The 56,774-nt window shown below is 39.1% G+C and overlaps 1 long non-coding RNA gene and 1 pseudogene across 1 annotated transcript; both read right to left on the reverse strand.

Annotated features, from left to right (window-relative positions):
* Positions 1-7,011: 7,011 nt before the first annotated feature.
* Positions 7,012-11,695, reverse strand: LOC117203371 (origin recognition complex subunit 6-like; annotated as a pseudogene).
* Positions 11,696-19,136: 7,441 nt separating this feature from the next.
* On the reverse strand, positions 19,137-39,477 carry LOC117203370 (uncharacterized). The gene is made up of 4 exons (XR_004486101.2): positions 39,260-39,477; positions 35,681-35,818; positions 35,044-35,165; positions 19,137-21,072 (listed from the first exon to the last, which is right to left on the reverse strand). It is a non-coding gene; the product is annotated as an uncharacterized LOC117203370 (long non-coding RNA).
* Positions 39,478-56,774: the final 17,297 nt, after the last annotated feature.

Below are 56,774 nucleotides of genomic sequence, written 5' to 3' on the forward strand. Positions count from 1 at the left end.
GGTGCTAGCTAACTTTTACTGAGTATTCATCACAGATCAGGCGCTGTGTTAATTCTTTTACAAACATTTTCTCTAATTGTTACATCAACCCTTCAAGCGGTTGAGTACCAGATGGAAAAACTGAGTCTCGGGGGGGTTAAGAGACTTGCCCAAGATTACAGGGCTAGTAAACAAACCCACTCCCCTCAACCCGATTCCCCCACAGGGCCTAACCATAAGAGCACTAAAAGGGGGGATTTCAGCTCACTGAGCACAGCATGTCCCAGGGGCTCTCTTGAATCAATTTGCATACTGCACTCAGAAGAGCAGTTAGTTCCTGTTTCTTTAATCCCCAGGATCCCTCTCCCTTGGGCTGGTCGGACAGGACTGAGCCTGCTGGTTGCAGGTAAGGCTGGAGCAGAGAGGGACTTGGGTGATTCAAGTGCCACTAGGTTGGCAATACAGTTGCAGATACTGGCCTAGACAACACTATTCTCTTAAATCACATAAGAATTCAATCATAGGTCCACTAGACTCTGCCCATCACAGAAAAGTAAATAACCTCCCCGAGAATTAATTTTGGGGAATTAATCCAAAATGTTCAAGACACGTGGCCTCAGTAGTTATAATAAAAAAAAAAAAAAAAAAAGCCTAACAGCATAGGAATGAATAAGTAATTTTTGGCTCAAACTTACAAAAGCAGTCATTAAAACGTACATGACAAATTGTGCGTGACAACTTTGAAACAACACAAAATAGACTTTGACAAGCTAAAATTTAAAAAAGAGTCAAAATTATATCTACCATATGGACATAATTATGTTTTTGTTCAAAGCATAGAGAACAACAACAAGAATAATGCACCACAGTGTGAATGGGGGTTGACTCTAGTTGGTGGAAGCAGAATTTATACTGTTTATTTTTCTTCTTATTGACATTTTATGATATTTTTAATGAGCATAGGTTAATTTTCAATGCAAAAAAATAAATAAGCTTTGTTTTTTTAAAAATAAAAAGAACTAGCCTCCTGGAAAGTCCTAGTGCATTTTGGAATTGTTCCTGAGTCTGGCTCAGCCCACCTCCTATTTTCTTCATCGTGCAGCCATGATCCCATGACCCAACAGCCTGGTGGCCTGTGGTAATCAGAGCTGTTAAGTAACTTCCCTGAAATTTTGAGGGTTTTGCCATTTTCCCCACTACCTTATAAAGAGTCTTCAACAGGTTTTTGGCTTCATAAACTATCAGAAATCCATTCTTCCTCCCAGCAGTCCATTTTATTAGAATGATGTGGTGAAACACAGGACCACACAAGCAAGGGCTGGTTTTAATTGTTAACCATTCCCCATTGTGTTTGGTTTCTTTCTGCTCCCTGATGGGCTCCACTAGAACTCTTCTGTAAACTTCTGTTCCTTAAGGACTCCCAATCCAAATAGGGCCGCCTGCGCCCCTCCTCCACATTGTATCCTGAGCAGAGGTAGCCAGGTCACAAGCTTGCATCAACCGATGATGTTTCAGAATCCTTACCTAAAAAGGAAGTGGATGCTAGGTGATCATGGTGAACACAAAAATATCAAAGGATCCTTGTTACTGTCTTCCAGTGATGAGTACATTTTCAAGTTCTATTCCAAATACCTTGGCAGCCATTTTACTCCAGGGAGCCAGAGAGGGGAAAGTCTGTTCTTGCATCATTACCAACAGCTTGGGGAAAACCCAGTCCTTTCACATACAAACAGGGCTGACTGCATTTGATTGCACAGAGCCAGCCAAATTGGGACTTCTTAACAGCTCATGCCTCTGACAGTTACTCAGCACCACCTCTGAGATTTAGTAGAGAGCAAAAAACACTCCAACAGGCCCCTTTCACACATGGAAGTGTGAAGTACACGTGGTTTTCTGTACCTCCTATCAGCCTTGCTTTGGTGAAGAAGAAGATTCAGTCAAATTCATTTCCATAAAGCAATGCTGCTCTATATGACTCTACAGAAACCACATTAAAGGTATCGAGTGAGGGCTATCTGTATTACTAGAAAGACACTTTGACAAACAGTAGATTTTCAGAGTGTGATAAATGCAGTACAAGGCTAGATGAACCCAAGAAGATTAAGAAGAAAAAAAGCTGTAACAGTAGAGGAAGGAGAGGGGCATCTAAGGGAAAACTTAGATCTAGAGATGATAAAGAAAGGAGTGGGAAAAAAAAATATAGGGCAAATTTCCATTCTGAAGAAGAAAAAGCACCCACTTTTTACCTCACTTTGGGTCTGCATCTGAGAGTATAAACGGCATTGAGGAGCCCCGAATCTTCCAACAGGACTAAATTCAGTTTTCCACAAGTAGTTTCCTCACCCAGTGCAGGAACCTTCACACCTTCTTTCAGCCTTCCTCTCTTCCACCCACCGATGAAATTAAATGATCTCCAATATTTACATTTTGCATTTACTTCTTTTTAATTTTGACAAAATGAATTAGAACTGAGGAAATTAAAAATGAAATCTGATATAAGGTCAATTGAAGACGTATTTTGCAGAGATTGACAACCACGTTGGTGGTAGTTGCCCCTGCCTCCTCAGTAAGGTTTGCATGATTGTGGCCTTTTCCAGCTCTCACCAGGGAGCCAAACAAACTCAGTAAAAATCAGCACCATTTATTAACACTCTTATTTTACCAGACTATGAGGTAGCCCAAAAGAAGAGTATACATGGCTCCTTCCCTTAAAGAACTGAGAATCTCAAAACTCTGCATACATAAGCCCCAGCTAAGATTTTAAAGGATCTCAGAGCTGGTTTACAGTAAGAAAATGCATATTCATCTGATAATGAAGAAAATATGGAAGGAAGATTAGTTGTAAGAAAACCCTTCAGATACTCCAAGATTTTCTGGTACAAAATGTAATCTATGGGAGCTTGTTAGAAATGTAAAATCTTAGACCCTGCCCCAGATCTCCTGAATCAGAATTAGCATTTTAACAAGATCCCCAGTATAGATACGTGTTTGTTAAAGTCTGAGAGGCACTTCCCTAAGACTTCTCAAGCCCCTTTACACCCCCTGTTCAAATTGAACACAATATGGCTTAAAATGTTGGATAGGTAAGAAAACATAGAGGCAGGTGTAGAGGCAAGATCAACTGTTGGGTTTTTTGTTTTTGTTTTTTTTCAAAAAAAAAATGAGGTATTTCAGAAAGTGCAACAAAATTAATCAAACAAGTACAGGAAGAGGGCAAACAGGGGTTTCAGTTACTGATAAGCTTGATATGAGTCAATTGACTATGGCTACCAAAAAAGAAAAAAAAATTGAAAAGCAAGCAAATACAAAAGCTAAAGACTGCATTAATAGAAGCATGGTATCTGGATCAGGAAGATGACTGCCCTACTCTACCTTACACTGGTCAAGTCTTATCTTAAGTGCATTCAGTTCAAGATATTGCAATTAAGAAAAATAGAGACAAACAAGAACATGTTCACTTGAGAAAAACCATGATAGTGAAATTAAAACCCTGACCTGGGGGAAAAATTGTTGAAGGAATTGGAGTTGGTAAATTCATTTAAGAAAGGTTTTGATGAAAATAAAAAGCTTAAAAATATGGAGGAAAATCATGTGGGGAAAAAACACTTGGTCTGTGGACAAGCATTTGAGAACCATTGGTTAAGATACCTGAGGACAATTCAAACCCCGGAAATTTGTCATTTAGGACATTATTGGATCTCCAAAGCATCTAATGCAAAAACCAACAAGGCAGAGAAGCAGGTATCATTCTCCTCAAATTACAGGAGAGCATGATCAATGATGGAGCCTGGTCTAGAACAAGGGTTTCTGAGCCTTTGTCCAATGTGCTTTCATTACCCAGCCTGCTGTGAAATTCCTACCTTGGTAATCATTACAGAAGTAAAGGAAGTAAAAGTGACCCCAAAAATTTATTTTGATTTTTTCTTCTACCTTATGATCCAAATACAGTTGCCACTAGCCTCAAGTGCAATAGTGTACCGACACATGGCTAGTGGAACTGAGAAACTGAAATTTTATTTTTGTTTAACTTAAGTTAATTGAAAAAATAAGTATAATTATTTTATATTAAACTAATATTTAATTCAGTTATTGGAAAACTTTAAGCATGTTTGAGGCATTTTGGATATATAAATTTAGTTTTTCAATATTATGAAATCTAAATGTTATTTTCAAGGACAATTTAATATCCTAATTGACATGTTCTATATGTAGGTGGAAAATACGCCCCAGAGAGCAAATATGTACATGAAAGGAGATGCAAAACATTTCAGTATTTTACATATTTATTATATGTTAAAATGTTTTAGATATGTTGAGTTAAACAAAATATATTATTAAAATTAATTTCACCTCTTTCCTTTTACTTTTATAATGTCTTTATTAAAAACTTATAATGATCTGTGTGGCTCACGTTATATTTCTATTAGACATCCCTGTTCTATGTCATTCTGAAAAAGTTTGAAAAGGAACTCAAACCTCTTTCTCCAAGCTGAGGCTGCCAGTAGTTCACTTTTCTATCAAACATGCCTGACTTAAGAGGGAAAGATGCAAACTCTGCTGAGAAGAGCAAGATCTCCAGCATTGCTCCCTCATCACCCCTCCAAGTATTGCAGGGGTTTTAGTAGACCCCTTAGGAATGCATAGTTCCCCTGCTGTAAGACAGTCTCAGACAGCGAAATCTGACATTTCTGGAATGTATTAAATACAGGGAGAAATCCCTTCTCATTCCTGCAACTTTATTTCAGGTGAGTGGTGATCTCTTAGGTGGTTCACCTCTTTTGCTGTTGCCCTGTCTCCCATTGGGTGTGACCGATCATAGAGGAGACCATTACCCTGTTCCATCCTCTGCAGGGGAAGCAGTAAAAATCAAGCTACATACACTTGAATGCCAGGAATGAAGTTTCAGAGAGCCTGGTTCTTCCCATCTCCTCCAGACTAAGCCCAAAAGCTCACAATTGGGAATTGTGGTTTGAGAAATAAGCTTGGAATACATCATTCCTTTCCTCTTCTTCTCTACCTGGCTATCTCCTGTTCATCCCAGTAAATTCTTCTTCTTTCAGTAAACATTTCCAAATCCCAACTGCTAAATTTCAGTGTCCTTTCCTCTATTTCCATCATACCCTGTGACTCCTTCTTTCATATTTATCACCACTGTCCACGTCAAAGATCTCCTAGAATCTCCTGAGGTGTATTTCCTCATCATTGCCTGACATTCTTAAGGTAAAGGCCAAAATGCCAAGGACGTCCTGACTTTTGAGAGAATCTGACTAGTTTATGGGCCTAAGGGTAAGCAAGGTGATGGCCTAGAGTATTTAACAGTGCTTCCCAATCCTCACATGCCAATTTCCTGTTTTTTTTACCATACCTGAGTTCCTCCAGAATTCTTATTAATATATCTTTCAATAGCTCATATTTTTCATTTAAATGTGTTTAAAGAAGAAACTTTACATCACTGTCATAAATGGAAAACTCATATTTTTACATGCATTAAAAGAACAATCAGGGGCTTCCCTGGTGGCGCAGTGGTTAAGAATCCGCCTGCCAATGCAGGGGACACGGGTTCGACCCCTGGTCCACAAAGATCCCACATGCTGCGGAGCAACTAAGCCCATGTGCCACAACTACTGAGCTTGTGCTCTAGAGCCCACGAGCTACAAATATTGAGCCCGTGTGCCACAACTACTGAAGCCCGTGTGCCTAGAGCCCGTGCTCTGCAAGAAGAGAAGCTACTGCAGTGAGAAGCCCGTGCACTGCAACGAAGACCCAACACAGCCCAAAATAAATTAATTAATTAATTTTTTTTTTAAGTACAAGCAGTCAAAATAAACATTTGTCTACTACCACCTAAAATCCTCTCTTCTACCACCAGTGGTATACCCATTACATACAGGAATAATGGTCTAGAACATCATTGGCAGAACAGATGGAAATCTAAAGTGTGGACGTGAACTTCCGAAAATTTCATGGCAAACTAATTTGGCTTAGCAAACCAGGTTTTTCAGAATGAAGACTTTCTCTGAACCACGATCCACGATATGAAGATCCCCTCTCTGGACTCAGAGCCGAGCACAGGATGAGGAATAGGGAAGTACAGGAACCCAGTAAAGTCTAAGAGCATCTCAGTGAGCAGCATACTGAGAGTATTGGCATGGACAAAGATTTTAATGGGGAGGCAACAGGAAGCAAATAGCTGAAGTCTGAAGTTTACCTCGCATGTGCTATGTATCCCAAAGTGGCCGATGGGTCCCTCAAGTGCTATTCTACCTCCTCCGTCAAAGCCTTTATTTAGTGATAGTTTCATAATCCCCCTTAAAGCAGGTTCTGTGGATAAAATAAATTCAGCTTGACTTTTTCTTCTAATTCCTCTTTCTTATTTGGGAATTACTATTTTTAGCAGCACAATTTAGTTTCTCTTTATTCATGCATATGAAATGAAATAAAACTCATCCCTTTGGAAAATGATCTTAAAATTCTAGGACCTCAGATTTTATTAAAATCCCCCAGGTGCATATGACTTTAGATGTAGACTACACCATAGTCTTCTGTACATGATCTTATTTCAACCAACTCTCAAATAGGAAAAACAAAACAAAACACTGGTATTAAAAAAAAATTAAATTAAATAAACATGGATTTTGCATAATATATCCATAGGGATTTAGACAATTAGGATGGCAAAGAAAAAGAGTTTCTGGTAGCTAAATGGATAAGAAACAAGCAGTTTCCTTCACACCAAGTAAAACTAAGAGTGCTGCAAAGAGGTTATTTTGAAGGCAGATTTCCACGAATTGTCAATCACTCTCGGTTAACAGAAAATTACACCCATATATTCTTAGAAATCTCTCAGTTCCCTCCTTACTGTGTAGTGCTTTGGTGGTAATGTTCCTCTTTGAGGTGGTGTTTGTTAAATACATGTGGCTCGATGTGAAAATGCTAGGGGATTTTTGCATACTTTCCTAGCCTAGATGCACATATGCTCTTAGAAATATTTTGCAGAGATAAATAATGGTTTAACACATGTTCTACATAATCTTTTTTTGCATATAGAAATAATATTTATTAACTTAGGTTGTACTATATATTTAGTCAAACCAAGAGATTAACACAAAAACAAGTAAAATCTTTAGACTCCATTCAGCTTGAATTTCATATTCTGGATAGGACAGGAGACCGTCTTTTGCTTAAAACAAAACAAGAAAGCAAAATAGCTTCAATGACATTTTGTAGGAGAGAGCAGACCTGTGGGGAGCCAAGGCTGAGCCAACCAGGCACTGTGGCTAATCTAACAAATTTGCTGCCCATGTGAGAGCCACCCTGCTCAGCCCCAATGCTGGCTTCTTTGCTATTAAGGATAGGATCCTTGTTATAAAAGTTCAAACAAATTTCCAAAGCCCTCACATCTTCCTTGAGGTGGCAGGTGCACCGCTGGTTTGCAGTACAGGTGGTCCAGGAGCTGAAATCACTCTGTTGTAGCCTTTTGTGCTTTGACAGCATTTTCCAAAATTTTCCTTTTCCACTGTTCATAATCCTGTGTCAGATCTTCATCTTTCTGCGGTTTATGTGGGATCTCTACTACATTCTCTGTTTCCGTTGCTGAAGGTTCAACCACTGTCTTCTTTTTCTTCCATGGTGGAGTAGCTGAATCTCCAGGCTCTCTGTCGATCTGCTGCCCAATCTTCTCTAACTGTTTACAGAGTCGATCAAACATGGCTTTTTTTACACCGGATGTGGCTGCCATTTTATTTTTGTCCACCTTTAGCTTTAGAATCTTGCATGCTGAAAGTAGTGCAGCAGTGGTGAAAAGCGGCCTGGATAAGTCAAGATCCACGTGCTGTGTTTGTGGAAGACTGGACTCATAGCTTTGCAGTACCTTTGAAGCCATGTTCACTGCTTTTGTACAGCTAAACTATACAGCTAGGTCTCTTATTCCAATATTCGAGTTCAGGCCCAGTAAACACTCAAAAGATTTAAGACAACTCTGATACATCTTCTTGTTCAAACCAGAAAGTTTAATTAAATAAGCCCTGTCCAAGGGGCACTTCATGCAGGAAGCTCAGCACCTCCGGCTCGGCGATGCCCAGGCGCGGGGCTAAACGCCGGATCGGACCATGTTCCATGGCGCGGACAAAGACTACCTACATAATCTTTTTGAATAGTGGAAATATTGCTCTAAAAATTAATAGCTCTTTAGAGGGAAAGGATTATTTTCTTGGTAGAAGAAACTATATATTGACAATAGCTCTTTTCAACATGTATAACTATTCCCTTTTTACTATTTTGCCTGAAACATCTGACAAATATTGCTTTTCTAGGACCCTTTATAAAGTATGAAGGCAATATCAGTTAGCCTCCCAGAAATTAATAAGCAGAGAAAATAATATTTTAATTAACGGTAGGGCCAGTACAAAAATATAACAATTTTTACTATGCACAGAAAAGGAATGATCTATACTATTATTAACTTTTAATGTTAATTGTACTATATTAACATGAACTTTCACATTCTTGCTTTCTACCCTCAGAGACTTTCATATTCATTATCTCCTTTCAGTTTCTATGAAATAAGACAGCAATATTACCCTGAATTTAACTATGAATAAGTGGAAGTCTAGAGAAGTTAAATACTTTTCCCCAAGTTACAAAGCAAGGTAGTAGTTAACTAGGACAAATTCTACCATTTTATCTTATGGTCAAATGAAATTATCAAACTATGGTGCATCTTCATACTGTGTATCAACCTTACAAGTTAGAGTGTCTCCTGCTCCTGCCATTTTTCTTCTTTGGAACCTTATGTATCACTTGAACACAGTCCCAAGAAAACCTCACTAATACTATATTACCTAATAGCATTTATTCAAGCTATGCTGTAAATGATCACCGTGTTGGGCAGTATTTTGAGGGAGATATCATTATTCCCATTTGACTGATGACAAAGCTGAGGCTCAGAGAGCTTAAGTCACGTGTGCACGGTCAGACAGGCAAGAATGGTTAGAGAAGAAATGGAATCTGGCTCCAGCAAACTGCAGAGCCAGCATCTTTGTTCCTCTCCAAGACTCCTCAAGTGAGGTCATGGAACTCCAGAGTCATTCTCCAGCAAATGGAATTGTTCAAATGTAGACAGGCTAAGAAACTGACTGAAGCTGGTCTTTATACAAGCTAGAAAATTACTTCGGTGAGTCAAATGAATTGTTATATTACAAAAAGATTATCCAAAAGAATACATCAAGCATTAATTAATGTCTCATAATGTCTTATAAAGAAAAATGTTAGCAAGTTGTTATTAACCTCAGAGGTAATCTGAAAAGACCCAAAGTTATCCATAGTGATCACTGTGGTGCAGATCTCCGGAAGACTAACAATCCGAATCCAATTCTATTTGGGCAGGAATGTGCCTTTGTATACATATGTGGTTCCCAATCTGCTGTACTTCTCAGGACTCTGCTCTATTCCTCCCTCTGACTGTTGGACACTATGGCATCACCTCTCCAGCTGATGTACAGTGACAGATCATCTCTCTGTCTAATCCCACTGCTATTTGGAATCACACATTCCCTGGATTAGAAAGCATTGTTTAATACTTCGGAGCAGCAAACAATATCAAATTGCATCTGAGAATAAAAAAGTAAGTAAGCAATACTGATTAGAAATAATCATTCTCTTTTGCAACACCTAGCCCATAATTGGTGTTCAGTTAAGTATCTGTGAAGCTGAACCCAATAATATCAAAACAGTTCAAGAGGAAGCTTACCCCAGGGAAGAGAGCCATATGTAAGATCCACAATGGATCATTGAAAATTCGGTGTACTTATGCTTAGAACCATAGAAATGGAGGAAGATTGAGAGACAGTTATATCACGTGAACAACTAAGGCCCAAAGAGATAGACCCAAGGTCACAAAGGTAATTAGTGGCAAAAGTGGGCCATGAACCAACAAGTCTTGGTCACATGCTCTTTCTAAAAACATTGTCATGTAGAAATGTATTTTTAAAATAAACTCAATTGTACTCTCAAATATGTGGTTACTGCAAAGCAGATCTCTAAGTACATGTATGTTTATCACATGCAGATAATTTTTAAATGCTGGATATTCCTAAGCCTGACCTGAGTCAAGAGACCTGGGTTCAAGTCTCAATTTTTTTTTTTTTTTTTTTTTTTTCCGGTACGTGGGCCTCTCACTGTTGTGGCCTCTCCCGTTGCGGAGCACAGGCTCCGGATGCGCAGGCTCAGCGGCCATGGCTCACGGGCCCAGCCGCTCTGCGGCATGTGGGATCTTCCCGGACCGGGGCACGAACCCGCGTCACCTGCATCGGCAGGCGGACTCTCAACCACTGTGCCACCGGGGAAGACCAAGTCTCAATTTTTAACTAGCCCCTTGATAGCAAGTCACTTTGCCATGCTGGATATTGGTCTCCTGAACTGTAAAATGAAGATGCCAGATTAACTGTTAGGTTACAACTGACCAAAAAACTCAAACTGACTTAAGCAGAAAATTCAAACTGACTTATGTCCAGAAGTAGACATGTTTCAGATGGGTCTTAAACCAAGGATTGCATCATGTCACCAGGATCTAATCTTCTCCTATCTGCCTGCTATGTTCCTTTATATTGGCTGTGCTTTTAGGCTCCATGTGTCACAAGATGGCTGCCAGCTACTCTAGGCCTGTCTCCTCTACAAGTCCTCTGAGTTAGGTAAAATCAACAACTACACTGGACAAAATGCCTTTAAGATCACTAACATTTGCATTGATTTCTGGTTCTATGAGATCCTATTAATGTCTATCTTAGATTATAAGAATATAGGAACTGTTTGGAGGAATGTTAGTAGCTCTCTGTACCCCCAAAGGAAGAAATTTGTTACGTTTCCACTGCCATGGCCATGATGTAACACACACTTCATGGTGTGCCTCACACTTCCTAGTTGTAGTTTCCTCCATGTACTCTATTGTCAAATGTCATTTTGCCTTTGAATACACTCTTCCCTCTGTCTGGGATGCCCTTATTCTTCCTTGTCTGTCTGACAAAAGCTTACTCACTGAACAATACATCACTTTACCTGGGAAATCTTCCCTGATTACAACCCTCCACTCAAGTGAAATTGATCACTCAGTTGTACTTAGGCCTTCCTACCTACCTGGACTGGAATATATGTCATATTATATAGTATTCATTTATTTACATGTCTTCTCCAAGGAGTATTAACATTTGGAGGTGAGGAACCATGCCTTATTCATCTTTATGTCCCCAGTGCCAAATAACAGTGCCTGAAAGATAGCAATCATTCAATAAATTTTGATGAATCAATCAATGAATCAATAAAATCTAGTTCCTCTGAACTAGAACATTATGGACTCCCATTCTGTCACCTAAAACACAATTTAAAATAATGCATCTCCCTCCCACACCTCACTCCAACTCTCTGACAAGCAAATCATTTTACAGTCTTGTATATTCATAAAGCAGAGTTGATCCTGCTTTCTAACCATTTTTAGGACAAATGTTTATTTGGTTTTCACAAAATGAATGAGATTCCACCACCACTAAATCTGAGGCATCTGGGCATTAGAAAATATGCTCCCCAATACCCGTAAAATTATATAGGTATATCTCAGTATTGCATTCATTTTCCTAGGAGTTTTTTTTTTTTTTTTTTTTTTGGTATGCGGGCCTCTCACTGTTGTGGCCTCTCCCGTTGCGGAGCACAGGCTCCGGACGCGCAGGCCCAGCGGCCATGGCTCACAGGCCCAGCCACTCCGCGGCATGTGGGATCCTCCGAGACCGGGGCACGAACCCGTGTCCCCTGCATTGGCAGGCGGACTCTCAACCACTGTGCCACCAGGGAAGCCCTCCTAGGAGTTCTTTGATGAGAATACTGGAGAATACTTTTAATAGAGTTTGTTGAATGTACAATTTGTGTTACCTATCAATATTCCTCAGCGATGGTGGTTAATTTGAGAAAAAAATTCTGTGTGCTTTGGGAATCTGTTAACTAATAATATTCCCCCTCATCTTCCATAGCCAGAGGTTATTATGCCAGAGGACTCTAGGGTGCAAAACCTTGCATTAGGGAACCGCAGGACAGGAAGCTGCGTGTAGGGTTATCACTCTATGGGCCCCACCTATATTCTACCTCATTATTTTTATACAGGGAGAATTAAAGCTTACAAAAGGAAAAGAAAGGTAATGTTCAAAGAGGAAGGCAGGCCATTGCTCTTGTCTTGGTTATAGGAATGTGGAAATTAACTTCTGATGACATCTATAGCTACCAGCAAGCAAGACCAAAGCATGGGTCCCTGGAACAATTTCCATGATTCACTGTCGCCTAGGAAAAGCTCAGCTTAATGGGTTGCAGTACTGACTTGGGTGTGGCTATTACTTCTTAGACCTCAATTAATAGATTGACCACCAGTTTACTGCCTGCCTTGGAACTTAAGGAACCAAGGAATTTAGTGGGATATACTATCTAAGCTCAATGATGTTTCATTTGCTTGACTCACTGACCATGACCTGGGAAAGCCAACAAACAAACAAATTCCAAAATCATCTACATCTACCAAAAGAGCTCATTTGGCGTTGTAATACTGATATTATTGTGATTACAAATCCACTTAGAGACCACCCACTACACCACTGGAAAAGAGTCCAATAGAGGCCTCTTAAGAGTTCACCCTCACGCTCCTGCTCTAGAGGCTCCACCTTTCAGGTTCCTTGAACAAATCATGCTCTCTCTCAAATCCAGGTTTGGAGCATACTGTCCCATCTGCCTGGAACGCACTTCTCTCACTGCCTTTCTGATCGCTCCGTTTCACCTAGTCAAATCTTGTTTTCCTTCAGCTCACAGTTCTCCGGGAATACCTCCCACGATCTCCTGGACTCAATTATACCTCCTCGCATCTAGAACTTTGCCTTCCCTAACACTTGTCACACCTATAGTTATTTGTTCAGTGTTTGCCTTCCTGGATTGATTGTAAAGTCCATGAAGGCCAGGATCCTTTCTGTCTTGTTCACAGATGTGAACAAGAAAATGGGAGCATGGAGTAGTCTTATTAAATTTGGGGAGAATTAAGAGAAAGTTCTCTTACACAAATAGCAAAAAGGGGGAATATCTGGGAAAGGAAGAAAAAGTGAAACCAAAACTAACATTTCAATATATAGTAATTCCGTCTTATGTACCAGGCACCGGACTATGATATGCTTGGGGACTGCAAAGTCCAACAAGTCATGGTTCCTGCTCAATAAATTATGGTTGTCTTGTTCGAGTCAGAAAACAATAGGTTGATGAAACAAAAGGAAATTCGGATTCCTGAATTGGGGAGAAAAGACAGCCTTTGAATATTTTCAGATTTCATTGATTCATTTTACCTTCTTTACCTGCAACCCAAAATATACTCTGAATTCAAACTTGTGTTTTGTAGCTGAATATGGAAAGTAAAGGCCTGTTTCTTAAGATTTATAAAGACATTTGGGGGCTCTTTGCTTTGTACATTATAGTATTCTTTCAAAAAATAGGTCAATCAACAAACATTATGGAACCCCTGCTATGGGGCCAGCACCATGCTTACCGCTGCGGGCTGTAGAGTTTAAAAGAGATGCTTTATCCTGCCTTCATATCTCAGCTTTTCACATCCTTCCTAGATGCATAGCTGCTTGTGTTTGTGTATTTACCTTTTTATCTTCCCTTTAAATCAGCACTCTGTAATTGCAGTAACACATTTTGGTGCTGTGTTAGGTGAGGAAGCTGAGATAGTTGCTTACATGACTCAACAGAGCTCATGTTCTCCCCAGTTTCTTTTATTTAACATTCCATCCTCATTCTGACCACATTGCCTTGGCAGCACCACTAAGTACCAAAGATGACAATGATTAAGTCCTGTCTCCTGAATAGAAGATACATTACAGATCTGTTTTCTTACAGTAAGAAAAATAATGCTAGTCGCCATCTGAGTATTAGAGACTGTACAATTCTACCAAAAAAACACTCCTGTATTAAATTTCCACTGGCCTACCAAAAAAAAAAAAAAGAAAGAAAGATCAAAAAATGTGTTTATCTTAGTAATTGGAGTTTTTCTTCCAGAAGCTGGCTCTGCAGAGGGGGACTGTAAAAAAACAAACAAACAAACAAAAAACCTCTCCTCCCTATGCTTTGATGGGGACACCCCATGGAGCTCAAAGTGACATGACAAAAGATAAGCGTAGGTTTTTGGAAATTCTCAAGAAGCCAGGAAAGTAGAAGTACCAAAGCAGAAAATGTAAGTTGAACAAGAATTTAAACAAATTAATGTTTACTTGGTAGATGTCAACCCTTCATCCCCCAGATGGTACAAATTCTAGAGACGTAAAAGAACTTGGGGTTGGGCTTCCCTGGTGGCGCAGTGGTTGAGAGTCCGCCTGCCGATGCAGGTGACGCGGGTTCGTGCCCCGGTCCGGGAAGATCCCACATGCTGCGCAGTGGCTGGGCCCGTGAGCCATGGCCGCTGGGCCTGCGTGTCCGGAGCCTGTGCTCCACAACGGGAGAGGCCACAACAGTGAGAGTCCCGCGTACCACAAAAAAAAAAAAAAAAAGAACTTGCGGTTGATTCAAATGGATAAAATCAGAAAGCTGGAGAGAATTCAATATGAGCTATCAAAGAAAGAAGGCACTGGGGTAATTAGCCTTCCAGGAAAGCCTAAAAAGCCTTAAAAAAATCAGTGATAGTTCAGAGATTTCTGTGTCCAGAGTGTGCTCCTAAGGCAGTTCCTACATGAAGTCTATAAAATGGCCCTTTTGCCCAGTATGAAGAGATGGGGTACGAACAGATACTGAATAGAAGAATACCTTCTCCTTCTAGTCAGTTCTCTGGAGTGTTGTCAACTAAGTGAGTAAAGGAAACGTATAGCTTAGTTTTTTCTCCCAAGACTGACTCACATTTTACTAAAAGTAATTTGTGCCCCTCTTAATAGTTGACCAAGTGTGTTATACTGCGCCGAACAATTAAGGTAGGTGCAGCTCATTAGCCCATCTGCAGAGCAGTCTCTGTATCCCAAGTAATGAAAAAGAAAAAAATAACTCAGTAGAAAAGTGATGATAGAATGAAGCAAACAAATTACTTGGGAATTAACACCCCCCGACACACAAAAAAATAAAGTCTATTCCATCACAGGAGCTTCTTTCTGCTTCCAAGAAAATCTGACGTCTAAAAAGTCAAGTACAGTCTTGGTTAAATTTCAAAGGGAGTCAGGGTATTAATCAAGGAATGCCTTTTTCTTGGTTAGGATCATATCTGCCTCTCTCCAAGAAAGTCTAGAAGACTTTGGACATTGTAAATCTGTAGTTCTCAGAGTCTAGTACCCCTTTCCATTGGATGCCTTTCTATCAAATCATCAAGAAGTATCTGGAAAACTAGACTAGATTGGCATCCCTGCTTAGGGTGTGTCAGTCAATTCTGTTCTGCAAATGAGCCAGGATCTGGAGGCATCCTTCAGACTGGAGTGAGGAACTTGGTGGGTGGCCTACGAGTCTGGGCTTTGTAATAGAAGGACACAGATAGAACTTCTAGCCATGAGAAGCTGCAGAGGAAGATACTCAGAGTCCAGGGAAAGATGCCAGTCCACATCCAGACTACATAAACACTAAAGAGAATCAGCCCAGTGCCAACCTAACACTATAAATAAAGAATCTTGGCTTTGTCAGAGGGAAGCCCTTATTATCTTAGGGAATATGTCACAGATACATGGAAAAGCACAGAGAGAAATACATCAAAGGTGTGGGTAACAATAAAACTCAGCATACACATAGTGATTACAGTTGTTAAAGTGCTTTCCCACAAATGATTGCATTGAATCTTCACAACTCCAGGGATAGAAGAAAGGCAAATATTTTATTATCATTATTTTATTATCATTATTGCTGTGCCCACCTTCCAGGTTTATCGTGAGGCTAGAAATCAGATGTTAAATGACACCTATCCTGCATGTGGCCACTCAACACATCTTGAGACCACCCCATGGAAAAGAGGTCTGATCCTCCATCCTGCATAGAGGAGAGGGCCCATGTTCAGACCCTTTATGGTCCCAGTTCCCACACAGTGAGCTCACCCACACATGACTGGGCCAGATCCTGCCTCAGACACTCAGACATCTTTGTTATGACTAATCCCACCTTTGGAATGTCTGTGGTCAATTAATTCCAATTAAGTCTTCCATTCTTATAATCCTCATAAGCCAAAAGAAAGTCAGTTTACCTCCCCTGTTCTTAACCCCTTAATGCTCTGTACTTCTTCTCTTTGGCTTCTCTCCTCAAACCACTAGAACCTCTGCAATCTTCTTCCTTTATGTAAAAGAGAAAGAACCAATAAACACAGCATCTCCCCACATTATGCTCTATATTTCACCTACCATAGAACTAAGGAGAGGGGTGAAAATTTATTACTCCTTAATGCCACTTTAGAACCACCACAGTTCCATCCTGGTACCTTTGACATCTGACAATACCACTTTGTACACTTCTATATTTCTATCATCTACTGACCTCCTGGTCACATTCTTTAAGACATAACACTCCTCTTCTCCCCTCAAACTCAACTTCTGCCATTATATTCCAGAAAACTTCAGTGTCTTTGGGAGCAATCCACCCAATACCTTCAATCTACTGTTCCTTGACCTCAAATACACAATAATTATTCTCACCTTCACTCCACTTAGACTTCCCCACACTGCCAGGGTACATCCTGAAACTTGTCATCACCCAGAATGGTTCCACACCAAAAATTTTAACTACAAACACTGCATTCTCTGACCCAGCTGTCTTTCCTCCGGTGCTCTCAGGACGCTCGCTTGAACACACCTGCTCTTCAAATTCATTTAGTCCTCCAGCTCCTGGGTCTTCATTTCCTCAGAGTCCATCCACCTTCCCCCAAGCAGACTACAAGTAGTTGGCTATCTGACCTACTCACCACCAGCACCCTCAAATCCAAATATGTCTCTTCCTGTATTGCCCTCACCTAGAAAACTCCCAACACAGGATCAATGCCATCTTGGTACCTAAAAGGCTGAGCATTCCTCAGCAAAATGTTAAACCATTCAGATTTATGTCCCAACAAACATAGGTCTCCAATCTTAAGACTTCAGTATATCTCAGTGTTTTCACTTAATCAACATTCCTTCCTACTCTCCTCAGTAATTATTTTAAACCTATACATCTCTGTTGAGGCCCCCTCACTCTAAGTAGGCAACATAATCTTTTTCTTCACTGAAAAAAAAAATTGATGTCCAGAGAGGTAAGAGGAAAAGGAGGGAGTGTGGTGTCATAAAAGCTAATTTTTGGGAAGAATCCTCTACTCTCTCTAGAGACCATTAAATAGAGAAGTTCTCAGGCTCACACTAAGCTCTCTTCTCTGCTCATTTTCAGAGGTGTATCTCATCTACTCCTATAGCTTCAATTATCTTTTTATGCAAAGGACTTTGAAATCTCTATTAGCAGTCCAGATCACTTGCCTATATACCATTAAAGCTTTAACTCAACATTTCCACTTATATATCTAGAAAGTATCTCAAATCCTCATGTCCTAAATTATTCTCTCTCTCTGTCTCTCTCTTCCTCTGTTTCACACACACACAGACACACACATCGCTTCTCTTACCTCCTCCTCAGTAAAAGGCATCACCACCCATTAGTCAAGATAGAAAACTGGTAGTCATCCTTGCCTCCCCCCTCTGCCTCACCCAATTCATCAACAATTTCTACTAATATTGTCTCCTGGCTTTCTCTCAAATCCAATCACTTCCCTGTTCAAATAATGAATAACAGCCCTGTTCAAATAAGGAAACTAAAGCTGAAAGAGGTTAAGACATTTCACGATACCACACAACTAGTAGGTGGCAGAGCCAACTCGTCTGCTTCCAAAGTCCATGCTAAAAATTCGACAGTACTTTTACAGGGGGCTCTCAGAGCCAAAGATATCTTCAAGAAGCACAAATTAGACTATTCCAACTGCAGAATGGCCCAAAACCCAAGGAAAGAAGGCACAGGGGGTAATCAGCCTTCCAGGGAAGAATTTAAAGCCTCAAACAAAATCAGTCAATCAATCAAAGAACTTCTGTGTCCAGGAGGCTCTCCTGAGGCGGTTTCTACATAAAGACAATAGTGGCACTTGTGCCCAGAGTGAAGAAATAGGGGTACAGATAGATGCTGGATAGAAGGAGAATATATCACAGAATGTGACCATTGATGAGGATATGTCTTGAATGAGAATAGCCTTTTGCTTTTTTTTTTTTTTTTTTTTTTGCGGTACGCGGGCCTCTCACTGTTGTGGCCTCTCCCGTCACGGGCCCAGCCACTCCGCGGCATGTGGGATCCTCCCGGACCGGGGCACGAATTCGTGTCCCCTGCATCGGCATGAGGACTCTCAACCACTGCGCCACCAGGGAAGCCCCTCTCTGTACACTTTTGATGTCAGTGAAGTTGTCCATTAGAGAGACTGAGAAGAGATGAATGTTAGAAAAAACATTAACGAATGGCAATTTTTCAGCATTCCCCAAAGATGAAGTTACCTTGAAAATTATGTAAGAATACACCATGAGGCCTATGGAAAGGTGATGTAAAGAGGTCTGTTTTTTATACTGTATCATCTTTCTAGAGCTATATCTTTATATCTTCCTGAGTGTGGCAGCCAAAATATTCTTTGCACTAGAAGCTGCATCTACCTCTATTCAGTGGTTCAGAATTTTAAATTACTTTTGGTTAAAAACATGGGCTTTGGAGTCTGGCAGAAATAGGTCCATGTCCTGAGTCTCTGCCTCTTCCCAGCTGTGTGGCCTTGGGCAGGTCTAAGATGAGGACAGTAACAGTATCCATCCCATAGTGTCACTGTGAGGTTTAAACCATCAGTGAATGTACAATGCTTATTGCAGTGCCTGTGGGTCTTAATAGGTGCTAATTATTAATAGTATTAGTAATACTATCGTTTTCATCATTATTGTTATTTTTACTATGAAACACATACACAGGGACATGTATTTGTGTATCTAATCCATAGCAGCTGGGTCTGAAAGACAAGAAAATGTGAAGACTCTTTTAGAAGATGGGAAAAATAAATTCCAATACACATGCAAACTTAAGAATACATGGCTCTTCTGGATAACTTATGAGCTAATTTCTGGAAAGGAATCAAGAGACAATCTCTGTGAAAGTAATATTTTAATTTAATATTTATTTTTATCAAGATAATTCATGTAGATTTAGAGGCAAATCTTACTACCATAAAACTTATAACAAAAAACAATAGTCACTTATTTGGGGTGGGGTAGAGGTGGACTCAAAATACTCGTTATTATATGGTGAAGGTGAGAGAAAAGGCTATATCTAGAATAACATCTAGTTTGGGGGACACCTAAGCAACTCGGTGGATGGCAGGCCCATTAACTAAGATAGAGAAGACTGGTGGTTGAGCAGGATTTCAGCAGAGAGGGGAAGCAAAGAATCAAGAAACCTGATATTTAGCCATCAAAAGTGAAGATGTTGGGTAGACAATTTGATATACAGCTTAGAGGTCAGGGCATGGGTCATGGGGAAAGTTACTGATTTGGAGATTACTGGCATGTAGATGTTAAATATTTAATATTTAAATGATAGCAACTCAGGTGAAGAAAGCTAAAAAACTGATGCTGAAGCCTTTCAACATGCAGAGCTCAGGCTGAGGAAGAGCACCCAAGAAAGGTGACTGAGAAGCAACGGCTGTTAAGACTGTCAGAGTCAGGAGGATGCTGTGACTCTGAAGTAAACAGTGGTTCAGGGCTTCCCTGGTGGCGCAGTGGTTAAGTATCCACCTGCCAATGCAGGGGACACGGGTTCGAGCCCTGGTCTGGGAAGAACCCACATGCCGCGGAGCAACTAAGCCCATGTGCCACAACTACTGAGCCTGCGCTCTAGAACCCGCAAGCCACAACTACTGAAGCCCGCACACCTAGAGCCCGTGCTGTGCCACAAGAGAAGCCACTGCAGTGAGAAGCCCGCGCACCACAACAAGGAGTAGCCCCCGCTCACAGCAACTTGAGAAAAGCCCACACTCAGCAACGAAGACCCAACACAGCCAAACATAAATAAATAAATAAATTTATATTTAAAAAGTGGTTCAAGGAGGAGGGCGTGGACAACTGTGTGCCTGCAGCTCAGTAATCACAGTATAAACCCAGCCGCCCTTTATTTCCCTGCTCCTACCCTCAGTGGACCACTGGGCTTTTTCTATTATTGTTCTCTTGCATTAGAATGGCTCCTCACCTGCCAAAATCCTATCTATCCTTCATGACCCAGCAAGAATGCCATCACCTTGGTAATGCGTTTCCTGACTCCACTAATTAAAAATGCTCTCTTCCTCCACAATATTCCATAGCCCATTGTATACTATAACTTATTCTGCCTTGTGCTGTAACTATATATATTCTCTCTCCATCCTTCCTGTATCCCAACTGGACTATAGTCCCCCAACCCCTATAATGCAGCAGAATGCTGGGCATATACTAGGTACTCAGTAAAGATTTTTCACTGAGTCAAATCCAAAAATATAGAACTCAAACCTGGAAAAGTTTCTTCAAAGGACAATCCCCTTTAACACTTTAGATTTCTGTTTGTCAGCATGTATATCTTCTGCACCCAAGCCCAGAAATTATTTATACATTTTCCTGACCCTCTATAGAAAAATAGTGTGGGGAATCATTCCCCAAAAGCAAAGTTTTTAAATGACATCATTAAAAAAAAAACAAAAAAAACCTACGTGACCAAAAAACAGGGTAGTGTGGGCAAAGCTCCTGTCACATGCATTGGCTGCGTATCTCCTGAGCTAATGGCTATTTTAGAAACCATTTAGACTAAACTTTCCCCCAGATCCCAGGTATGAAAATAACAAGTTGCAAAAGTTCCATGGATGAAACAACATTTGTGATCCCTGAACTTCACAGTAGAAAGCTAAAAAGATTGTACTAAAAAGATTGTACTAATCCAAGCCTTGGGTTAGCAGCCAGCAATTCTTCAATCTTCTTGCTTCAAATATCATCATGTGCTTTCATCCTCTTACACTGAGGAGGAGAAGTGTGGTAGAAAGAAGTCACTGGAAAGTAGTTCTGGCTAAGAGTTGGAGGAAGAGGAGAGAGAAAAACAGGTTATCAATGGTAAATACAGTCAGAGTCAAAACTTTATAAATCAAATAGAATTTCTACAAGCTTAATGAGGGAGAATTATTTGCCAAGCTGCCATGTGCAACATGCTATAAAAACAACTGGGATTTAATGTCATGAATGTTAATTTTTATGATTTCGTTTATCCCCTCCTCTTTTTTGCACCATGTTGCAAAACAGTTCTCTTTTGAAACTAATCACTCTTTTGTGGTCAACAGCAATTTACAAATTAGACCCTCAGACTTTTGCTAAAAAATTTAGGCCTTTACACGTATTTGTAGATAGACAAATAGCCTAGTGATTAAGGTATGCATTCTTTTTAGTTGCATATGCCAGATCTACCAAATATTTGTGATCATCCAAACTGGTTGCTTTTTGTTAAAATTTCTACTTCCTGCACTTTCAGACCCACATATTCAGAGGTAGAAAACTTTCTGAGAGTGCAAGGTGATGATTCTTGCAGATGCCCAGCAGTAGACTACATAAGTGTAAATAATCAACGTAGCCCCACTTTGCTGCTACACTAAAAAGTCCAGTAACCTCTTTTTCTTAATGGTGGTGCCAGTTCCACCACATTCTGGAAGGTATTGGTTCCCTTAAGTACAACGTGGAGCCATCAGAATAAAAGGGCAGCATGAGGGAAAACGACAGTGTGGGACTTTGTGGTCTATAGATTTAGTTGCTCATACAAGAACCCGAGAGGGGGAAACCCCCAAAAGATTAGTCACTTTGTTTTGTTTTGCAGAACTCAATTCAGGTTAACAAAGCATTTGCCAACAAAGGAGATGGGAGAATGGCAGTATTCACTTGCTCTGGTCTGAATAAACAAATGTGGGATTTGTGGGCTGACTAATGTCCTGGGATAAACCAGGCATTCAGCCAAATTCTAGGAGTTCTGATGCAAAGACAGCAAGCCCACACTTTTCTTCATGGAAAGTGCTCCATGGGAGTATTGATGTCCACAAGGGCAGCCTGGGTCTTCAACTGCCTTAAAGATTCACCCAGGGCTTCCCTGGTGGCGCAGTGGTTGAGAGTCAACCTGCCGATGCAGGGGACACAGGTTTGTGCCCCGGTCCGGGAGGATCCCACATGCCGCGGGGTGGCTGGGCCCATGAGCCATGGCCGCTGAGCCTGTGCGTCCGGAGCCTGTGCTCCGCAACGGGAGAGGCCACAACAGTGAGAGGCCCGCGTACCGCAAAAAAAAAAAAAATTAAAGATTCAGCCCCAGGGAATTCTCAATGTTTCTGTAATTGAAAACCTAGATCAAGTGATAGAAGCAGAATTCCTTCTTCTTGGAAAGTGTTAAATATGCCATTCATCTCCTTTTAGAAATGTGTTATCACTGTCCCTTCTTAAATACATTACCCTGAAAATATATTATTAGGCTGCTAAAATGTGACTCTGGTCCTATCTTTCCTTTCATTCACTGAGTGCCTTCTGTATGCTCCAGGCATCATGTAAGGCTCTATGGATGAAACAGTGACTGAGTCAGAGCCAGTCCAGCTCTTGGGAAGCCTCCGGGCAGCCTCTGACAATTTCAAGGGCACTGGAAGAGTATTACAATCTTATAATTTTATTTTTGGTTAGAGGAAAGTATAAAAATTTGTAGTTTTTTTAGTGGGAGAAACAGTAAGCCCCTCAATTAAGGTCTCAGCATAAGTCTGTGGGGAAGTCAGAGAGTTTCCCTTTATTTGACCCCCAGGATCCCCCACCATGCTGTGAGGACCAGAGTCATCACTTAACCCTAGGCTAAAGTAGATTTTATTACAAATGACAGCTAGTGAAATATCAAGGACTAAGTTTCACAGGTTCTTAACTAACTCAAGAAAAACTTCCCAGCAGCAGCTCATGCAATCTCCTTTAAATCTATAAGGCTGGTTTATCTACCCAGATGAGAAACATACATGGCATATGTAGGCTAAAAGCAAAATCCCTGGAATGATTCAATGTGAATATAACATAAACTAGAAGGAGAAAGTTCACTGTGATAATTGGTACAAAGGGAGCATTTTATGGGTCTCCAGAATATCTCCAACCTTCCTTGTAATGTAGGGTCTTCTTAAGTAGTATTTACCCACATTGGAGCCTTCATATTTCCCACATGAAGATGTAATCTCCATGACTTATTAACCCTCCAGAGTCCCAGGAAGAGCCTGCCAAACTGCAAATTTAGATAATTCCCTTTGAGAGGCATTATATGTAACTGCCTTTAGAAGGAAATTCGGCTACATTAGCAGAGATTTCAAGCAAGCTCTTTCACAAAAAACTGTCAAGGAGTGTTTATGAAGTCACCTGATCAGTACCAAGTTTAACATATTTAGATTAGTCTCATCAACATAACTCTTTAGGAATAAAAGTATTACAAAATCAAGATCTGGAGAAGGAGCATAACCCCTGCTTAATTACTGTGAGGAGGGGGGAGAAAGTTGAAAGAGAAAGCTATAGACAAATTGGAAAAGAGCTATTTCAGGTATAAAAAAATAAGGAAGGAAAACCTGAGCCTGGGATTGGATGATAAGCAGATAGCAGAAGCCACCACAGAAACTCTGTTTGACCAGAGGCTCAGTGCTTGCCTTGAAGGAACAAGATGAAGTGCACAGCCCACAAACCAGAGGAAGCCTGCACAGGAAGCGGAGAGGAAGATAGAGGCTTATGAACTTGGGGACAGGATGAAGCCAGTCCATGTGAGGTTCAAAAAAACCAAGTAGGCAATACGAGCATCAAAGTGTTTCCTTGTGTCATTAACTCAGGACCACAACCTGATTTCAAAACACCATGGAACCACGGATGGAAAAACTGTGTAAACTGGGGCCATTTAAAAAAATTTCTCTCTGCCGTATGCTTGTCAGAGACGATCAGAACCCTCTGAGCACTTTGCAAGGCACGCACTGGATCTCACTGTGGTGAGCGATTTGACCGGCAGTGTCACATTTCCCAGCAAAATTAGACAAGCAGCTTGACTTGACAAGTAGCATGAAATAACATAAAAAGCTTCCCTAGACAGTGCCAGAGAATTAGGTGCCAAAAGCCTGAGGTGATTATTAGAAAATGGTTCCCGCCTCCAATTGTCTGACTACAGTCTCTTCATCACCAGGAAGCTGCTACAGCAGAACCCAGCCAAAGCAATCACTGCTCCCTTAGGAAGCATTCACTGTTCACCGTGAGCTCACGCTAACATTCCCGCTGTTTGCAAAGTGGCTAGATGGGGATATGACAGCAATGCCTGTTGTCAGTGAAAGAGACATTGCCCAGCAGGATTTTAACTTTTAACTGGATTTCAGCCATGCTGTTTCCTTTGGTTACCTGTCAGCCGAAACTTCTTTGGTATCCAAGTTCTAGTGTATTTCATTTCTATGGTCATCAGAGCAGTACAAAGGAAGAAAAACTAGAAAGGGGTCAGGATACCCCAGTTCTGTCCCTAATCAACTGCAAGGCCTTTAGCCTGGCCAAGTTGCTTCCCTTTTCCTTTAATCATAAAATGAGATAATATAAAACCTATCTCAGAGGGTTACAGTCATAGGAGAGAACAGATGAGCAAAATGTTATAGAAGGTATATTCATATATAATACTTAAGCGGTGTGTGTATGTGTGTGTACATACAACTTTTTAAATGTTTTCCAGTTGCATAAAAGTGAGGTGTAGATCTGGCAAGTACCTGGATAAGAAAAGTGACATGGACAATTGGATATTTAAGAACAAAAATGCCTCCCTTGATTCTACAGGGAAAAGATAATTGTCTAAATTGTTCAGACCATTTTTCTTCTCCAAGTCCTAGTCATGGAATCTATACAAGACTGAATTTCATGATTGCTGGCAGACAAAATATTTTGAGGAAAAAATAACACTAGCTGTTGATTATTAAATGTTTACTATATGCTGGCCAATCTGTGAAGCACTTTACAAATATTACTTCACTTCCTCTTCATTACAATCCCATGAAATATGTATTATTTAATAACATTATACACTATACCTAAGTTTAGGAAAGCAATTATACTCCAATAAAGATGTTAAAAAAATACATTATGTAAAACCTTCCAACACATTATAAATTGAAATGTATTTAAACTCATAGCCCTGGATTTAAAAATCAGGAAATAAAACTGTTTCTCTTGCTGAACTCAAAAAAAAAAAAAAAAAAAAGAAAGAAATTTATTGTTTGAACTAATATTTAAATTCAGGTCTGTCTGACTTCAAGGCCCTTGGTCTTAATCAGAGCCATTACAGCTCTGTGAAGGAAATTATGTTTCTCTTTTGCCCCAACTTTTTGCAGTTACTATTAAAAGTTGGCCTGTGTGCTCTGGCTGGTTGGAGGGGCAGTCCTTGTGTGGCCCTTTGTATAAGAGCTGACAGTTACTGGAGGCCCACATAGAGGGAGTGGTATGAGGGAAGAGTTCTAAACGGAGAGGGAAAAGGAGCTTCACGGGTAAAGGACCTGTGGGACTTACACTCAGTTCTGAAAAGCTGCATTTCTTGGGTAAATGCCACAGAGGTTTGTCTTTAGACAGAACAGGAAAGAGTCCCAGAAATACACCCACACTTACATGATCAATTAACCTGCAACAAAGGAGGCAAGACTACACAATGGGAAAAAAACAGCCTCTTTAATAAGCAGTGTTGGAAAAACTGGACAGTTACATGCAAAAGAATGAAACTGGACTACTTTCTCACAGCATACACAAAAATAAACTCAAAATGGATTAAAGACAAATGTAAGAACTGAAACCATAAAACTCCTAGGAGAAAACATAGGCAGTATACTCTTTGGCATTTGTCTTAGCAATATTTTTTTGGATATGTCTCCTCAGTCAAAAGAAACAAAAGCAAAAATAACAAAATAGTACTACATCAAACTAAAAAGCTTTTGCTCAGCAAAGGAAAGCATCAATAAAATGAAAAAGCCACCTACTGAATAGGAGAAGATATTTGCAAACAATATGTTCAATATGGGGTTAATATCCAAAATATATATATTTTTAAACTCATACAACTCAATAGCAAAAAAACAAACAACCCGATTAAAAACTGGGCAGGGAATCTAAATAAACATTTTTCCAAAAAAGACATACACATGGCCAACAGACACATGAAAATATGCTCAACATCACTAATCATCAGGGAAATGCAAATCAAAACTACTATGAGATATCAACTCACACCTGTCAGGATGGCTGTTATCAAGAAGACAAAAGATAACAAGTGTTGGTGAGGGTGTGGAGAAAAGGGAACACTTGACCGCTGTTGATGGGATTGTTAATTGTTGTAACTGCTATGGAAAACAGTATGGAGATTCTTCAAAAAATTAAAAATAGAACTACCATATGATCCAGCAATTTCACTTCTGGGTATTTACCTAAAGAAAACAAAAACACTAATTCGAAAAGATATATGCACCTCTATGTTCATTGTAGCATTATTTACAATAGCCAAGTTATGGACGCAATATAAGTGTCCACCAATAGAAGAATGGATAAAGAAGATGTGATACACACACACACACACACACACACACACACACACACACACATATATACACCTTCATACATACATACACACACAGAGCGAGAAATATTACTCAGCCATAAAAAATGAAATCTTGTTATTTGCAACAACAAGGATGGATCTATAAGGTATTACAGTAAGAGAAATAAGTCAGAGAAAGACAAATACCCCATGATGTCAGTCATATGTGGAATCTAAAAAACAAACAAGGCAGAGATTGGTTGCAGATGGTGGAGTAGAAGGATGTGCACTCACTCCCTCTTGCGAGAGCACTGGAATCACAACTAACTGCTGAACAATCATTGACAGAAGGACACTGGAACACACCAAAAAAAGATACCCCACACCCAAAGACAAAGGAGAAGCCACAATGAGACGGTAGGAGGGGTGCAATAACAATCAAATCAAATCCCAGAACTGCTGGGTGGGTGACTCAAAAACTGGAGAACACGTATACCACAGAAGTCCACCCACTGGAGTGAAGGTTCTGAGCCCCATGTCAGGCTTCCCAACCTGGGGGTCCAGCAAAGGGAGGAGGAATTCCTAGAGAATCACACTTTGAAGGCTAACGGGATTTGATTGCAGGACTTTGACAGGACTGGGGGAAACAGAGACTCCACTCTTGGAGGGCACACACAAATTAGTGTGTGCATCGGGGCCCAGTGGAAGGAGCAGTGACCCCATAGGAGACTGAACCAGGCCTACCTGCTAGTGTTGGAGGACCTCCTGCAGAGGCAGGGGGTGGCTGTGTGTCACCATGGGGACAAGGACACTGGCAACAGAAGTTCTGGGAAGCACCCCTTGGTGTGAGCCCTCCCAGAGTCCACCATTAGCCCCACCAAAGAGCCGGGTAGGCTCCAGTGCTGGATCACCTCAGGCCAAACAACCAACATGGAGGGAACCTAGCCCCACCCATCAGCAGACAAGCGGATTAAAGTTTTACTGAGCTCTGCCCACCAGAGCAACATCCAGCTCTACCCACCACCAGTCCCTCCCATCAGGAAGCTTGCACAAGCTTCTTAGATAGCCTCATCCACCAGAGGGCAGACAGCAGAAACAAGGAGAACTACAATTCTGCAGGCTATGGAAGGAAAACTACATTCACAGAAAGATAGACAAAATGAAAAGGCAGAGGAGTATGTACCAGATGAAGGGACAAGATAAAACCCCAGGAAAACAACTAAATGAAGTGGAGATAGGCAACCTTCCAGAAAAAGAATTCAGAATAATGATAGTGAAGATGATCCAGGACCTTGGAAAAAGAATGGAGGCAAAGATTGAGAAGATGCAAGAAGTGTTTAACAAAGACCTAGAAGAATTAAAGAACAAACACATAGAAGAATTAAAGAACAAACAAACAGAGATGAACAATACAATAACTGAAATGAAAAATACACTGGAAGGAATCAATAGCAGAATAGCTGATGCAGAAGAATGGATAAGTGACCTGGGAGACAGAGTGGTGGAATTCACTGCTGTGGAACAGAATAAAGAAAAAAGAATGAAAAGAAATGAAGACAGCCTAAGAGACCTCTGGGACAATATTAAACACAACAACATTCACATTATAGGGGTCCCAGAAAGAGAAGAGAGAGAGAAAGGACCCGAGAAAATATTTGAATAGATTATGGTCGGAAACTTCCGTAACATGGGAAAGGAAATAGCCACCCAAGTCCAGGAAGCGCAGAGAGTCCCAGGCAGGATAAACCCAAGGAGAAGCACGCCAAGGCACATAGTAATCAAATTGACAAAAATTAAAGACAAAGAAAAATTATTGAAAGCAACAAGGGAAAAATGACAACATACAAGGGAACTCCCATAAGGTTAACAGCTGATTTCCCAGCAGAAACTCTACAAGCCAGAAGGGAGTGGCACAATATATTTAAAGTAATGAAAGGGAAGAACCTACAACCAAGATTACTCTACCCAGCAAGAATCTCATTCAGATTCGACAGAGAAATCAAAAGCTTTACAGACAAGCAAAAGCTAAGAGAATTCAGCACCACCAAACCAGCTCTACAACAAATGCTAAAGGAACTTCTCTAAGTGGGAAACACAAGAGAAGAAAAGGACCTACAAAAACAAACCCATAACGATTAAGAAAATGGTAATAGGAACAGGCATATCAATAATTCCCTTAAACATGAATGGATTAAATGCTCCAACCAAAAGACACAGGCTCGCTGAATGGATACAAAAACCACACCAATCTATATGCTGTCTCCAAGAGACCCACTTCAGACCTAAGGACACATACAGACTGAAAGGGAGGGGATGGAAAAAGAGATTCCATGCAAATGGAAATCAAAAGAAAGCTTGACTGGCCATACTCATATCAGATAAAATAGACTTTAAAATAAAGAATGTTACAAGAGACAAGGAAGGACACTACATAATGAGCAAGTGATCAATCCAAGAAGAAGATACAACAATTATAAATATATACGCACCCAACATAGGACCACCTCAATCGACAGTAACACAATAATAGTGGGGGACTTTAACACCTCACTTACACCAATGGACAGGTCATGCAGACAGAAAATTAATAAGGAAACACAAGCTTTAAATGACACAATAGAACAGATAGATTTAATTGATATTTATAGGACATTCCATCCAAAACCAGCAGATTACACTTTCTTCTCAAGTGCACACAGAACATTCTCCAGGATAGATCACTTCTTGGGTCACAAATCAAGCCTCAGTAAATTTAAGAAAATTGAAATGATATCAAGCAACTTTTCCGACAACGCTGTGAGATTAGAAATCAATTACAGGGATAAAAACATAAAAAACACAAACCTATGGAGGCTAAACAACACGTTTCTAAATAACAAAGAGATCACTGAAGAAATCAAAGAAGAAATCAGAAAATACCTAGAGACAAATTACAACAAAAACATGATGATCCAAAACCTATGGGATGCAGCAAAAGCAGCTTTAGAGGGAAGTTTATAGCAATACAAACCTAACTCAAGAAACAAGAAAAATCTCAAATAAACAATCTAACCTTACACCTAAAGGAACTACAGAAAGAAGAACAAAAAAACCCAAAGTTAGTAGAAGGAAAGAAACCATAAAGAGCAGAAATAAATGAAATAGAAACAAAGAAAACAATAGCAAAGATCAATAAAACTAAAAGCTGATTCTTTAAGAAGATAAACATGGATGAACCTTTAGCCAGACTCATCAAGAAAAAGAGGGAGAGGACTCAAATCAATAAAATTAGAAATGAAAAAGGAGAAGTTAACAATGGACACCGCAGAAATACAAAGCATTGTAAGAAACTACTACAAGCAACTCTATGCCAATAAAATGGACAACCTGGAAGAAATGGACAAATTCTTAGAAAAGCACAACCTTCCGAGACTGAACCAGGAAGAAATAGAAAATATGAAGAGACCAGTCACAAGTAATGATATTGAAACTGTGATTAAAAATCCTCCAGCAGGGCTTCGCTGGTGGCACAGTGGTTGAGAGTCCGCCTGCCGATGCAGGGGTCGCAGGTTTGTGCCCCGGTCCAGGAAGATCCCACATGCCGTGGAGCGACTGGGCCCATGAGCCATGGCCGCTGAGCCTGCACGTCTGGAGCCTGTGCTTTGCAACGGGAGAGGCCACAACAGTGAGAGGCCCGCATACCACAAAAAAAAAAAAAAAATCTTGCAGCAAACAAAAGTCCAGGACCAGATGGCTTCACAGGTGAATTCTATAAAACGTTTAGAGAAGAGGTAACACCCATCCTTCTCAAACTCTTCCAAAAAATAGCAGAGGAAGGAACACTCCCAAACTCATTCTATGAGGCCACCATCACCCTGATAACAAAACTAGACAAAGATACTACAAAAAAATGTATTTTTGTAGTATCAATATCAAATATCACTGATGAATATAGATGCAAAAATCCTCAACAAAGTACTAGCAAACAGAATCCAACAACACATTAAAAGGATCAAACACCATGATCAAGTGGGATTTATCCCAGGGATGCAAGGATTCTTCAATATATGCAAATCAGTCAATGTGATACACCATATTAACAAATTGAAGAATAAAAACCATATGATCATCTCAATAGATGCAGAAAAAGCTTTTGACAAAATTCAACACCCATTTATGATAAAAAAAAAAAAACTCTCCAGAAAGTGGGCATAGAAGGAACCTACCTCAACATAATAAAGGCCATATACAACAAACCCACAGCAAACATCATTCTCAGTGGTAAAAAACTGAAAGCATTTCCTCTAAGATCAGGAGCAAGACAAGGATGTCCACTCTCACCACTATTATTCAACATTGTTTTGGAAGTCCTAGCCACGGCATTCAGAGAAGAAAAAGAAATAAAAGGAATACAAATTGGAAAACAAGAAGTAAAATTGTCACTGTTTGCAGATGATATGATACTATACGTAGAGAATCCTAAAGGTGCCACCAGAAAACTACTACAGCTAATCAATGAATTTGGTAAAGTAGCAGGATACAAAATTAATGCTCAGAAATTTCTTGCATTCCTATACACTAATGCTGAAAAATCTGAAAGAGAAATTAAGGAAACACTCCCATTTACCACTGAAACAAAGAGAATAAAATACCTAGGAATAAACCTACCTAAGGAGATAAAAGACCTGTACTCAGAAAACTATAAGACACTGATGAAAGAAATTAAAGATGACACAAACAGATGGAGAGATATACCGTGTTCTTGGATTGGAAGAATCAGTATTGTGAAAATGACTATACTACCCAAAGCAATCTACAGATTCAATGCAATCCCTATCAAATTACCAGTGGCATTTTTTTACAGAACTAGAACAAAAAATCTTAAAATTTGTATGGAGACACAGAAGACCCTGAATAGCCAAAGCATTCTTGAAGGGGAAAAAGGGAGCTGGAGGAATCAGACGCCCTGACTTCAGACTATACTACAAAGCTACAGTAATCAAGACAATATGGTACTGGCACAAAAACATAAATATAGATCAATGGAACAGGATAGAAAGCCCAAAGATAAACCCATGCACCTATGGTCAACTTATCTATGACAAATGAGGCAAGGATATACAATGGAGAAAAGACAGTCTCTTCAATAAGTGGTGCTGGGGAAACTGGACAGCTACATGTAAAAGAATGAAATTAGAACACTCCCTAGCACCATACACAAAAATAAACTCAAAATGGATTCGAGACCTAAATGTAAGACCGGACACTATAAAACTCTTAGAGGAAAACATGGGAAGAATACTCTTTGACATAAATCACAGCAAGATCTTTTTTGATCCACCTCCTAGAGTAATGGAAATAAAAACAAAAATAAACAAAATGGACCTAATGAAACTTAAAAAGTTTTGCAAAGCAAAGGAAACTACAAACAAGATGAAAAGACAACCCTCAGAATGGGAGAAAATATTTGCAAACGAATCAACGGACAAAGGATTAATCTCCAAAATATATAAACAGCTCATGCAGCTCAATATTAAAAAAACAAACCCAATCAAAAACTGGGCAGAAGACCTAAACAGACATTTCTCCAAAGACGACATACAGATGGCCAAGAAGCACATGAAAAGCTTCTCAACATCACTAATTATTAGAGAAATGCAAATCAAAACTACAATGAGGTATCACCTCACACCAGTTAGAATGGGCATCATCAGAAAATCTACAAACAACAAATGCTGGAGAGGGTGTGGAGAAAAGGGAACCCTCTTGCACTGTTGGTGGGAATGTAAATTGATACAGCCACTATGGAGAACAGTATGGAGGTTCCTTAAAAAACTAAAAATAAAATTACCATATGACCCAGAAATCCCACCACTGGGCACATACCCTGAGAAAACCACAATTCAAGAAGAGTCATGTACCACAATGTTCAATGCAACACTATTTACAATAGCCAGGTCATGGAAGCAACCTAAATGCCCATCAACAGACGAATGGATAAAGAAGATGTTGTACATATATACAATGGAATATTACTCAGCCGTAAAAAGGAATGAAATTGGGTCATTTGTAGAGATGTGGTGGGATCTAGAGACTGTCATACAGAGTGAAGTAAGTCAGAAAGAGAAAAACAAATATCGTATATTAACGCATATATGTGGAACCTAGAAAAATGGTACAGATGGACCAGTTTGCAGGGCAGAAATAGAGACACAGATGTAGAGAACAAACATATGGACACCAAGGGGGGAAAGTGGTGGGAGGGTGGTAGTGGTAGGATGAATTGGGAGACTGGGATTGACATATATACACTAATATGTATAAAATAGTTAACTAAGAAGTACGTGCTGTATAAAAAATAAATAAAATTCAAAAACAGAACCAAAAACGATAAAACAAACAAGCAAAATGAAAACAGACTCATAGATACAGAGAACAAACTGATGGTTGCCAGGGAGGGGGGAGGGGTTGGGCAAAATAGGCATAGGCAAAGAGGCTTAAGAGGTACAAATTTTGACATACATAAGCAGGGATGTAATATACAGCATAGGGAATATTGTCAGTAATACTATGATAACTTCGTATGGGGACAGTTGGTTACTAGACATTATGCTGATTACTTCATAATGTATGTAAATGTTACATCACTATGTTGGACACCTGAAACTAACATATTGTGCATCATCTATATTTCAATATATAAACAAATATATTTTAAAAGAGCAGGAAGGAACTTTTCCTATATTCTCTGGTCAGTCTCATTTAGACCCAAATTGTTCTTCAGATGTGGCAATGAGCTGTTCAGGAATTTTATTCAATTAGGATTAATTCAATTAGGATGTCTAAAAGGTTTTTGTGTCCTATCTCCCACCAGTTACCTCAGACCATTTCTTTGGAGTTAAATACATTCCAAATAGGTATCCCAATTTTATCCTCAAAAGCAGTACTGACTCAGGAAAGGTTTCTAATATCCTTCACAGTAATGCTTGAACCCTAGAAGAACCACATAGCATATTAGCCTAGTTATTAGATTTTATTTTAAAACTCCAACTGGGGAAGATTTGAACAATAGGAATTCAGAATTGAGGGTAGTAATAGTTGGATAGCTGATATTTACTGAGCCCTTATAGAATGGAAAACATAGTGCCACACCTCTTATACAAATTATTTCATTTGAATCTTGCAATATCCCTATGAGGTAAACACTGTTATGATTTTCATTTTCAAATAAGACTAGATTTGTAATTAATATTTCTTCAGGTCAAATGGCCACCAAGGACTTCTCTGGTGGCACAGTGGTTAAGAATCCACCTGCCAATGCAGGGGACACAGGTTCGATCCCTGGTCCGGGAAGATCCCACATGCCACAGAGCAACTAAGCCCATGTGCCACAACTACTGAGCCTGCTCTCTAGAGCCCGTGAGCCACAACTACTGAGCCCACGTGCTGCAACTACTGAAGCTGGCGCACCTAGAGCCCGTGCTCCACAACAAGAGAAGCCACCGCAACGAGAAGCCCGTGCACTGCAAGGGGAATAGTAACCCCCGCTCCCCGCAACTAGAGAAAGCCGTGCCCAGCAACAAAGACCCAACGCAGCCAGAAAAAAAATGGCCACCAAAATGACAAAGGGGTAGAGTTAGGGCAAGAGTAATAGAACATTTTAATATATCCCCCTCCAACCCCCTCACTTCTCCAATGTTCTCTCAAATATCTTATTCCATCAACCAAGGTGGTTCAAAATTCATTTATTTGTCCTACTGCTTCCCTGACAGGGATTGGTTACTAGATATATCCCCAAAAATTATCCAGAAAAAAAAAAAAACAGTAAAACCTTAAAAGAGGCAATTAAAGACATTTAACTCTTTAAAGGACCCAAGAATGAAATATGCCTCCAAGAAAAGAATATATGCAAATTACGAAATTGTGAAAGCTAAAAATCCAACAGAGAACCTAACTGCCAGGCTAGCCCCATGAACAGACTCTTCCATGTAATTCAGTGGAAATGATTCCACTGGAGTTATGCAAAAGAGAAGGAGAAAGAGAGATTTGCTAAGAAATGTAGGATCAATTAGGCCAATATAATGAAGAGCTTTGGTTGATATGCACCCTTTGGCCAGCTCCCTCCCTCCAAGAGAAGGCCACAGCTGAGAGATTTCTTACAGAGGCACGTGACTACCTGGGGCAACGGAGTTAGTACAAAAACACATTTATAAGATGGCAGTGACAAGCTAGCTGATGATGAAATCCAGCTCTAAAATATACCCAATGACTTACATCACCCTTGGAGTTTCCAACAATATTTTCTCACAGTGTCTAACCACAGAAAAGCTGTATCTAAAAATCTCCTTAAAGGGAGAATACTTAGGAAGCAGTTACATAGTAGATCCTTTTTCTATTTTTGTTGTTGTTGCTGTCTCATCATTAGCTATGTTTTACAATATATCTTCTTTAATGGAGACACAATGTTCTTCAACTCACCAGTTCTTAGAAGTATGGAGTTGCAACAGTGGTGAAGGTGTATCTTTTCAGTGCTCAAGTCAGAGGTAAAATAAGTTCTTCTTTCTCACTGCTCCACCAGCATCCAGACTTCCCCTATAAAACTTGTGAGGATGAAACACTTATACCAGCATATAAATGAATGCAAAGAATCAGTTGCATTTATACATAGTTGCAGCAACAATATACATATACAAAACTCTAGGGCTTGTGAAAAACTGCTGGTACAGAAAAAAAATAAGATAAAGAAAACAAAAGGGAGAAGAGGGGATAGAAAAAGAGGGAGGGAAGGGGAGGGGAGGAGAGAGGGAAGGGAGAGGAGAAGAGAGGAGAGGAGAGGAGAAGGAAAGGGAAAGGAAGAGCTCTTGGGCAAATACAAGAGGTGAAAAGACTTCATTTGTTTTATGCCTCTTAGTGTCATGAGTTTATCTGTATTACATGCATTATATCTGTATTATAACTCTGGAGGTAATTTGGATCACCCTCATTTTTCAGAAAGAGAAATCGGTGCTTAAAGAAGTAAAGTAGGCTATGCTACTAAAAAGCATCAACCCCAGGATTTGATCCTAGGTCTCCATGATTTTAAAACTACCCATTCTCTTTCATTTTATCTCATTACCTTTCATCCCAAGAGAATGCTCCTTTGATGCACACTTTCAATTCTGTAAGTGCAGATAACATATATCCAGTGGCAAGAAGACGGAAGTCTTTTCATTGATTCAGAATGAGGTTATTCTTCTTCTCATCAAAAGAGAGACTGGATGTAGGAGAAAGAGGAGGCAAATATTCATCCTGTGATTTGCCTATGACCTAAACACAGATGATATTTCCTGGTCGCTCTTCCTAGGCCCCTTTATCACCTGGACAGTTTGTAGAGTAGAGAAATATATTGAATATGGTATACCTCTACTCAATAACTAGAATACAATAGTTCCGTCTTCCAATTTTAGCAAATTTAGCAAATAAATCTGTGCTCCAAATCCTCTTGCCTTTTCCCTCTCTTGAAGCAACTGTCTATACAGTCAAGTCTTTATGACAACCTTAGCAGTTCCTTGAGAGGGTAGGCAGGCAGTCCAGTGGTTAAGTCCATGGGATTTGGCATCATATCCAGGTTTAAATTCAGGCTCCATCATGGATGTGGCCCTGGGGCAAATTATTTTACTTTTCTGATCTTTCTGTGGTTTCTCGATCTCTAAAATGGGGATAATAACATCTCATGTAGTTGCTATTAAATTTTTTTTAAATGATATGCATAATGTTCCTAGCACAGTGCCTAAGACATAGAGAGTCAACACATTTTTCTTGAATTATTGCTCTGATCTAGCTCAATAAGCTGTCGAGGAGACAAATTACAGTACTTTGAGTTAGCTTTGAGGTCTAGGGAATTATTCTGATGGCTTCCATTTGCTACAGTGAAGTTTATCTGGAGGAAAAGAAGCTGTTCAAAAAGCTTTCTCAAGAGACCTGAGCTATTCAGGTTTTCCCAATTTTTTTCTTATGTTCTATGTCTAGTGCAAACAAAATTGCAACCTATTAAGTATTTAGTATTTAATATAGCCGATAAATTCATTTTAGGTCCGGTTTGTGATATTGCAGTATGGTATTGTATTATTATATACGTATAATATTGTTTAATGAATGTGCATGGTGATTGATGAGGATTTTAAAGAGCTTTAACCACAATTTTGAGCAATTTATGTCATAGTAGAATTTTATAGTGTCATATCTTCACCTTTACAGCATATTGCTCGGTCTATATGGTTTATTTAACAAGATCTCGGTGAAGAATACAGCCTCCAAGGATAACATTAGACTTTAAATGATCTGTTTTTGACCTGCATTGTAGGAAAGAGCAGGGACAGCCTGTGTATTTTACTACTTCCTCCATCAAAACCACAACTACTGCCAGTACCCAACAATTACTGCTCCTCCAACCTATTCTACTTCTTAAGCATTGATGTTTGGAAAAAGATTGACTAATTTAATGAAGCTAAGTTATTTGTATGTTTGCTGAGATAGTACTGTGAATTACCATAAAAACCTGTGCCAAAAGCAAGATATAGACGTTGTGGTGGTGATCGGAGGGTTCAAAGTCCATTTCCGACACTAATTAACAGTGTGAAGTTGAATAAATTAACCTGTCCAAGCCTCAATTTCTACATCTACAAAATCTAGACAGATTCAAAACAGTGATTATTCCACTAGATTAGACTAGATATTTTGATTAGATAGTGTTAAGTGTTCCATATACAGTAAACACTCAACAGGTAGTAGCTACTCTATGCTAGAATACAAACAATTCATTTTCAAATTATAATTCTACCCCTATTTACCTTTTCCCTTTTTGAAAAATCTACATATTTTTCCTTTCCACTCTATCCTACAGTATTATTTGTGTTTGTAAAACCTCCTTAAATTCTTTGTGGAGGGAGACTAGGTATTAAGAAAAATGCATACACACAAGTAACTCAGTAACATTTTTATCTTTCTTCAGAGAAAAACTTTATAAACTGAGTATTGATCTTGTGATTTCAAGATCTTGTGATTTTTTTTGCACAGTGGCAGATCATTTGGTGCTTTCTAACTTGAATACAAAGTGGTGTTCTCAGGAGAGGGTCAGGAGGGTTGTGTGAGGACCCTAATGAAGAATACTCAGGCATCTTTGCCTTCAGACCTCTTTTCCCAGCCAAGATGGAAAATGTGAGTTAAACACTTCCACTCTAACTGACTCATTTGGCAGAAAAATATGTCCAAGTGCCAAGAGGAATAGAAAACAAAAACAAAAACAGAAACTCGTGGGGAAAAAGGCACGGGAAGAAGGAGGAGATCGGAGAAGCGTGTTATATTCCATCAAACTATTAAAAAATTTTTTTGAGGATTAAAAAGGAAGATGCATTGACCTTCACAGGTGAAAGCAGAGCTCTGGAAATACAACACTTCTTAAAGTACATTTCACACCAAAGTATCTCTCAAATACACTGTCTTTAACCCTTTTATGGGGAAGATAAATAATGGAATGAGGTTTAAGTATCTAGAAAGTTTATGTCAAAGAAGAATTAAAAGACAGGTTTATGGAGTATATTATCCCATTTAGTCAAAAAACAATTATTTAGCACCAGCTAAGTACAAGGCATTCTGCTGAAAATGCAGGTTAAATAAATGTAATTAAGTTAAAAATAGTATATTTACAGAAGCACAATAGTACAGGTGGTACGTGAATATAGCAAAAATTATGAAGATGGTACAGCAACAACTGAAGTTTGGGAAACAAATAAAGCATAAACAACCGCTTTCACAATCTTAACAAGTAGGGAAGGAGTGCCACATTTTGAAAGAGGCAAATCTCTCCCCTACTACATTACAAATCCCTTAAGGGAAAATTCAGTCTCCATCTGGGTCAGTATGTTAACATGTGCTCAACAACTGAAAGCTACCTAAATTTGAAGGTAATTAAAACTGTGTGTGTGTATGTGTGTGTGTGTGTGTGTGTGTGTGTGTGTGTCTTTAATCAGAACATTCCCCTTATTCAGAGAGCTCTTACTGGAGAAAAATATCTTACAAAGGCAGCAAATATGGACAAGGCTTAAACTGTAATTCATACCTTATTCAACACCAACAATTTCTTACTATTGAGAAAAACGTGTGAATATGAGACAATCTTCACCAATGTTTAAAATGCATGGATTAAAAAACTTTTAGATTTCAAATATATTTGGAGAAACTTTTAACCACTCACTCTTCACAACATTGGAAGAGTCTAAGCACATAGTAGCATTCAATACTGCTTTGTTAAATGAATGATTAATGTGGATATTATACCAACAAATAACCTAAAGCTTCAAATCGTATAAAGTACAGACCTGATAGCCCTTTACAATTGGTTGGGGAGGGAGCTAAAAATTAAAAGAAACAGATGGGATTAAAATTCCTATATAAACAATGTTATAATAGTGTTACAATGACAGCCTATTAATAGGAATGTCATAAAAACTCATTGTAAATAGATTTTCAAAGCATGTACATATTTCATAAACAAGGCAACACATTACCTAGTCATAAATATTATAAATTTAATTGATTAGGAGGGTTTAAGAATATCATTTAGCATCAATCATTCTTGTACAATTACGTAACGAAAGAGACTTCAGAGACTCTTGCTGAAGCATAAGGGCTTTTTGAGAAGTAAGTTCAGTCATACCTGCTTTTCTTTCTTTAACGTGATAAGGCCAAGGTGAACATTATGGTAGAATATTTTAATCTTACTACTGGGTCTGAGTACTTGTGAGACAACATGCTGAAGACACTCAAAGACAATGTGGATTGAGACCCCTGAGAGTGGTGCTTCCAGCAGCGCTGCAGTGGTGGCCTTCTCCGAGACAAAGTTGGGGGGTATGGCAGGGAGGGTGGGGTTTACTCTGGACTCACAGTGAAACAGATGAACAAGTCTTCACACGTCCGTGAATTTTATATGTTCAAATCTATAGATACTCTTCCATGCCATACCTTTCCAAAGAGCATTTGTGCACTTTCTGTTTTTTAAGAGACTTGGATTATTGAGCTCTGCGAATGGTAATATTTTTCACTGTGTACTATCATTATTCATCATAGATCCTCAAAGGCAGGAAATGTCTGGTTCACTATTATATTTCTAAAGCCTAGGTCAGTGCCTGATACATTATAGGTATTAAGTAAATATTTGTTGAATGAATGAATGCATGAGTTTGGAAATGAATGCTTCAGTCCCTAGAGAGTTGGCAGAAGAAAGCATTTGGGAGAGGGAATAGGAAAGAGAGTTTCTGAAATCCAAAGTCAGGCCATTTATTTCAGTTCCTCTTCCACCCACCAGGCCTAGCAATGAGAGAGCCAAGCAGTGATCTCACCCGTAGAACCTGCTGGGCTAGTCCAGTCAGCAAGTGAGGTGAGTCCAACCACTCATCAAACATAGTAAACTTGGCTAATAGATTCCCAGTACAGTGTGACTGCTCTCTCCATCCAAATATGCCCTGCTATGCTAGATCTAATTATCCACCATGGAATTTGGCCAGTTACACTGAGATTATGGTATGTTGAGAAATTTGAACTTTAACCACACATAAATAAAAGAAGCATGGGGATCAGGGCCACTGCTTCTGTGTGATTTTTTAATTTTTTTCAAACAGAAAACAGTTGCTTTGGAGCCTGTGAGTTTTCAACTAGAAGGAAATATATTGTAAGTCAAATTGATCCAATTTTCTAATGTAAAGTGTCTTCAAATGTCTTTATTAAAATAGTTTAAATTTATTGAATAATATCCAGATATATCTAAATATAAATATCTAAATAAAATACAGCACCTTTTACTAATCATCAAAAAAAAAAAACCGTTGTTAGGTGCAGAGAAAGAAACAAAGTAAGTAAGATACAGTCTCTGGTGCTGCCTTTTTCAGTCAGATTTCAACTGAACTAGTTCAAAACCCTAAGAAAATGCTCTCCTTCCTCCTTTGGCAATAGATGCAGAAAGGTTTAGTCTTTCCAACTTATAATAGAAGGTCATAATGAGAATGCCACATGTCCCTGCAGTAGAATTAAACAAATTTTAATGTTTCTCTTTAAGCAAATTTTCCTAGTAAACAAAATTTGTCTCAGGGGTATGCTGGTGTGATATTCTCAAGCTTTTGGGGTATAGCTGGGGAAAGTCCTCTCCAGAAGCGAACTAGAGGTTGATCAGAGTTTTCTTCACTTTGAAAAATCGTTCCCAGTAGGACCCCAAGGGCTAGACAATTTCCACAGTTACACTTTTGTTCGCCTTATATGCAACTCCTCCGGATGATACCTATTGAAGAGGTTCAGGTGCACATGTAACATTTGTTCTCCTCACTACTTCAGAACTGACTCCGAAGTTTTCATTTTCTCTCTTTTCCTTTCCTCCCAATATATCCCTTTACTCTTTTGCAGTAATGGACACCACTTTGCAACATGCCTTCTCCTTATCTCTTTTCTCTCTTACACCATTAACTCTCTGGTACATTTGTTTTCTGTTTTCATGGGAATTTCTGCCTTGCCTGAGAGTTATTTAATGACAAGGAGGGAATGGTGTAAAACCACAGGAGTGACTAAGAAAAGTCAAAGAAAGCAACGCTAGTTCTACTGGCAGTGAGAAATGATAGAATGCTGGATTGACTTCAGAAAACCTAGGGATTGGTTCTGGCACCAAGGATTACCTGGTGGACTTTGAATTCAGGAAACCTCTTGTATTTCAGTTCCCTCACCCACATAATCAGCATGCTCACACTGGCCCTGTCTACCTGACAGAAATGACAATGAAATTGAATCAGACTGCAGAAGAGTTTTATGTTGCATTCATTTAGAAACTGTATATCTCTGTATTACATGAGATGTGGTTGTTAATGATATTAGATACCCAGCTGCAAAGGGGTCAGTCATGCACACCAGCTGTCCCAGCCTGCTGCTGTTTACTCTTACCTAGACTGGACTAACTCAGGGATAGTTAGGAGTTCATTCTTCAGGGTGCAAGTAATCCATATGTATGAGCAATCCTACCATCTTTAGTACACTCTATCTAGTTGGTTGACTTCATAAAGCTTCTCCCAGCTTGCTTTATTGGCAGTCTGATGCTGACCATGATCTCCTTTTCAGCCCATAAGCACTGCGCACACCCCCAGATGCAATCTGGTTGTTTGTGAGCATCTGGATTGGACTAGAATTGAGCAGGGTGATGTCGCTCTGGAGTCAGATTGGCTTGAGTTCAGACACTGGCACTATAATGAAATAGCTGTGACACCTTAAACTTGTTATTTAATTTCTCTGAGGCTACATTTCCTAATTTGTACAGAGAAGCCACTAATAGCTACACTGTAGATATTACAGTGGGATGAGTAAAAAACAATAAAGATTTATTATATCCCAAGAGCTAAAAGTAACATACATCACAAATATGGGTATTTGGAATTGTCTAGATATTTGAGTTATAGTCTTAAAAACAAAAGATTTTAAAGAGAAGCCGCTGTGCAATTAGAGTAAGATACACTTTGTGGTTTCTTTGAGCTCATAACTCTTGAGTAGATTATCAAATCTGTACTGGCACAGTAATTAAGCCTAGTAGGTACTTAATTTTTTTGATAATTAAATGAGTAAATAAATGAATGAATGAATGAATGAATGAATTCTACTGAAGTAAATTTGGAGAAATGTTGCATTTCACATCTCTCCTCTAGGTGGCGAAATGATACCTCCTATAGTGTATTGCATTTCGTTGTCTCAACAACTGACCTGAAAATTGTACTTTAAAAATCCCTAAAAAAAAAAAAAAAAAAAAAAATCCCTAATTTTATGTCTGTCCTAGTGTAGAAGTACAGTCATAAATCTATTTTCTTCCAAAGTTATCTCTTTATTTGTACATCTTTAAGATTTTTGTCCAAAAATTGTTTATAGAAAATCATTCAGAAATATGACTGGGTAAGTACTATAAAGAAATTGAATTGTGCAAGAGACTTTTCAAAGCACTTGTGCAAGATTACTTTGGGTACTTTCAATTTTCACGAGTACTTACTCTTAGGAAAACATTGTTTTGTCCAAAGTTCATTATTATTTTTCTAGGGAATTTACTTTTCCCTAAATAAGAAAAAAAAAAAAAGGAATTCTACTAAAAATGATTTTTTAAAACTAAGCCCCAAATATATTTTTTTTCTTCTAGATTCATTGTGACAGGAACAGATAAAACTAAGAGCTGAATGCATTATCCTATAAACTGAATACAGAAGAACAATTAAATGAGATAAATTAACCCAAATACCTCACTTTAATTTTCCTTTGAGCCAGGATATGAGTTCCCTGAATGATTTAAATAATGTCCCCCAATTTCCACTTCCCTTTATAATGACATAGTCTATATTTTCTTTTTTTTTCTTTTTTTTTTTGGTACGCGGGCCTCTCACTGTTGCGGCCTCTCCCGTTGCGGAGCACAGGCTCCGGACGCGCAGGCTCAGCGGCCATGGCTCACGGGCCCAGCCGCTCTGCGGCATGTGGGATCTTCCTGGACCGGGGCATGAACCCGTGACCTCTGCATCAGCAGGCGGACTCTCAACCACTGCGCCACCAGGGAAGCCCTATATTTTCTTACACAAGATATACAACTGGAAGATATCTTGGAGTGCCATGAAAGCTAAAAGGCAAAGCTAAAAGCCACCTGAGAGCACACCAAACAGGAACAGCAGGAACTGAAGAGGGGAGGGGATGAGTGAAAAGAACAATGACATGTTATAGCCCAAAAGCTAAAATTAAATGCATGTAAACAGTTCTTGTTGAAACTAGAAGCCAATGTAGATTAGGCAAACCAGGCAAAGAGTTCTTTCCTGCCAAAACATGCCAGCATAAGAATCACCTAGTACTGAGACACGGCTAGTGATACAAGTGAGGTTAACATTGGAAAACTACAGAGGACTCTGAACTTGTGTGGCAGCTCTTAAATTCTACATAGTAAAGTAGGTACCTAAAACCCATGTTTCTTCTTTATCCCACCCAAAAAGTTGAAAGCTGGGCTTCCCTGGTGGCGCAGTGGTTGAGAGTCCGCCTGCCGATGCAGGGGACACGGGTTCATGCCCCGGTCCGGGAAGATCCCACATGCCGCGGAGCGGCTAGGCCCGTGAGCCATGCCCGCTGGGCCTGCGCGTCCGGAGCCTGTGCTCCGCAACGGGAGAGGCCACAACAGTGAAAGGCCCGCGTACAGCAAAAAAAAAAAAAAAGTTGAAAGCCAGTTGTTCAGATACAGAAATATGAATGAGAATTTCTAGCGGTGGTTGAAACTTTCAAAAATACAAAGATGAATAAGGTATGGTTCCTACACTTAGAGGAGTGAAGAAGCCAGACATGTACACAAATAATTATATGAGAGCAATCAAGAGAAAAGAAGAGAAAGGAAGGAGCTAAGACCAAATTGGTATGTTGATATGAGAACGTGGAAGAGTCACGTTTGAACCCCATCCCACAGGTGCGTTAGCAGCAACTTGTCTGACCAGAGTCCAACCATAGTATTAGTTTTTACTGGATTTCCAATTACACCTACACTGCTGGGTCTCTGATGCAGCTAAATCATGGAAATAGACCTGAAGTAGATATAAATATATATAAAACACCTTTCCAAAATCACTTTGGGCTTGTTTCATGAGATCATTCTCAAAGGCATACAAGAAGCCAGGAGTTATGGAAGAAAACACCACCCATTAAATTAACGTACAATTCCTAACTTTGTCATGAGCACACAAGTGTAAAACCTTTCTAAGTAAAATAAGAAACAAGCTAAATATCCATTAATAGGGGAGTATAAATAAATTATAGAATATCTCATACAGTGATTTTAAAAGAATGAGGTAGCTTAGCATAGAGACATGTCCATATGTATAGAAGTGAAAGAAAACAATCAGGAGGAAACAATCTAGGCTAAAACTTGCTTTGTTATTTGATGCAACTTAAACACTTTTTCAAAAGGTTAAGCAAAAGCAGAAAATGGCACGAATATGTAAATAAAGTATGAAATATTATGCATTCTTTACTTGTCACTATCATGTTTTATCTCCAGAATTATAATGATTTACAGTGAATTTTTAATAAAAAAATTTTTGAGTGTTTGGATTAGTTATTTTACCTACCAAAAAAAAAATTTTGTCTTAAAGTATTGTCTTAAAGTGCAGTGTGTAAAGACTTTTAATATTATCCTTAAATATTACTAGGTTGTTTTAGACCCTTTCTCTCGAGCCACTTTTGCAATCTTTATCTTCGTTAATGTTTAAAGCCTTCAATCTAATTAGCCAGTGCACACTATAATTTCAAGTCAAAAAGATAAAAGTGAACTTTGACCCAATTTCTATTATTAAATGGATATCTTGCCTTCATACCAGCCCAAAGCACATTTGTTATCATTTGTCTTTAGTCCTCATTATAAGAAAGGCAGAAGAAAAGGAGAGGAGGGAAAAAAGCTCAAGAAAAAAGAGAAAGGAACTGACCATCTTTTCGATAGTGGGAAGTGAAAGTCATCTGTTAAATGTAGCCCCTACGTTTATGATAAGTCAACATCCCAGGCCCCATTCTGTGGCTTCTGCCTTACTGTACAACGCTCTCCTCTAACAAAACATTCTCTTTGAGTAAGTTCATGTCTACAATGACTCAAGACCTTCAGATGTGATCATAGCCTTCTTTCCTTCTAGGGAAGTTCATAAAGATATAGAACTAGAGTCTCACTTTCATGAACCAAATTCACCTCTAGAAATGAGGCTACATGCCACAAAGAGAAGGCCAGTACGGCATGCACAGTATGTGGGACTCAGCCTAGCAGCTCAAATCAGCCAGTGAGGTTTCACAAAGAAGAAAAAGGCAAATACACAGAGAAGCAGCCACTACATTGATGCCCATGTTACACAAGTGGAACAGGTACATCCACCCTCTCCTGGTGCCAGAGCCCAAGCCAGACACACCCAGACTCTCCCACTCACAGGGCCACCAGGGCTGGTCTGAATTCAGTCAATAGAAGCTTATAGCATGGGGAAAGGTGAGAGCTGTGTTTGATGCCAATCAACATATGCATGGTTACTCAGCAAGGAAAATGAAGAAAAGCAACACCTGTACCCGTTTCTATTAAATTCTTTTCAAAGGACTTGAGGTAGAGAAATTAGAACTAAGAGAGAATGGTATTAGCTCAGTAAGTATGAAATAAGCACCAACCCTCTCTAAAGCAACTTTCCAATTCCAGTAGAAGAATTTTCAATGATGAGCCAGCAAAACACAGTTCCAACTGCCCTCAGTAGCACTTATTGGTTTGCTGTAAATACATTAGTTAGACTGCTGAAACAACTGAAAAAAACTTAAAAATTAAAATAATAATACTGTGATGATGATAATAATAATTGTAGTTACTATTTATTAAGCACTTATTAGGCACCAGTTTGCTGTATTTAGCTACGCAGCTTAATCTTCATAACAGTCTGTGAAGTAGGTTTTATTGTTCCCATTTTACAGATAAGGCAGCTACATCAAATGTAAATTAAGTATCTTTCCCAAGAATACTAGCTAGAGTTAAAGAGCCATACTCAAACTCCACCTGAACTGTTTCCACTTATACCAGGGGTCAGCAAACTATGACCCTTGTGTCCAATCTGTCCTGCTGCCTGTTTTTGTAAATAAAGTTGTACTGGAATGCAGGTAGCATCTCACTGTTCAAGTATAGATGATAACCTGCTAGCTGGTAGAGGTAAAGAATTCACCTGAGAAAGCTAACTTTTACGTTTCTAATCAAGACTTGTACCAGTTGCATATAATTGTTATTATATGTATAATTTATAGACAACCTTGTTTTTAATTACAAGGTTTTTATTGGAGAGACAGGTTTTGGGGTGAGTCTGCCATCTGACTTGCCAGCACTTGTTGGAAGTTTTTACGTTATTCATTTACTTGTGTGTGTATGTGTGTGTGTTTAGGAGTGCTATTATTAAATTTTGCTGGCATATACTGAGAAATCTGTTATTCAAATTCATCCATATATACACCTCCCCTACAACCCACTCTATCGCTTCACATACTGCACCCCTCCCCCATTTATCAAGGGCTAGGTTCAGATTATTTTCAAGGTCGTATACTGATAGGCTCACTTGGAATGGTCCTTGCCTGATTCTCTTTAGCTACTTGTACATGTGAGATAGTAGCAAACACTGCTTAAAATTGAAAATCTTTTCAGTAAGATGATGTAAAGCATGCATGTTATTTCTTCCTGCTCAGTGTTGTGAATTTTGTAGAAAGAGTACCTGCAGAAAAAACCATCTTCCCATCGAAGTCAGCAAGTGGTACTGATAGATAAGTGCTATAAACTGCCTACAGAGGAAAAGAGAAAACATAATTATACAAAGCCCACAAGGAATAAAGACACCCTCACAAATAGAAAAATGAAAACAAAATAGAATGGACAGCAATGAAGCAACTCCATGATGACTAAATAATACCAACAGCCAAACCTTTGTTAAGTATCTCCTACATATGCACATGAAGCTTATATATGAAGACCAGGGCAGGACATTGTGGAAAAGTATACATGATAATGTTTTGCAGATGGAGGAGTTCTCTTTTGTGTTGTTATTGTCTTTAAGTTTCTAACTGCTCTATTAATTAAAAGCATAGGAAAGAGTAGAAGAAATGAAGAAAAAGAGGGAAAGGAGGAAAGAATGGGAGAATGAGAAAGAAAAAGTGTCCAGTGTTAGATATCACAGTCCATTAGAACTGCAAGCCCTTGGGGCCCATGCACAGCCATGATCACTTGATCCCACCTCACTGAATCACTTCTTAAAATGACCACTGTGGACTTATGTTATATGTTGCTGAATAACAAATTAAATCACCTTCCTCCTAAAAATGAATGGCTTACAATGCCTGTGGGTCAGGATTCTGAGGATGGTGTAACCGGGTCCTCTGCTTCACAGTCTCTCACCAGGCTGCAGTGAAAGTGTCCATCAGGGTTGGGGTCTCATCTGAAGGCTCACCTAGGGAAGGAGCTGCTTCCAAGTTAACACACATGATTGTTGGCAGGATTCATTTCCTTGAGGGATGTTGAACTAAGGGCTTCAGTTCCCTGCCAGCTTTGGCTGGAGACTGCGCCCAGCTCCTCTCTCCTATGGCAGCTTTGCTTCATCAGAATCAGCAAGAGAGAGAGTCTTCTAGCAAGATAGAAGTGATAATCTTTTGTAAACTAATCAGGGAAGTGATACCTCCTCTAAGTTGCCACATTCTATTGGCTAGAAGTACTAAGTTACTCAAGTGGAGGGGATTACACAGGCACGAATCCTAGGAGGTTGAGCTAATCAAGAGCTATCTGAGAAAATGCCGACCACACCTTGGCAATCTACTCTCAGTATTTTTGTTTGCTAATTTTTTTTCCTGTCTGATCGCTATTCAAATTACCACAAAAATTCCAAACTAGTCGTGGCTAAATAAACAAAACTTTGCCTTTGGTTCTAAGTTTGTGTTCCTTAGAAGAGGTAGTAGTACATTAGAAACATTAGGCTGATATAGAGAAAGCATGAGTACAGGCCTAGGCCCAGTTCTGGCTGTAAAATTTTATCCATGAACCTGATTTTCTCATCTTTGAAATGGGAATAATTATACCTTCTCTGTTTGCCGCATATAACTGTTATGAGGACCAAGGAAGATCACATGTGTGAATGTTTTCCAAAGTACAGTAACATAGCACTGGAGGTGCTTGAGATGATTATAGGTGGTACCTGGACTATAGGAGGAAATTTTTTCAAGTATCTGTTTTTAGAGTACATTAGAAAAAACATAACTTGCACAGCAAACCCATGATTTTACAGCTAATGTTGCTTAAATAAGACTTAAATGAAGTTGGGGAAAAGGTGAGTCAACTTGAAGAAAAATATTAAGAAAATAATGTAATAGATAGTCTAAGAATAGGGCAAACATTGTGAAAGTGGTATACAAATGATTGCATAAATTTTAACATGCTCAATAAATGCATCAAATCTTATTCATTAACTTATGCCCCATGATTCTGGTTTAAGAAGGTAACTAGATATGTTCTTTGTTACTAATGGAGCAAACCTAATTACACCTGGTAAAAGAGACAACTGCTTGAAAATCCAATTCTAAATTTTTTGACTACAAATAATCCATCACCTTTTTTATTAATAAAACATTTGTTCCCTGTGCATTTTCTTTTCCTAGCAATGTATTAATAATAACTTCCATTTATTAGGAGCTTACTGTATGCTAAAACGTGTGTAAAAAATTTCAGTTAATACATATCCTATGAGGAAGATTGTATTATCATGTCTTTTGAATGAGGAAACTGAAGCTTAAAGAGATTAAACAACTTGGCCAAAATAACTCAGGAAGAAAATAGCAAAGCTAGAATTTAAACTCAGGTCTACCTAGCTCCAAAGCCTGTTTTAATTCTACTCTGCCAGTAATGTCTTAAAGGACTGAACTTCTACTCACTATGTCCACACCTCATGTTTTTTTGACTTCTTACACTTTTACATTTCAGCATTCCAATTTTTTTTTCCTCTGGAATGTGGGAAAATATATCAACACCAGGGCATTCAAAACAAGGTCAAAGAACGAATTTTGTTTTTTTTGTTTTTGCCAAATACCCAGACAGGACATACACATTAAACAGAATAAAAGAAGCAGTTGCTTCCTGGCCCAAATTCTTTCACCCAACTCACTCCAAAGGGTAGAGGAGCAAACAGAAAGATAAAGTTCAGGCACTTCCTAGGGCTCCTACCAGGCAGGGATGTTGGTACTCACCACTTCCTCTGTATGTCCTTTCAACCAAGGACAAGTCTACAAGCAAAGAAGAAGCACATTACCCATGGGCTCCAAACACCTAGTGAGCTATTTAACTGCAAAGAAGTCTTTCCTCAAGAAAAGACAGCATCTGCCTTTTGCTTTTTCAGTATGACATGTAAGTTCTGACTAAAACCAGATTTTCCAGGTAATAAGGGTAACTAACATGTGTTTAATTCTCTTTTCAAGAAGAGCTTTGAGCTTTATGTCTTTAGATCAAGAAAAATAGACTTGAAAATCTACTTTGAGAAAACTGATTACTAAAGTTACAGCTCATGAACCAGTGGCAATTAGAATTCAGGAGATTACACAGAGTGGAAGGTCCTAGATGGGAAATATTACTTTCTATACTCAGATTATCCACTATCCATTTTGCAATAGGAAGCAAGTTTTTGGTTATTTGAATCATGGGGTATTAATACCACAATATTCAGACCTTAGTGATCACATACAAGGTAAAATGTACTTGTAAAAAGACAAAGTCAGAAGTAAATACATGAAAATGGAAAATTCTAAGTACATATTTGAAAACAGGCCATTGAAATATTCTCTAATAATATACAGATTAAATTTAGAAGAGATGTCTTCCCATTGCTCTTCTCTGCCCTCATAGCCCTGGAAGATGACCACCACTAGCAGTAGGTGTGTGCCTCAGTGGCACATACCATACTGACTACCACAGTCTTGTGGGTTGGGGTATACACCAGATGGGAGGTGCCATCACAGCATGGCCACCAACATTCTCTGTTCTCTGAATCCTTTAAAGAGTCCTGGCCAGTATTCCTGCAGAACATCCAACAATCTGGATTGGTTAGACTGTCTCCTCTGTGATTAGATTCACATCAAACGTTCCATCAAAAACACCACGTAGATGAACCTCAAACTGTACTAACAAAGTATACATCAAAAACAGTAACATTGTTTTATAAACATTATCTAATACTTCACTGTTAAATTTCAAGTGCTAATTTGAGATCAGGGTGCCAAATTTAAAATCCTAAAATTGCCTTTATATTGCTTATGTTTCTGCTATCTCTTTACGTGAATTTGTTTTGAAACTTTCATTTCAACACTGCCTTGATTATAACCACAACAAACACAATTTGAGACTAGAGTGTCAAAATTAAAATCCAAAAACTGCCATCATAGTGATACTGAATTTTGGCTTATGAGAATTTTTTTTAAAACTTTCATTTCAACTATGCCTTGGTTTATAACTGTATCCAGTTCTTCAACACTGAATTATGAGTACTCATTTAATATGGGAATAGCAAAATTAGAAACCCAAACCCAACATGCCTTATTCTGGTACCTAGGTCTGTTTCTTGAAGCTTTTATTTTAACTCTACCAAGGTTTCTCTAAGATGAATAATAATTTTGCCTTCTGTTTATGATTTTTGTGGAAATGGTTTTATTATTGATTCACTCATATAACAAAAATGATTTTTAAAGTCTTTATATGATGTGAGTATTGATTTCTCATAAGCCAGACCTTGTATGTTTGAGGGTGGAGTATAAAATATGAAGTATATTCAATTTTAAAATAACCTCTTTTAAGTGTTATTTCTATAATTTGATTAACTTTACAACAAAAATTGCTACTCCTGCTAGAATATAAGAGCCATGAAGATGGGGATCTTTTACTATTTTGTCAGTGATGTATCTTAAGAGCCTAGAAGAGTGCCTGGCACATAACACTCAATAAATATTTGTTGAGTGACTATTAGATGAATTGAACAATCAAAACAAACTTGCACACAGAAATGAGCAACCATGAAGAAAAGCATTCCTCATTCAGAAAGGGCATTATTTTTAGATAATTTTCTAATAATATTGCCTTGCTCACTATTTTTTTCACTTAGTAAGAGTGCATATATAAAGAGAAACTTTAGAAGAAACTCTTATCAGGTATATTATGTGGTAAATGCCTTCTCCTGATATTGTTTCTGAGTGTTTTTTATGTAGTTCTCTGAATTTTCTCAATAGATTATTCCAAGTTTGAATTCAATAGATTATTCTAATATGAATTACAGCCCTCATTTTATTGCACTTCACTTTATTGTGCTTCACAGATATTGTGTTTTTTATAGATTGAAGATTTTTGGCAACCCTGCATCAAGCAAATCTATTGGCACCAGTTTTCCAACAGCATATGTTCACTTCATGTCTGTGTGTCATATTGTGGTAATTCTCACAATATTTCAAGCTTTTTTATTATTATTATATTTGTTACAGTGATCTGTGATCAGTTTCTCTGATATTACTGTTGTAATTGTTTGAGGCCACCATGAACTGTACCCACAGAAAGAAGGCAAACTTAATGGATAAATGTGTGTGTTCTGACTGTTCCACTAACCTGAACTTCCCTGTCTCTCTCCCTCTCCTCAAGCCTCCCTATTCACTGAGACATGACAATATTAAAATTAGGCCTATTAATCACCCTACAATAGTATTCAAGTGGAAGGAAGAGTTGCAGTTCTCTCACTTTAAATCAAAAGCTAGAAATGATTAAACTTAGTGAGGAATGCAGGTCAAAAGCCAAGACAGGCCAAAAGCTAGGCCTCTGCACCAAACAGTTCATTAATTTGTGAATGAAAAGGAAAAGTTCTTGAAGGAAATTAAAAGTGTTACTCCAGGGCTTCCCTGGTGGCGCAGTGGTTGAGAGTCCGCCTGCCGATGCAGGGGACTCGGGTTCGTGCCCCGGTCCGGTAGGATCCCACGTGCCGCGGAGCGGCTGGGCCCGTGAGCCATGGCCGCTGGGCCTGCGCGTCCGGAGCCTGTGCTCTGCAGCGGGAGAGGCCACAGCGGTGAGAGGCCCGCGTACCAAAAAAAAAAAAAAAAGAACATTCATGGTTTATGAGAAGGGGCCCAAATATCAACATTAACAAGAGTTTGGAAGAAATTGATTCCAACCTTCATAGATGACTTTGAGGGGTTCAAGACTTCAGTGGAGGAAGTAACTACAGATTTGGTGGAAATAGCAAGAGAACTAGAATTAGAAGTGGAGCCTGAAGATGTAACTGAATTGCAGCAATCTCATGATAGATATAACTTTAATAGAGGAGGAGTTGCTTTTTATGGATGAGCAAAGAAAGTGGTTTCTTTTTTTTTTTTTAATTTATTTATTTGTTCATTTTTGGCTGCGTTGGGTCTTTGTTGCTGCGCGCGGGCTTCCTCTACCTGTGGCGAGCGGGGGCTTCTCTTGTTGCGGAGCACGGGCTCCAGGCTTCAGCCGTTGTGGCTAGCGGGCTCTAGAGCGCAGGCTGAGCAGTTCTGGCTCACGGGCTTGGTCGCTCCGCGGCATGTGGGATCTTCCCGGACCAGGGCTCGAACCCATGTCCCCTGCACTGGCAGGCGGACTCCCAACCACTGCGCCACCAGAGAAGCCGAAAGTGGTTTCTTGAGATGGAATCTATTCCTGGTGAAGATGCTGTGAAGAGTGTTGAAATGACAGCAAAGAATTTAGAATATTACATAAACTTAGTTGATAAAGCAGCATCAAGGTTTGAGAAGACTGACTCCAGTCTTGAAAGGAATTCCACTGTGGGTAAAATGCTAGCAAACTCCATTGCATCTACAGAGAAATCTTTCGTGAAAGGAAGAGTCAATGGGCACAGCAAACTTCATTGTCGTCTTATTTTAAGGAATTGCCACATCCACTCCAACTTCAGGAACCACCACCCTGATCAGTGAGCAGCCATCAACATGGAGGTAAGACCCTCCGCCAGCAAAAAGATCATGACTTGCTGAAGACTCAGATGATGGTTAGCATTTTTTAGTAATAAAGTATTTTTTTAATAAATTTATTTATTTTTGGCTGCGTTGGGTCTTTGTTGCTGCACACGGGCTTTCTCTAGTTGCGGTGAGCGGAGGATACTCTTCGTTGTGGTACACGGGCTTCTCATTACGGTGGTTTCTCTTGTTGCAGAGCATGGGCTCTAGGCGCGCGGGCTTCAGTAGTTGTGGCTCGCGGGCTCTAGAGTGCAGGCTCAGTAGTTGTGGCGCATGGGCTTAGCTGCTCCACGGCATGTGGGATTTTCCCGGACCAGGGCTCCAACCCGTGTCCCCTGCATTGGCAGGCAGATTCTTAACCACTGTGCCACCAGGGAAGTCCCTTTAGTAATAAAGTATTTTTAATTAAGGTATGCACTTTGTTTTTTTAGACATAATGCAATTTAGCACTTAATAGACTACAGTGTAGTGTAAACATAATTTTTATACGCACTAGGAAACCAAAAAATTTGTGCAACTTGCTTTATTGCGATATTTGCTTTATTGCAGTGGTCTGGAACTGAACCTACAATATCTCCAAAGTCTGCCTGTATATTTATATCTTGGGAACATGTCCTTATATACAAATAATCAAAGAAAATGTTAAGACTACAATTTTTTAAATAAAAAAGAATTAACAGTGTAAAGAAGTGTAAAAAAATCTTCAGAGTGATTAAGCAAATTTAGGGATGGAAGAGGTGGTATCAACATATTTTATCAAATTTTTTTGCTGGACAAGTTTCAGAATTACTATAACATCTACTATTTTTTTCTGAAAAATAAATGAATCTTCCATGCTAAAATTGTGACATAAAATTTCATTTCTACACTTGTCAGTATAAATTAGTCTACATTTAAAATTTGCACTCCTCTCTGAGCTCTAGACTAATATTGAACATCTTTCAGCTCTTTCTAATATTGAACATCTCCACCCTGGATATATCACCATGTCTCAAGTTCAGGCTCTCTGAACTCAAACTTGTGATCTTTACCTCAAACCGCATCCTCATCCAGTGTTCCCTGTTTTGGTAACCATGATCACCAACCTCTTCAGCTATTCAAACCTGCATAACATCTTCCTCTCCTTTATCTTCTATCTCAAGTTTATTGCTAAACACTGTTGAAGTTATTCCTTAATTATTAAATATATCTTAAAGCATTCTACTTCTCTCCATCTTGCATACAGACACTTTAGTTCAAACTACCAAAATCTCTCCTCTGAACTCCCAGCCTGCTAGTATCCGCTTTCACTTCTTCTCCAAACCATTCTCCAACATGCATCTAAAGTGATTTTTTTCTTTTTTTATGTAACTGAAAATCTGATCACATCACTTCAATGGCTTCTCCTTTTCTTAAGATAAAGATAAAAATTCTTACCATGGCCTATACTGCCCTACAAGATCTTGCTGTGCTTCTTTTTCCAACCACAGTAGCCATACTCTCCTCCTCCATCCCTATGCTTAACCATAACTTCTTCAATACATCCATGCTTTCTCCCACCTCACAGCTTGCCAGATGCAGTTCTTGCAGCCTGGAATGCAACTACTGCCCCATTCCCTTGATTAGTTAATACCAACATAGTCTTGCAGATCTCACCTCAAATATCCCTTAATTTCCTTGACCACCAGACTAAGTCAGTTCCCTCATTATGCATTCACAGAGCATCCAGGACATTTACCTAATGGCAGTTACCATGTTTTATAGCTAATACTCTCTGATTTCCTCATCACTTACACCTAGCACATAGTATCTGATATTTAGTATGGACTCAATATCAAATTTCTTAATGGATAAGTAAAATATTTTACAGATAGCTAATAGTTCAAGATTTTATTTTAGCATTGTTACTGAAAATATGGTTGAATTAAATGTGGATTAAGAATATATTTTTAGGAAGATATGAACATGTTGGTATTATTTACATCACACACATGACATATTGGTAATATATGAGAGGACGGCTTCATGAGAGGCAAGAAAGTTAAAAGCAGCGAGAAAAAAAGAGTCCATCGGGATACAAAGCTGCAGAAATAAACTACAGTCAGATGAAGACTGAGATTATTGTATCTAGCAACAAGAAACTCATTGGAACCACTTGCCAAGTGGTTACCTAGATTCTGAATGAAAGCCAGATTACAAAAGATGGAGGAGTGAATGGAAATAGAGATAACATTCCTCTTCCAAGGAGCTTAAATTCTGAATATGTAGCTTCTCTAGCAATGCATAAGGTAATTATTTAATTGTGTCTGTGCTGTGTGATTAGATCTACAAGAGCAACAATTTCAGATGAGAAAAAAAATCCAATTTTCATTTCACAGTAACTCATGAAGATGGAGGCTTGAATGTAGGGCTGGCTCCACAGCATATCATATTAATCAAATCTTCAAGCCAATTCATCCTGCTGAGATATTTGTACATGTGCTTGTACAGGCACATGCATTTTTTTAAACAAAGAAGCCTGGTAAAATTTTTAAAAACGTTCTAAAAAATTACTACATTTTATAGAGAGGGTTTTATGCCAAGAGCCCTGGGGGGTAAATACTTTAACAGATATGTATGAATCATGGATTTCCCTGGTGGCGCAGTGGTTAAGAATCCGCCTGCCAATGCAGGGGACACAGGTTCGAGCCTTGGTCCGGGAAGATCCCACATGCCGTGGAGCAGCTAAGCCCATGCGCCACAACTACTGAGCCTGCACTCTAGAGCCCGTGAGCCACAACTACTGAAGCCTGCCCGCCTGGAGCCCATGCTCTGGAAAAAGAGAAGCCACCGAAATGAGAAGCCCACACACTACAATGAAGAGGAGCCCCTGCTCGCCCGTGCGCAGCAATGAAGACCCAACGCAGCCATAAATAAATAAATAAATTTATAAAAATGATAAAGAAATGTATGCATTATACCTAATGAAAGATTAGTACTAAACATAGCTCAGAAATAACATATCTCTGAGGGGAAAAAAACACAAATTAAATATGTAATTTATGCCAAATAACAATCTTCAAAAGAAAACTAAGATAAAGTAAAATTCTCAATTCACTGATCTTTTTTAGCATATTTCAAGAAATTAAGTAACTATCTCTACTTTGAGAAAATGTTTTTCAGGTAACTCAACCTCTCATTCCCCCTCCTGATATTCCATCTACAATAGTAAGAGTTGTGAAATTCACCAGATCCTAACATTAAAACTAGACATCCAATATAAGAGAAAGACAGAGAACTTCATGTCACAAGTAATTACTGACTCCTATATTGCTGTATTATTCAACATGTCTAAGTTGAGCAGTAAGCCCTCTTCATGTAGGTGAAAATGTATGTAAGTCCTCATTCATGTAGCTGAAAATGTATGTAAATATTCTGATCTAAGAAACTAATTATGTTTTATTTATAAACACAAAGGCTTAGAAATACTATGACCAACTGGCTAGCAATAAGGTCCCCAGCACTCAGGTTGTGCTTTTTAAATACCATTTCCCACTGAAAAATAATCAGTGCTCCTTTGAGAAATGGTTGATACCATGCATAGTGCAGGAAATGTACCGGATAAGAGTGGAATATGTTGTCATACCAGAAATCAAGGATTCTGTCAAAGACTACTGAAGTCA

Source organism: Orcinus orca, chromosome 6 (assembly GCF_937001465.1).
Source record: "Orcinus orca chromosome 6, mOrcOrc1.1, whole genome shotgun sequence".
NCBI lineage: Eukaryota > Metazoa > Chordata > Mammalia > Artiodactyla > Delphinidae > Orcinus > Orcinus orca.